The following is a 72,089-nucleotide window of genomic DNA, read 5'->3' as shown; positions in this document are numbered from 1 at the left end:
AACTCTGTTAGCTGAATGCACAGATCAGAAAGAAGTTTCACAGAATGATTCTGTGTAGTTTATATTTGGAGACATTCCTTTTTCCACTATTACCCTCTTAGCGCTCCGAATCTCCACTTGCAATTTCTACAGAAAGAGTGTTTCAGAACGGCTCAATCAAAACTAAGGTTCAACCCTTTTAATTGAACAAACAAAACAGAAAGAAGTTTCACACAATTCTTCTGTGTAGTTTTTATTTGTAGACATTCTTTTTCCCAATATAGGCCTCTTAGCGCTCAGAATGTCCAATTGCAGTTTCTACAGAAAGAGTGTTTCAGAACGGCTCAATCAAAAGTAAGGTTCAACTCTGTTAGTTGAATGCACAGAACAGAAAGAAATTTCATACAATGCTTCTGTGTAGTTTATATTTGAACATATTCTTTTTTCCACTATTACCCACTTAGCGCTACGAATGTCCAGTTGCATTTTCTACAGACAGAGTGTTTCAAAACTGCTCAATCAAAAGTATGGTTTAACTCTGTTAGCTGAATGCTCAGATCAGAAAGAAGTTTCACAGAATGTTTCTGTGTAGTTTATATTTGAATATATTCCTTTTTCCACTACTACGCTCTTAGCGCTCCAAATGTCCAGTTGCATTTTCTACAGAAAGAGTGTTCAGATCTGCTCAATCAAAAGTATGCTTTAACTCTGTTAGCTGAATGCACAGATCAGAAAGAAGTTTCACCGAATGATTCTGTGTAGTTTATATTTGAAGACATTCCTTTTTCCACTATTACCCGCTTAGCGCTCCGAATCTCCACTTGCATTTTCTACAAAAAGAGTGTTTCATAACTGCTCAATCAAAAATATGTTTTATCTCTGTTAACTGAATTTACAGATCAGAATTAAGTTTCACAGAATGCATCTGTGTAGTTTTTATTTGAAGATATTCTTTTTCCCAATGTAGGCCTCTTAGCGCTTAGCATGTCCAATTGCAGTTTCTACAGAAAGAGTGTTTCAGAACGGCTCAATCAAAAGTAAGGTTCAACTCTGTTAGCTGAATGCACAGAACAGAAAGAGTTTTCACAGAATGCTACTGTGTAGTTTATATTTGAATATATTCCTTTTTCCACTATTACCCTCTTTGCGCTCCGAATGTCACTTGCATTTTCTACAGAAAGAGTGTTCAGAACTGCGCAATCAAAAGTATGGTTTAACTCTGTTAGCTTAATGAACATATCAGAAATAAGTTTCACACAATGCTTCTGTGTAGTTTTTATTTGAAGATATTATTTTTCCCAATAGAGTCCTCTTAGCGCTCAGAATGTCCAATTGCAGTTTCTACAGAAAGAGTGTTTCAGAAAGGCTCAATCAAAAGTAAGGTTCAACTCTGTTAGTTGAATGCACAGAACAGAAAGAAGTTTCATACAATGCTTCTGTGTAGTTTATATTTGAACATATTCTTTTCTCCACTATTACCCACTTAGCGCTACGAATGTCCAGTTGCATTTTCTACAGACAGAGTGTTTCAAAACTGCTCAATCAAAAGTATGGTTTAACTCTGTTAGCTGAATGCTCAGATCAGAAAGAAGTTTCACAGAATGTTTCTGTGTAGTTTATATTTGAATATATTCCTTTTTCCACTACAACTCTCTTAGCGCTCCAAATGTCCAGTTGCATTTTCTACAGAAAGAGTGTTCAGATCTGCTCAATCAAAAGTATGGTTTAATTCTGTTAGCTGAATGCACAGATCAGAAAGAAGTTTCACAGAATGATTCTGTGTAGTTTATATTTGGAGACATTCCTTTTTCCACTATTACCCTCTTAGCGCTCCGAATCTCCACTTGCATTTTCTACAGAAAGAGTGTTTCAGAACGGCTCAATCAAAACTAAGGTTCAACTATTTTAGTTGAACAAACAGAACAGAAAGATGTTTCACACAATTCTTCTGTGTAGTTTTTAATTGTAGACATTCTTTTTCCCAATATAGGCCTCTTAGCGCTCAGAATGTCCAATTGCCGTTTCTACAGAAAGAGTGTTTCAGAACGGCTCAATCAAAAGTAAGGTTCAACTCTGTTAGTTGAATGCACAGAACAGAAAGAAATTACATACAATGCTTCTGTGTAGTTTATATTTGAACATATTCTTTTTTCCACTATTACCCACTTAGCGCTACGAATGTCCAGTTGCATTTTCTACAGACAGAGTGTTTCAAAACTGCTCAATCAAAAGTATGGTTTAACTCTGTTAGCTGAATGCTCAGATCAGAAAGAAGTTTCACAGAATGCTTCTGTGTAGTTTATATTTGAATATATTCATTTTTCCACTACTACGCTCTTAGCGCTCCAAATGTCCAGTTGAATTTTCTACAGAAAGAGTGTTCAGATCTCCTCAATCAAATGTATGGTTTAACTCTGTTAGCTGAATGCACAGATCAGAAAGAAGTTTCACAGAATGATTCTGTGTAGTTTATATTCGGAGACATTCCTTTTTCCACTATTACCCTCTTAGCGCTCCGAATCTCCACTTGCATTTTCTACAGAAAGAGTGTTTCAGAACGGCTCAATCAAAACTAAGGTTCAACCCTTTTAGTTGAACAAACAGAACAGAAAGAAGTTTCACACAATTCTTCTGTGTAGTTTTTATTTGTAGACATTCTTTTTCCCAATATAGGCCTCTTAGCGCTCAGAATGTCCAATTGCAGTTTCTACAGAAAGAGTGTTTCAGAACGGCTCAATCAAAAGTAAGGTTCAACTCTGTTAGTTGAATGCACAGAACAGAAAGTAATTTCATACAATGCTTCTGTGTAGTTTATATTTGAACATATTCTTTTTTCCACTATTACCCACTTAGCGCTACGAATGTCCAGTTGCATTTTCTACAGACAGAGTGTTTCAAAACTGCTCAATCAAAAGTATGGTTTAACTCTGTTAGCTGAATGCTCAGATCAGAAAGAAGTTTCACAGAATGCTTCTGTGTAGTTTATATTTGAATATATTCCTTTTTCCACTACTACGCTCTTAGCGCTCCAAATGTCCAGTTGCATTTTCTACAGAAAGAGTGTTCAGATCTGCTCAATCAAAAGTATGGTTTAACTCTGTTAGCTGAATGCACAGATCAGAAAGAAGTTTCACCGAATGATTCTGTGTAGTTTATATTTGAAGACATTCCTTTTTCCACTATTACCCGCTTAGCGCTCCGAATCTCCACTTGCATTTTCTACAAAAAGAGTGTTTCATAACTGCTCAATCAAAAATATGTTTTATCTCTGTTAACTGAATTTACAGATAAGAATTAAGTTTCACAGAATGCATCTGTGTAGTTTTTATTTGAAGATATTCTTTTTCCCAATGTAGGCCTCTTAGCGCTTAGCATGTCCAATTGCAGTTTCTACAGAAAGAGTGTTTCAGAACGGCTCAATCAAAAGTAAGGTTCAACTCTGTTAGCTGAATGCACAGAACAGAAAGAGTTTTCACAGAATGCTACTGTGTAGTTTATATTTGAATATATTCCTTTTTCCACTATTACCCTCTTAGCGCTCCGAATGTCACTTGCATTTTCTACAGAAAGAGTGTTCAGAACTGCGCAATCAAAAGTATGGTTTAACTCTGTTAGCTTAATGAACATATCAGAAATAAGTTTCACACAATGCTTCTGTGTAGTTTTTATTTGAAGATATTATTTTTCCCAATAGAGTCCTCTTAGCGCTCAGAATGTCCAATTGCAGTTTCTACAGAAAGAGTGTTTCAGAAAGGCTCAATCAAAAGTAAGGTTCAACTCTGTTAGTTGAATGCACAGAACAGAAAGAAGTTTCATACAATGCTTCTGTGTAGTTTATATTTGAACATATTCTTTTCTCCACTATTACCCACTTAGCGCTACGAATGTCCAGTTGCATTTTCTACAGACAGAGTGTTTCAAAACTGCTCAATCAAAAGTATGGTTTAACTCTGTTAGCTGAATGCTCAGATCAGAAAGAAGTTTCACAGAATGCTTCTGTGTAGTTTATATTTGAATATATTCCTTTTTCCACTACTACGCTCTTAGCGCTCCAAATGTCCAGTTGCATTTTCTACAGAAAGAGTGTTCAGATCTGCTCAATCAAAAGTATGGTTTAACTCTGTTAGCTGAATGCACAGATCAGAAAGAAGTTTCACCGAATGATTCTGTGTAGTTTATATTTGAAGACATTCCTTTTTCCACTATTACCCTCTTAGCGCTCCGAATCTCCACTTGCATTTTCTACAAAAAGAGTGTTTCATAACTGCTCAAACAAAAATATGTTTTATCTCTGTTAACTGAATTTACAGATCAGAAATAAGTTTCACAGAATGCATCTGTGTAGTTTTTATTTGAAGATATTCTTTTTCCCAATGTAGGCCTCTTAGCGCTTAGCATGTCCAATTGCAGTTTCAACAGAAAGAGTGTCTCAGAACGGCTCAATCAAAAGTAAGGTTCAACACTGTTAGCTGAATGCACAGAACAGTAAGAGTTTTCACAGAATGCTACTGTGTAGTTTATATTTGAATATATTCCTTTTTCCACTATTACCCTCTTAGCGCTCCGAATGTCCACTTGCATTTTCTACAGAAAGAGTGTTCAGAACTGCGCAATCAAAAGTATGGTTTAATTCTGTTAGCTTAATGAACATATCAGAAATAAGTTTCACACAATGCTTCTGTGTAGTTTTTATTTGAAGATATTATTTTTCCCAATAGAGGCCTCTTAGCGCTCAGAATGTCCAATTGCAGTTTCTACAGAAAGAGTGTTTCAGAAAGGCTCAATCAAAAGTAAGGTTCAACTCTGTTAGTTGAATGCACAGAACAGAAAGAAGTTTCATACAATGTTTCTGTGTAGTTTATATTTGAACATATTCTTTTTTCCACTATTACCCACTTAGCGCTACGAATGTCCAGTTGCATTTTCTACAGACAGAGTGTTTCAAAACTGCTCAATCAAAAGTATGGTTTAACTCTATTAGCTGAATGCTCAGATCAGAAAGAAGTTTCACAGAATGCTTCTGTGTAGTTTTTATTTGAATATATTCCTTTTTCCACTACTACTCTCTTAGCGCTTCAAATGTCCAGTTGCATTTTCTACAGAAAGAGTGTTCAGATCTGCTCTATCAAAAGTATGGTTTAACTCTGTTAGCTGAATGCACAGATCAGAAAGAAGTTTCACAGAATGATTCTGTGTAGTTTATATTTGAAGACATTCCTTTTTCCACTATTACCCTCTTAGCGCTCCGAATCTCCACTTGCATTTTCTACAGAAAGAGTGTTTCAGAACGGCTCAATCAAAACTAAGGTTCAACTCTTTTAGTTGAACAAACAGAACAGAAAGAAGTTTCACACAATTCTTCTGTGTAGTTTTTATTTGTAGACATTCTTTTTCCCAATATAGGCCTCTTAGCGCTCAGAATGTCCAATTGCAGTTTCTACAGAAAGAGTGTTTCAGAACGGCTCAATCAAAAGTAAGGTTCAACTCTGTTAGTTGAATGCACAGAACAGCAAGAAGTTTCACAGAATGCTTCTGTGTAGTTTATATTTGAACATATTCTTTTTTCCACTATTACCCACTTAGCGCTACGAATGTCCAGTTGCATTTTCTACAGACAGAGTGTTTCAAAACTGCTCAATCAAAAGTATGGTTTAACTCTGTTAGCTGAATGCTCAGATCAGAAAGAAGTTTCACAGAATGCTTCTGTGTAGTTTATATTTGAATATATTCCTTTTTCCACTACTACGCTCTTAGCGCTCCAAATGTCCAGTTGCATTTTCTACAGAAAGAGTGTTCAGATCTGCTCAATCAAAAGTATGCTTTAACTCTGTTAGCTGAATGCACAGATCAGAAAGAAGTTTCACCGAATGATTCTGTGTAGTTTATATTTGAAGACATTCCTTTTTCCACTATTACCCTCTTAGCGCTCCGAATCTCCACTTGCATTTTCTACAAAAAGAGTGTTTCATAACTGCTCAATCAAAAATATGTTTTATCTCTGTTAACTGAATTTACAGATCAGAAATAAGTTTCACAGAATGCATCTGTGTAGTTTTTATTTGAAGATATTCTTTTTCCCAATGTAGGCCTCTTAGCGCTTAGCATGTCCAATTGCAGTTTCTAAAGAAAGAGTGTTTCAGAACGGCTCAATCAAAAGTAAGGTTCAACTCTGTTATCTGAATGCACAGAACAGTAAGAGTTTTCACAGAATGCTACTGTGTAGTTTATATTTGAATATATTCCTTTTTCCACTATTACCCTCTTAGCGCTCCGAATGTCCACTTGCATTTTCTACAGAAAGAGTGTTCAGAACTGCGCAATCAAATGTATGGTTTAACTCTGTTAGCTTAATGAACATATCAGAAATAAGTTTCACACAATGCTTCTGTGTAGTTTTTATTTGAAGATATTATTTTTCCCAATAGAGGCCTCTTAGCGCTCAGAATGTCCAATTGCAGTTTCTACAGAAAGAGTGTTTCAGAACGGCTCAATCAAAAGTAAGGTTCAACTCTGTTAGTTGAATGCACAGAACAGAAAGAAGTTTCATACAATGCTTCTGTGTAGTTTATATTTGAACATATTCTTTTCTCCACTATTACCCACTTAGCGCTACGAATGTCCAGTTGCATTTTCTACAGACAGAGTGTTTCAAAACTGCTCAATCAAAAGTATGGTTTAACTCTGTTAGCTGAATGCTCAGATCAGAAAGAAGTTTCACAGAATGCTTCTGTGTAGTTTTTATTTGAATATATTCCTTTTTCCACTACTACTCTTTTAGCGCTCCAAATGTCCAGTTGCATTTTCTATAGAAAGAGTGTTCAGATCTGCTCAATCAAAAGTATTTCTTAACTCTGTTAGCTGAATGCACAGATCAGAAAGAAGTTTCACCGACTGATTCTATGTAGTTTATATTTGAAGACATTCCTTTTTCCACTATTACCCTCTTAGCGCTCCGAATCTCCACTTGCATTTTCTACAAAAAGAGTGTTTCATAACTGCTCAATCAAAAATATGTTTTATCTCTGTTAACTGAATTTACAGATCAGAAATAAGTTTCACAGAATGCATCTGTGTAGTTTTTATTTGAAGATATTCTTTTTCCCAATGTAGGCCTCTTAGCGCTTAGCATGTCCAATTGCAGTTTCTACAGAAAGAGTGTTTCAGAACGGCTCAATCAAAAGTAAGGTTCAACACTGTTAGCTGAATGCACAGAACAGTAAGAGTTTTCACAGAATGCTACTGTGTAGTTTATATTTGAATATATTCCTTTTTCCACTATTACCCTCTTAGCGCTCCGAATGTCCACTTGCATTTTCTACAGAAAGAGTGTTCAGAACTGCGCAATCAAAAGTATGGTTTAACTCTGTTAGCTTAATGAACATATCAGAAATAAGTTTCACACAATGCTTCTGTGTAGTTTTTATTTGAAGATATTATTTTTCCCAATAGAGGCCTCTTAGCGCTCAGAATGTCCAATTGCAGTTTCTACAGAAAGAGTGTTTCAGAAAGGCTCAATCAAAAGTAAGGTTCAACTCTGTTAGTTGAATGCACAGAACAGAAAGAAGTTTCATACAATGCTTCTGTGTAGTTTATATTTGAACATATTCTTTTCTCCACTATTACCCACTTAGCGCTACGAATGTCCAGTTGCATTTTCTACAGACAGAGTGTTTCAAAACTGCTCAATCAAAATTATGGTTTAACTCTATTAGCTGAATGCTCAGATCAGAAAGAAGTTTCACAGAATGCTTCTGTGTAGTTTATATTTGAATATATTCCTTTTTCCACTACTACTCTCTTAGCGCTCCAAATGTCCAGTTGCATTTTCTCCAGAAAGAGTGTTCAGATCTCCTCAATCAAAAGTATGGTTTAACACTGTTAGCTGAATGCACAGATCAGAAAGAAGTTTCACAGAATGATTCTGTGTAGTTTATATTTGGAGACATTCCTTTTTCCACTATTACCCTCTTAGCGCTCCGAATCTCCACTTGCCTTTTCTACAGAAAGAGTGTTTCAGAACGGCTCAATCAAAACTAAGGTTCAACTCTTTTAGTTGAACAAACAGAACAGAAAGAAGTTTCACACAATTCTTCTGTGTAGTTATTATTTGTAGACATTCTTTTTCGCAATATTGGCCTCTTAGCGCTCAGAATGTCCAATGGCAGTTTCTACAGAAAGAGTGTTTCAGAACGGCTCAATCAAAAGTAAGGTTCAACTCTGCTAGTTGAATGCACAGAACAGCAAGAAGTTTCACAGAATGCTTCTGTGTAGTTTATATTTGAACATATTCTTTTTTCCACTATTACCCACTTAGCGCTACGAATGTCCAGTTGCATTTTCTACAGACAGAGTGTTTCAAAACTGCTCAATCAAAAGCATGGTTTAACTCTGTTAGCTGAATGCTCAGATCAGAAAGAAGTTTCACAGAATGCTTCTGTGTAGTTTATATTTGAATATATTCCGTTTTCCACTAGTACTCTCTTAGCGCTCCAAATGTCCAGTTGCATTTTCTACAGAAAGAGTGTTCAGATCTGCTCAATCAAAAGTATGGTTTAACTCTGTTAGCTGAATGCACAGATCAGAAAGAAGTTTCACCGAATGATTCTGTGTAGTTTATATTTGAAGACATTCCTTTTTCCACTATTACCCTCTTAGCACTCCGAATCTCCACTTGCATTTTCTACAAAAAGAGTGTTTCATAACTGCTCAATCAAAAATATGTTTTATCTCTGTTAACTGAATTTACAGATCAGAAATAAGTTTCACAGAATGCATCTGTGTAGTTTTTATTTGAAGATATTCTTTTTCCCAATGTAGGCCTCTTAGCGCTTAGCATGTCCAATTCCAGTTTCTAAAGAAAGAGTGTTTCAGAACGGCTCAATCAAAAGTAAGGTTCAACTCTGTTATCTGAATGCACAGAACAGTAAGAGTTTTCACAGAATGCTACTGTGTAGTTTATATTTGAATATATTCCTTTTTCCACTATTACCCTCTTAGCGCTCCGAATGTCCACTTGCATTTTCTACAGAAAGAGTGTTCAGAACTGCGCAATCAAAAGTATGGTTTAACTCTGTTAGCTTAATGAACATATCAGAAATAAGTTTCACACAATGCTTCTGTGTAGTTTTTATTTGAAGATATTATTTTTCCCAATAGAGGACTCTTAGCGCTCAGAAAGTCCAATTGCAGTTTCTACAGAAAGAGTGTTTCAGAACGGCTCAATCAAAAGTAAGGTTCAACTCTGTTAGTTGAATGCACAGAACAGAAAGAAGTTTCATACAATGCTTCTGTGTAGTTTATATTTGAACATATTCTTTTCTCCACTGTTACCCACATAGCGCTACGAATGTCCAGTTGCATTTTCTACAGACAGAGTGTTTCAAAACTGCTCAATCAAAATTATGGTTTAACTCTATTAGCTGAATGCTCAGATCAGAAAGAAGTTTCACAGAATGCTTCTGTGTAGTTTATATTTGAATATATTCCTTTTTCCACTACTACTCTCTTAGCGCTCCAAATGTCCAGTTGCATTTTCTACAGAAAGAGTGTTCAGATCTCCTCAATCAAAAGTATGGTTTAACTCTGTTAGCTGAATGCACAGATCAGAAAGAAGTTTCACAGAATGATTCTGTGTAGTTTATATTTGGAGACATTCCTTTTTCCACTATTACCCTCTTAGCGCTCCGATTCTCCACTTGCATTTTCTACAGAAAGAGTGTTTCAGAACGGCTCAATCAAAAGTAAGGTTCAACTCTGTTAGTTGAATGCACAGAACAGAAAGAAGTTTCATACAATGCTTCTGTGTAGTTTATATTTGAACTTATTCTTTTTTCCACTATTACCCACTTAGCGCTACGAATGTCCAGTTGTATTTTCTACAGACAGAGTGTTTCAAAACTGCTCAATCAAAAGTATGGTTTAACTCTGTTAGCTGAATGCTCAGATCAGAAAGAAGTTTCACAGAATGCTTCTGTGTAGTTTATATTTGAATATATTCCTTTTTCCACTACTACGCTCTTAGCGCTCCAAATGTCCAGTTGCATTTTCTACAGAAAGAGTGTTCAGATCTGCTCAATCAAAAGTATGGTTTAACTCTGTTAGCTGAATGCACAGATCAGAAAAAAGTTTCACCGAATGATTCTGTGTAGTTTATATTTGAAGACATTCCTTTTTCCACTATTACCCTCTTAGCGCACCGAATCTCCACTTGCATTTTCTACAAAAAGAGTGTTTCATAACTGCTCAATCAAAAATATGTTTTATCTCTGTTAACTGAATTTACAGATCAGAAATAAGTTTCACAGAATGCATCTGTGTAGTTTTTATTTGAAGATATTCTTTTTCCCAATGTAGGCCTCTTAGCGCTTAGCATGTCCAATTGCAGTTTCTACAGAAAGAGTGTTTCAGAACGGCTCAATCAAAAGTAAGGTTCAACTCTGTTAGTTGAATGCACAGAACAGAAAGAATTTTCACAGAATGCTACTGTGTAGTTTATATTTGAATATATTCCTTTTTCCACTATTACCCTCTTAGCGCTCCGAATGTCCACTTGCATTTTCTACAGAAAGAGTGTTCAGAACTGTGCAATCAAAAGTATGGTTTAACTCTGTTAGCTTAATGAACATATCAGAAATAAGTTTCACACAATGCTTCTGTGTAGTTTTTATTTGAAGATATTATTTTTCCCAATATAGGCCTCTTAGCGCTCAGAATGTCCAATTGCAGTTTCTACAGAAAGAGTGTTTCAGAAAGGCTCAATCAAAAGTAAGGTTCAACTCTGTTAGTTGAATGCACAGAACAGAAAGAAGTTTCATACAATGCTTCTGTGTAGTTTATATTTGAACATATTCTTTTTTCCACTCTTACCCACTTAGCGCTACGAATGTCCTGTTGCATTTTCTACAGACACAGTGTTTCAAAACTGCTCAATCAAAAGTATGGTTTAACTCTGTTAGCTGAATGCTCAGATCAGAAAGAAGTTTCACAGAATGCTTCTGTGTAGTTTATATTTGAATATATTCCTTTTTCCACTACTACTCTCTTAGCGCTCCAAATGTCCAGTTGCATTTTCTACAGAAAGAGTGTTCAGATCTGCTCTATCAAATGTATGGTTTAACTCTGTTAGCTGAATGCACAGATCAGAAAGAAGTTTCACAGAATGATTCTGTGTAGTTTATATTTGGAGACATTCCTTTTTCCACTATTACCCTCTTAGCGCTCCGAATCTCCACTTGCATTTTCTACAGAAAGTGTGTTTCAGAACGGCTCAATCAAAACTAAGTTTCAACTCTTTTAGTTGAACAAACAGAACAGAAAGAAGTTTCACACAATTCTTCTGTGTAGTTTATATTTGTAGACATTCTTTTTCCCAATATAGGCCTCCTAGCGCTCAGAATGTCCAATTGCAGTTTCTACAGAAAGAGTGTTTCAGAACGGCTCAATCAAAAGTAAGGTTCAACTCTGTTAGTTGAATGCACAGAACAGAAAGAAGTTTCATACAATGCTTCTGTGTAGTTTATATTTGAACATATTCTTTTTTCCACTATTACCCACTTAGTGCTACGAATGTCCAGTTGCATTTTCTACAGACAGAGTGTTTCAAAACTGCTCAATCAAAAGTATGGTTTAACTCTGTTAGCTGAATGCTCAGATCAGAAAGAAGTTTCACAGAATGCTTCTGTGTAGTTTATATTTGAATATATTCCTTTTTCCACTACTACGCTCTTAGCGCTCCAAATGTCCAGTTGCATTTTCTACAGAAAGAGTGTTCAGATCTGCTCAATCAAAAGTATGGTTTAACTCTGTTAGCTGAATGCACAGATCAGAAAGAAGTTTCACCGAATGATTCTGTGTAGTTTATATTTGAAGACATTCCTTTTTCCACTATTACCCTCTTAGCGCTCCGAATCTCCACTTGCATTTTCTACAAAAAGAGTGTTTCATAACTGCTCAATCAAAAATATGTTTTATCTCTGTTAACTGAATTTACAGATCAGAAATAAGTTTCACAGAATGCATCTGTGTAGTTTTTATTTGAAGATATTCTTTTTCCCAATGTAGGCCTCTTAGCGCTTAGCATGTCCAATTGCAGTTTCTACAGAAAGAGTGTTTCAGAACGGCTGAATCAAAAGTAAGGTTCAACTCTGTTAGTTGAATGCACAGAACAGAAAGAATTTTCACAGAATGCTACTGTGTAGTTTATATTTGAATATATTCCTTTTTCCACTATTACCCTCTTAGCGCTCCGAATGTCCACTTGCATTTTCTACAGAAAGAGTGTTCAGAACTGCGCAATCAAAAGTATGGTTTAACTCTGTTAGCTTAATGAACATATCAGAAATAAGTTTCACACAATGCTTCTGTGTAGTTTTTATTTGAAGATATTATTTTTCCCAATATAGGCCTCTTAGCGCTCAGAATGTCCAATTGCAGTTTCCACAGAAAGAGTGTTTCAGAAAGGCTCAATCAAAAGTAAGGTTCAACTCTGTTAGTTGAATGCACAGAACAGAAAGAAGTTTCATACAATGCTTCTGTGTAGTTTATATTTGAACATATTCTTTTTTCCACTCTTACCCACTTAGCGCTACGAATGTCCAGTTGCATTTTCTACAGACACAGTGTTTCAAAACTGCTCAATCAAAAGTATGGTTTAACTCTGTTAGCTGAATGCTCAGATCAGAAAGAAGTTTCACAGAATGCTTCTGTGTAGTTTATATTTGAATATATTCCTTTTTCCACTACTACTCTCTTAGCGCTCCAAATGTCCAGTTGCATTTTCTACAGAAAGAGTCTTCAGATCTGCTCAACAAAAGTATGGTTTAACTCTGTTAGCTGAATGCACAGATCAGAAAGAAGTTTCACAGAATGATTCTGTGTAGTTTATATTTGGAGACATTCCTTTTTCCACTATTACCCTCTTAGCGCTCCGAATGTCCACTTGCATTTTCTACAAAAAGAGTGTTTCAGAACGGCTCAATCAAAACTAAGGTTCAACTCTTTTAGTTGAACAAACAGAACAGAAAGAGGTTTCACACAATTCTTCTGTGTAGTTTTTATTTGTAGACATTCTTTTTCCCAATATAGGCCTCCTAGCGCTCAAAATGCCCAATTGCAGTTTCTACAGAAAGAGTGTTTCAGAACGGCTCAATCAAAAGTAAGGTTCAACTCTGTTAGTTGAATGCACAGATCAGAAAGAAGTTTCATACAATGCTTCTGTGTAGTTTATATTTGAACATATTCTTTTTTCCACTATACCCACTTAGCGCTACGAATGTCCAGTTGCATTTTCTACAGACAGAGTGTTTCAAAACTGCTCAATCAAAAGTATGGTTTAACTCTGTTAGCTGAATGCTTAGATCAGAAAGAAGTTTCACAGAATGCTTCTGTGTTGTTTATATTTGAATATATTCCTTTTTCCACTACTACTCTCTTAGCGCTCCAAATGTCCAGTTGCATTTTCTACAGAAAGAGTGTTCTGATCTGCTCAATCAAAAGTATGGTTTAACTCTGTTAGCTGAATGCACAGATCAGAAAGAAGTTTCACCGAATGATTCTGTGTAGTTTATATTTGAAGACATTCCTTTTTCCACTGTTACCCTCTTAGCGCTCCAAATCTCCACTTGCATTTTCTACAAAAAGAGTGTTTCATAACTGCTCAATCAAAAATATGTTTTATCTCTGTTAACTGAATTTACAGATCAGAAATAAGTTTCACAGAATGCATCTGTGTAGTTTTTATTTGAAGATATTCTTTTTCCCAATGTAGGCCTCTTAGCGCTTAGCATGTCCAATTGCAGTTTCTACAGAAAGAGTGTTTCAGAACGGCTCAATCAAAAGTAAGGTTTAACTCTGTTAGTTGAATGCACAGAACAGAAAGAATTTTCACAGAATGCTACTGTGTAGTTTATATTTGAATATATTCCTTTTTCCACTATTACCCTCTTAGCGCTCCGAATGTCCACTTGCATTTTCTACAGAAAGAGTGTTCAGAACTGCGCAATCAAAAGTATGGTTCAACTCTGTTAGCTTAATGAACATATCAGAAATAAGTTTCACACAATGCTTCTGTATAGTTTTTATTTGAAGATATTATTTTTCCCAATAGAGGCCTCTTAGCGCTCAGAATGTCCAATTGCAGTTTCTACAGAAAGAGTGTTTCAGAAAGGCTCAATCAAAAGTAAGGATCAACTCTGTTAGTTGAATGCACAGAACAGAAAGAAGTTTCATACAATGTTTCTGTGTAGTTTATATTTGAACATATTCTTTTTTCCACTATTACCCACTTAGCGCTACGAATGTCCAGTTGCATTTTCTACAGACAGAGTGTTTCAAAACTGCACAATCAAAAGTATTGTTTAACTCTGTTAGCTGAATGCTCAGATCAGAAAGAAGTTTCACAGAATGCTTCTGTGTAGTTTATATTTGAATATATTCCTTTTTCCACTAGTACTCTCTTAGCGCTCCAAATGTCCAGTTGCATTTTCTACAGAAAGAGTGTTCAGATCTGCTCAATCAAAAGTATGGTTTAACTCTGTTAGCTGAATGCACAGATCAGAAAGAAGTTTCACCGAATGATTCTGTGTAGTTTATATTTGAAGACATTCCTTTTTCCACTATTACCCTCTTAGCGCTCCGAATCTCCACTTGCATTTTCTACAAAAAGAGTGTTTCATAACTGCTCAATCAAAAATATGTTTTATCTCTGTTAACTGAATTTACAGATCAGAAATAAGTTTCACAGAATGCATCTGTGTAGTTTTTATTTGAAGATATTCTTTTTCCCAATGTAGGCCTCTTAGCGCTTAGCATGTCCAACTGCAGTTTCTACAGAAAGAGTGTTTCAGAACGGCTGAGTCAAAAGTTAGGTTCAACTCTGTTAGTTGAATGCACAGAACAGAAAGGATTTTCACAGAATGCTACTGTGTAGTTTATATTTCAATATATTCCTTTTTCCAATATTACCCTCTTAGCGCTCCGAATGTCCACTTGCATTTTCTACAGAAAGAGTGTTCAGAACTGCGCAATCAAAAGTATGGTTTAACTCTGTTAGCTTAATGAACATATCAGAAATAAGTTTCACACAATGCTTCTGTGTAGTTTTTATTTGAAGATATTATTTTTCCCAATAGAGGCCTCTTAGCTCTCAGAATGTCCAATTGCAGTTTCTACAGAAAGAGTGTTTCAGAAAGGCTCAATCAAAAGTAAGGTTCAACTCTGTTAGTTGAATGCACAGAACAGAAAGAAGTTTCATACACTGCTTCTGTGTAGTTTATATTTGAACGTATTCTTTTTTCCACAATTACCCACTTAGCGCTACGAATGTCCAGTTGCATTTTCTACAGACAGAGTGTTTCAAAACTGCTCAATCAAAAGTATGGTTTAACTCTGTTAGCTGAATGCTCAGATCAGAAAGAAGTTTCACAGAATGCTTCTGTGCAGTTTATATTTGAATATATTCCTTTTTCCACTACTACTCTCTTAGCGCTCCAAATGTCCAGTTGCATTTTCTACAGAAAGAGAGTTCAGATCTGCTCAATCAAAAGTATGGTTTAACTCTGTTAGCTGAATGCACAGATCAGAAAGAAGTTTCACAGAATGATTCTGTGTAGTTTATATTTGGAGACATTCCTTTTTCCACTATTACCCTCTTAGCGCTCCGAATCTCCACTTGCATTTTCTACAGAAAGAGTGTTTCAGAACGGCTCAATCAAAACTAAGGTTCAACTCTTTTAGTTGAACAAACAGAACAGAAAGAAGTTTCACACAATTCTTCTGTGTAGTTTTTATTTGTAGACATTCTTTTTCCCAATATAGGCCTCTTAGCGCTCAGAATGTCCAATTGCAGTTTCTACAGAAAGAGTGTTTCAGAACGGCTCAATCAAAAGTAAGGTTCAACTCTGTTAGTTGAATGCACAGAACAGAAAGAAGTTTCATACAATGCTTCTGTGTAGTTTATATTTGAACATATTCTTTTTTCCACTATTACCCACTTAGCGCTACGAATGTCCAGTTGCATTTTCTACAGACAGAGTGTTTCAAAACTGCTCAATCAAAAGGATGGTTTAACTCTGTTAGCTGAATGCTCAGATCAGAAAGAAGTTTCACAGAATGCTTCTGTGTAGTTTATATTTGAATATATTCCTTTTTCCACTACTACGCTCTTAGCGCTCCAAATGTCCAGTTGCATTTTCTACAGAAAGAGTGTTCAGATCTGCTCAATCAAAAGTATGGTTTAACTCTGTTAGCTGAATGCACAGATCAGAAAGAAGTTTCACCGAATGCTTCTGTGTAGTTTATATTTGAATATATTCCTTTTTCCACTACTACTCTCTTAGCGCTCCAAATGTCCAGTTGCATTTTCTACAGAAAGAGAGTTCAGATCTGCTCAATCAAAGGTATGGTTTAACTCTGTTAGCTGTATGCACAGATCAGAAAGAATTTTCACAGAATGCTACTGTGTAGTTTATATTTGAATATATTCCTTTTTCCACTATTACCCTCTTAGCGCTCCGAATGTCCACTTGCATTTTCTACAGAAAGAGTGTTCAGAACTGCGCAATCAAAACTAAGGTTCAACTCTTTTAGTTGAACAAACAGAACAGAAAGAAGTTTCACACAATGCTTCTGTGTAGTTTTTATTTGTAGACATTCTTTTTCCCAATATAGGCCTCTTAGCGCTCAGAATGTCCAATTGCAGTTTCTACAGAAAGAGTGATTCAGAACGGCTCAATCAAACGTAAGGTTCGACTCTGTTAGTTGAATGCACAGAACAGAAAGAAGTTTCATACAATGCTTCTGTGTAGTTTATATTTGAACATATTCTTTTTTCCACTATTACCCACTTAGCGCTACGAATGTCCAGTTGCATTTTCTACAGACAGAGTGTTTCAAAACTGCTCAATCAAAAGTATGGTTTAACTCGGTTAGCTGAATGCTCAGATCACAAAGAAGTTTCACAGAATGCTTCTGTGTAGTTTATATTTGAATATATTCCTTTTTCCACTACTACTCTCTTAGCGCTCCAAATGTCCAGTTGCATTTTCTACAGAAAGAGTGTTCAGATCTGCTCAATCAAAAGTATGGTTTAAGTCTGTTAGCTGAATGCACAGATCAGAAAGAAGTTTCACAGAATGATTCTGTGTAGTTTATATTTGGAGACATTCCTTTTTCCACTATTACCCTCTTAGCGCTCCGAATCTCCACTTGCATTTTCTACAGAAAGAGTGTTTCAGAACGGCTCAATCAAAACTAAGGTTCAACTCTTTTAGTTGAACAAACAGAACAGAAAGAAGTTTCACACAATTATTCTGTGTAGTTTTTATTTGTAGACATTCTTTTTCCAAATATAGGCCTCTTAGCGCTCAGAATGTCCAATTGCAGTTTCTACAGAAAGAGTGTTTCAGAACGGCTCAATCAAAAGTAAGGTTCAACTCTGTTAGTTGAATGCACAGAACAGAAAGAAGTTTCATACAATGCTTCTGTGTAGTTTATATTTGAACATATTCTTTTTTCCACTATTACCCACTTAGCGCTACGAATGTCCAGTTGCATTTTCTACAGCCAGAGTGTTTCAAAACTGCTCAATCAAAAGTATGGTTTAACTCTGTTAGCTGAATGCTCAGATCAGAAAGAAGTTTCACAGAATGCTTCTGTGTAGTTTATATTTGAATATATTCCTTTTTCCACTACTACGCTCTTAGCGCTCCAAATGTCCAGTTGCATTTTCTACAGAAAGAGTGTTCAGATCTGCTCAATCAAAAGTATGGTTTAACTCTGTTAGATGAATGCACAGATCAGAAAGAAGTTTCACCGAATGATTCTGTGTAGTTTATATTTGAAGACATTCCTTTTTCCACTATTACCCTCTTAGCGCTCCGAATCTCCACTTGCATTTTCTACAAAAAGAGTGTTTCATAACTGCTCAATCAAAAATATGTTTTATCTCTGTTAACTGAATTTACAGATCAGAAATAAGTTTCACAGAATGCATCTGTGTAGTTTTTATTTGAAGATATTCTTTTTCCCAATGTAGGCCTCTTAGCGCTTAGCATGTCCAATTGCAGTTTCTACAGAAAGGGTGTTTCAGAACGGCTCAATCAAAAGTAAGGTTCAACTCTGTTAGTTGAATGCACAGAACAGGAAGAATTTTCACAGAATGCTACTGTGTAGTTTATATTTGAATATATTCCTTTTTCCACTATTACCCTCTTAGCGCTCCGAATGTCCACTTGCATTTTCTACAGAAAGAGTGTTCAGAACTGCGCAATCAAAACTAAGGTTCAACTCTTTCAGTTGAACAAACAGAACAGAAAGAAGTTTCACACAATGCTTCTGTGTAGTTTTTATTTGTAGACATTCTTTTTCCCAATATAGGCCTCTTAGCGCTCAGAATGTCCAATTGCAGTTTCTACAGAAAGAGTGATTCAGAACGGCTCAATCAAACGTAAGGTTCAACTCTGTTAGTTGAATGCACAGAACAGAAAGAAGTTTCATACAATGCTTCTGTGTAGTTTATATTTGAACATATTCTTTTTTCCACTATTACCCACTTAGCGCTACGAATGTCCAGTTGCATTTTCTACAGACAGAGTGTTTCAAAACTGCTCAATCAAAAGTATGGTTTAACTCTGTTAGCTGAATGCTCAGGTCAGAAAGTAGTTTCACAGAATGCTTCTGTGTAGTTTATATTTGAATATATTCCTTTTTCCACTACTACGCTCTTAGCGCTCCAAATGTCCAGTTGCATTTTCTACAGAAAGAGTGGTCAGATCTGCTCAATCAAAAGTATGGTTTAACTCTGTTAGCTGAATGCACAGATCAGAAAGAAGTTTCACCGAATGATTCTGTGTAGTTTATATTTGAAGACATTCCTTTTTCCACTATTACCCTCTTAGCGCTCCGAATCTCCACTTGCATTTTCTTCAAAAAGAGTGTTTCATAACTGCTCAATCAAAAATATGTTTTATGTCTGTTAACTGAATTTACAGATCAGAAATAAGTTTCACAGAATGCATCTGTGTAGTTTTTATTTGAAGATATTCTTTTTCCCAATGTAGGCCTCTTAGCGCTTAGCATGTCCAATTGCAGTTTCTACAGAAAGAGTGTTTCAGAACGGCTCAATCAAAAGTAAGGTTCAACTCTGTTAGTTGAATGCACAGAACAGAAAGAATTTTCACAGAATGCTACTGTGTAGTTTATATTTGAATATATTCCTTTTACCACTATTACCCTCTTAGCGCTCCGAATGTCCACTTGCATTTTCTACAGAAAGAGTGTTCAGAACTGCGCAATCAAAACTAAGGTTCAACTCTTTTAGTTGAACAAACAGAACAGAAAGAAGTTTCACACAATGCTTCTGTGTAGTTTTTATTTGTAGACATTCTTTTTCCCAATATAGGCCTCTTAGCGCTCAGAATGTCCAATTGCAGTTTCTACAGAAAGAGTGATTCAGAACGGCTCAATCAAACGTAAGGTTCAACTCTGTTAGTTGAATGCACAGAACAGAAAGAAGTTTCATACAATGCTTCTGTGTAGTTTATATTTGAACATATTCTTTTTTCCACTATTACCCACTTAGCGCTACGAATGTCCAGTTGCATTTTCTACAGACAGAGTGTTTCAAAACTGCTCAATCAAAAGGATGGTTTAACTCTGTTAGCTGAATGCTCAGATCAGAAAGAAGTTTCACAGAATGCTTCTGTGTAGTTTATATTTGAATATATTCCTTTTTCCACTACTACGCTCTTAGCGCTCCAAATGTCCAGTTGCATTTTCTACAGAAAGAGTGTTCAGATCTGCTCAATCAAAAGTATGGTTTAACTCTGTTAGCTGAATGCACAGATCAGAAAGAAGTTTCACCGAATGATTCTGTGTAGTTTATATTTGAAGACATTCCTTTTTCCACTATTACCCTCTTAGCGCTCCGAATCTCCACTTGCATTTTCTACAAAAAGAGTGTTTCATAACTGCTCAATCAAAAATATGTTTTATCTCTGTTAACTGAATTTACAGATCAGAAATAAGTTTCACAGAATGCATCTGTGTAGTTTTTATTTGAAGATATTCTTTTTCCCAATGTAGGCCTCTTAGCGCTTAGCATGTCCAATTGCAGTTTCTACAGAAAGAGTGTTTCAGAACGGCTCAATCAAAAGTAAGGTTCAACTCTGTTATTTGAATGCACAGAATAGGAAGAATTTTCACAGAATGCTACTGTGTAGTTTATATTTGAATATATTCCTTTTTCCACTATTACCCTCTTAGCGCTCCGAATGTCCACTTGCATTTTCTACAGAAAGAGTGTTCAGAACTGCGCAATCAAAACTAAGGTTCAACTCTTTTAGTTGAACAAAGAGAACAGAAAGAAGTTTCACACAATGCTTCTGTGTAGTTTTTATTTGAAGATATTATTTTTCCCAATAGAGGCCTCTTAGCGCTCAGAATGTCCAATTGCAGTTTCTACAGAAAGAGTGTTTCAGAAAGGCTCAATCAAAAGTAAGGTTCAACTCTGTTAGTTGAATGCACAGAACAGAAAGACGTTTCATACAATGCTTCTGTGTAGTTTATATTTGAACATATTCTTTTTTCCACTATTACCCACTTAGCGCTACGAATGTCCAGTTGCATTTTCTACAGACAGAGTGTTTCAAAACTGCTCAATCAAAAGTATGGTTTAACTCTGTTAGCTGAATGCTCAGATCAGAAAGAAGTTTCACAGAATGCTTCTGTGTAGTTTATATTTGAATATATTCCTTTTTCCACTACTACTCTCTTAGCGCTCCAAATGTCCAGTTGCATATTCTACAGAAAGAGTGTTCAGATCTGCTCAATCAAAAGTATGGTTTAACTTTGTTAGCTGAATGCACAGATCAGAAAGAAGTTTCACAGAATGATTCTGTGTAGTTTATATTTGGAGAAATTCCTTTTTCCACTATTACCCTCTTAGCGCTCCGAATCTCCACTTGCATTTTCTACAGAAAGAGTGTTTCAGAACGGCTCAATCAAAACTAAGGTTCAACTCTTTTAGATGAACAAACAGAACAGAAAGAAGTTTCACACAATTCTTCTGTGTAGTTTTTATTTGTAGACATTCTTTTTCCAAATATAGGCCTCTTAGCGCTCAGAATGTCCAATTGCAGTTTCTACAGAAAGAGTGTTTCAGAACGGCTCAATCGAAAGTAAGGTTCAACTCTGTTAGTTGAATGCACAGAACAGAAAGAAGTTTCATACAATGCTTCTGTGTAGTTTATATTTGAACATATTCTTTTTTCCACTATTACCCCCTTAGCGCTACGAATGTCCAGTTGCATTTTCTACAGACAGAGTGTTTCAAAACTGCTCAATCAAAAGTATGGTTTAACTCTGTTAGCTGAATGCTCAGATCAGAAAGAAGTTTCACAGAATGCTTCTGTGTAGTTTATATTTGAATATATTCCTTTTTCCACTACTACGCTCTTAGCGCTCCAAATGTCCAGTTGCATTTTCTACAGAAAGAGTGTTCAGATCTGCTCAATCAAAAGTATGGTTTAACTCTGTTAGCTGAATGCACAGATCAGAAAGAAGTTTCACCGAATGATTCTGTGTAGTTTATATTTGAAGACATTCCTTTTTCCACTATTACCCTCTTAGCGCTCCGAATCTCCACTTGCATTTTCTACAAAAAGAGTGTTTCATAACTGCTCAATCAAAAATATGTTTTATCTCTGTTAACTGAATTTACAGATCAGAAATAAGTTTCACAGAATGCATCTGTGTAGTTTTTATTTGAAGATATTCTTTTTCCCAATGTAGGCCTCTTAGCGCTTAGCATGTCCAATTGCAGTTTCTACAGAAAGAGTGTTTCAGAACGGCTCAATCAAAAGTAAGGTTCAACTCTGTTAGTTGAATGCACAGAACAGGAAGAATTTTCACAGAATGCTACTGTGTAGTTTATATTTGAATATATTCCTTTTTCCACTATTACCCTCTTAGCGCTCCGAATGTCCACTTGCATTTTCTACAGAAAGAGTGTTCAGAACTGCGCAATCAAAAGTATGGTTTAACTCTGTTAGCTTAATGAACATATCAGAAATAAGTTTCACACAATGCTTCTGTGTAGTTTTTATTTGAAGATATTATTTTTCCCAATAGAGGCCTCTTAGCGCTCAGAATGTCCAATTGCAGTTTCTACAGAAAGAGTGTTTCAGAAAGGCTCAATCAAAAGTAAGGTTCAACTCTGTTAGTTGAATGCACAGAACAGAAAGGAGTTTCATACAATGCTTCTGTGTAGTTTATATTTGAACATATTCTTTTTTCCACTATTACCCACTTAGCGCTACGAATGTCCAGTTGCATTTTCTACAGACAGAGTGTTTCAAAACTGCTCAATCAAAAGTATGGTTTAACTCTGTTAGCTGAATGCTCAGATCAGAAAGAAGTTTCACAGAATGCTTCTGTGTAGTTTATATTTGAATATATTCCTTTTTCCACTACTACTCTCTTAGCGCTCCAAATGTCCAGTTGCATTTTCTACAGAAAGAGTGTTCAGATCTGCTCAATCAAAAGTGTGGTTTAACTCTGTTAGCTGAATGCACAGATCAGAAAGAAGTTTCACAGAATGATTCTGTGTAGTTTATATTTCGAGACATTCCTTTTTCCACTATTACACTCTTAGCGCTCCGAATCTCCACTTGCATTTTCTACAGAAAGAGTGTTTCAGAACGGCTCAATCAAAACTAAGGTTCAACACTTTTAGTTGAACAAACAGAACAGAAAGAAGTTTCACAAAATTCTTCTGTGTAGTTTTTATTTGTAGACATTCTTTTTCCCAATATAGGCCTCTTAGCGCTCAGAATGTCCAATTGCAGTTTCTACAGAAAGAGTGTTTCAGAACGGCTCAATCAAAAGTAAGGTTCAACTCTGTTAGTTGAATGCACAGAACAGAAAGTAGTTTCATACAATGCTTCTGTGTAGTTTATATTTGAACATATTCTTTTTTCCACTATTACCCACTTAGCGCTACGAATGTCCAGTTGCATTTTCTACAGACAGAGTGTTTCAAAACTGCTCAATCAAAAGTATGATTTAACTCTGTTAGCTGAATGCTCAGATCAGAAAGAAGTTTCACAGAATGCTTCTGTGTAGTTTATATTTGAATATATTCCTTTTTCCACTACTACGCTCTTAGTGCTCCAAATGTCCAGTTGCATTTTCAACAGAAAGAGTGATCAGATCTGCTCAATCAAAAGTATGTTTTAACTCTGTTAGCTGAATGCACAGATCAGAAAGAAGTTTCACCGAATGATTCTGTGTAGTTTATATTTGAAGACATTCCTTTTTCCACTATTACCCCCTTAGCGCTCCGAATCTCCACTTGCATTTTCTACAAAAAGAGTGTTTCATAACTGCTCAATCAAAAATATGTTTTATCTCTGTTAACTGAATTTACAGATCAGAAATAAGTTTCACAGAATGCATCTGTGTAGTTTTTATTTGAAGATATTCTTTTTCCCAATGTAGGCCTCTTAGCGCTTAGCATGTCCAATTGCAGTTTCTACAGAAAGAGTGTTTCAGAACGGCTCAATCAAAAGTAAGGTTCAACTCTGTTAGTTGAATGCACAGAACAGAAAGAATTTTCACAGAATGCTACTGTGTAGTTTATATTTGAATGTATTCCTTTTTCCACTATTACCCTCTTAGCGCTCCGAATGTCCACTTGCATTTTCTACAGAAAGAGTGTTCAGAACTGCGCAATCAAAAGTATGGTTTAACTCTGTTAGCTTAAAGAACATATCAAAAATATGTTTCACACAATGCTTCTGTGTAGTTTTTATTTGAAGATATTATTTTTCCCAATAGAGGCCTCTTAGCGCTCAGAATGTCCAATTGCAGTTTCTACAGAAAGAGTGTTTCAGAACGGCTCAATCAAAAGTAAGGTTCAACACCGTTAGTTGAATGCACAGAACAGAAAGTAGTTTCATACAATGCTTCTGTGTAGTTTATATTTGAACATATTCTTTTTTCCACTATTACCAACTTAGCGCCACGAATGTCCAGTTGCATTTTCTACAGACAGAGTGTTTCAAAACTGCTCAATCAAAAGTATGGTTTAACTCTGTTAGCTGAATGCTCAGATCAGAAAGAAGTTTCACCGAATGCTTCTGTGTAGTTTATATTTGAATATATTCCTTTTTCCACTACTACGCTCTTAGCGCTCCATATGTCCAGTTGCATTTTCTACAGAAAGAGGGTTCAGATCTGCTCAATCAAAAGTATGGTTTAACTCTGTTAGCTGAATGCACAGACCAGAAAGAAGTTTCACCGAATGATTCTGTGTAGTTTATATTTGAAAACATTCCTTTTTCCACTATTACCCTCTTAGCGCTCCGAATCTCCACTTGCATTTTCTACAAAAAGAGTGTTTCATAACTGCTCAATCAAAAATATGTTTTATCTCTGTTAACTGAATTTACAGATCAGAAATAAGTTTCACAGAATGCATCTGTGTAGTTTATATTTGAAGATATTCTATTTCCCAATGTAGGCCTCTTAGCGCTTAGCATGTCCAATTGCAGTTTCTACAGAAAGAGTGTTTCAGAACGGCTCAATCAAAAGTAAGGTTCAACTCTGTTAGTTGAATGCACAGAACAGGAAGAATTTTCACAGAATGCTACTGTGTAGTTTATATTTGAATATATTCCTTTTTCCACTATTACCCTCTTAGCGCTCCGAATGTCCACTTGCATTTTCTACAGAAAGAGTGTTCAGAACTGCGCAATCAAAACTAAGGTTCAACTCTTTTAGTTGAACAAACAGAACAGAAAGAAGTTTCACACAATGCTTCTGTGTAGTTTTTATTTGAAGATATTATTTTTCCCAATAGAGGCCTCTTAGCGCTCAGAATGTCCAATTGCAGTTTCTACAGAAAGAGTGATTCAGAAAGGCTCAATCAAAAGTAAGGTTCAACTCTGTTAGTTGAATGCACAGAACAGAAAGAAGTTTCATACAATGCTTCTGTGTAGTTTATATTTGAACATATTCTTTTTTCCACTATTACCCAGTTAGCGCTACGAATGTCCAGTTGCATTTTCTACATACAGAGTGTTTCAAAACTGCTCAATCAAAAGTATGGTTTAACTCTGTTAGCTGAATGCTCAGATCAGAAAGAAGTTTCACAGAATGCTTCTGTGTAGTTTATATTTGAATATATTCCTTTTTCCACTACTACCCTCTTAGCGCTCCGAATGTCCACTTGCATTTTCTACAGAAAGAGTGTTCAGAACTGCGCAATCAAAAGTATGGTTTAACTCTGTTAGCTTAATGAACATATCAGAAATAAGTTTCACACAATGCTTCTGTGTAGTTTTTATTTGAAGATATTATTTTTCCCAATAGAGGCCTCTTAGCGCTCAGAATGTCCAATTGCAGTTTCTACAGAAAGAGTGTTTCAGAAAGGCTCAATCAAAAGTAAGGTTCAACTCTGTTAGTTGAATGCACAGAACAGAAAGTAGTTTCATACAATGCTTCTGTGTAGTTTATATTTGAACATATTCTTTTTTCCACTATTAACCACTTCGCGCTACGAATGTCCAGTTGCATTTTCTACAGACAGAGTGTTTCAAAACTGCTCAATCAAAAGTATGGTTTAACTCTGTTAGCTGAATGCTCAGATCAGAAAGAAGTTTCACAGAATTCTTCTGTGTAGTTTATATTTGAATATATTCCTTTTTCCACTACTACTCTCTTAGTGCTCCAAATGTCCAGTTGCATTTTCTACAGAAAGAGAGTTCAGATCTGCTCAATCAAAAGTGTGGTTTAACTCTGTTAGCTGAATGCACAGATCAGAAAGAAGTTTCACAGAATGATTCTGTGTAGTTTATATTTGGAGACATTCCTTTTTCCACTATTACCCTCTTAGCGCTCCGAATCTCCACTTGCATTTTCTACAGAAAGAGTGTTTCAGAACGGCTCAATCAAAACTAAGGTTCAACTCTTTTAGTTGAACAAACAGAACAGAAAGAAGTTTCACACAATTCTTCTGTGTAGTTTTTATTTGTAGACATTCATTTTCCCAATATAGGCCTCTTAGCGCTCAGAATGTCCAATTGCAGTTTCTACAGAAAGAGTGTTTCAGAACGGCTCAATCAAAAGTAAGGTTCAACTCTGTTAGTTGAATGCACAGAACAGAAAGTAGTTTCATACAATGCTTCTGTGTAGTTTATATTTGAACATATTCTTTTTTCCACTATTACCCACTTAGCGCTACGAATGTCCAGTTGCATTTTCTACAGACAGAGTGTTTCAAAACTGCTCAATCAAAAGTATGATTTAACTCTGTTAGCTGAATGCTCAGATCAGAAAGAAGTTTCACAGAATGCTTCTGTGTAGTTTATATTTGAATATATTCCTTTTTTCCACTACTACGCTCTTAGTGCTCCAAATGTCCAGTTGCATTTTCAACAGAAAGAGTGATCAGATCTGCTCAATCAAAAGTATGTTTTAACTCTGTTAGCTGAATGCACAGATCAGAAAGAAGTTTCACCGAATGATTCTGTGTAGTTTATATTTGAAGACATTCCTTTTTCCACTATTACCCTCTTAGCGCTCCGAATCTCCACTTGCATTTTCTACAAAAAGAGTGTTTCATAACTGCTCAATCAAAAATATGTTTTATCTCTGTTAACTGAATTTACAGATCAGAAATAAGTTTCACAGAATGCATCTGTGTAGTTTTTATTTGAAGATATTCTTTTTCCCAATGTAGGCCTCTTAGCGCTTAGCATGTCCAATTGCAGTTTCTACAGAAAGAGTGTTTCAGAACGGCTCAATCAAAAGTAAGGTTCAACTCTGTTAGTTGAATGCACAGAACAGAAAGAATTTTCACAGAATGCTACTGTGTAGTTTATATTTGAATATATTCCTTTTTCCACTATTACCCTCTTAGCGCTCCGAATGTCCACTTGCATTTTCTACAGAAAGAGTGTTCAGAACTGCGCAATCAAAAGTATGGTTTAACTCTGTTAGCTTAAAGAACATATCAAAAATATGTTTCACACAATGCTTCTGTGTAGTTTTTATTTGAAGATATTATTTTTCCCAATAGAGGCCTCTTAGCGCTCAGAATGTCCAATGGCAGTTTCTACAGAAAGAGTGTTTCAGAACGGCTCAATCAAAAGTAAGGTTCAACACCGTTAGTTGAATGCACAGAACAGAAAGTAGTTTCATACAATGCTTCTGTGTAGTTTATATTTGAACATATTCTTTTTTCCACTATTACCAACTTAGCGCTACGAATGTCCAGTTGCATTTTCTACAGACAGAGTGTTTCAAAACTGCTCAATCAAAAGTATGGTTTAACTCTGTTAGCTGAATGCTCAGATCAGAAAGAAGTTTCACCGAATGCTTCTGTGTAGTTTATATTTGAATATATTCCTTTTTCCACTACTACGCTCTTAGCGCTCCAAATGTCCAGTTGCATTTTCTACAGAAAGAGGGTTCAGATCTGCTCAATCAAAAGTATGGTTTAACTCTGTTAGCTGAATGCACAGACCAGAAAGAAGTTTCACCGAATGATTCTGTGTAGTTTATATTTGAAGACATTCCTTTTTCCACTATTACCCTCTTAGCGCTCCGAATCTCCACTTGCATTTTCTACAAAAAGAGTGTTTCATAACTGCTCAATCAAAAATATGTTTTATCTCTGTTAACTGAATTTACAGATCAGAAATAAGTTTCACAGAATGCATCTGTGTAGTTTATATTTGAAGATATTCTTTTTCCCAATGTAGGCCTCTTAGCGCTTAGCATGTCCAATTGCAGTTTCTACAGAAAGAGTGTTTCAGAACGGCTCAATCAAAAGTAAGGTTCAACTCTGTTAGTTGAATGCACAGAACAGGAAGAATTTTCACAGAATGCTACTGTGTAGTTTATATTTGAATATATTCCTTTTTCCACTATTACCCTCTTAGCGCTCCGAATGTCCACTTGCATTTTCTACAGAAAGAGTGTTCAGAACTGCGCAATCAAAACTAAGGTTCAACTCTTTTAGTTGAACAAACAGAACAGAAAGAAGTTTCACACAATGCTTCTGTGTAGTTTTTATTTGAAGATATTATTTTTCCCAATAGAGGCCTCTTAGCGCTCAGAATGTCCAATTGCAGTTTCTACAGAAAGAGTGATTCAGAAAGGCTCAATCAAAAGTAAGGTTCAACTCTGTTAGTTGAATGCGCAGAACAGAAAGAAGTTTCATACAATGCTTCTGTGTAGTTTATATTTGAACATATTCTTTTTTCCACTATTACCCAGTTAGCGCTACGAATGTCCAGTTGCATTTTCTACAGACAGAGTGTTTCAAAACTGCTCAATCAAAAGTATGGTTTAACTCTGTTAGCTGAATGCTCAGATCAGAAAGAAGTTTCACAGTATGCTTCTGTGTAGTTTATATTTGAATATATTCCTTTTTCCACTACTACCCTCTTAGCGCTCCGAATGTCCACTTGCATTTTCTACAGAAAGAGTGTTCAGAACTGCGCAATCAAAAGTATGGTTTAACTCTGTTAGCTTAATGAACATATCAGAAATAAGTTTCACACAATGCTTCTGTGTAGTTTTTATTTGAAGATATTATTTTTCCCAATAGAGGCCTCTTAGCGCTCAGAATGTCCAATTGCAGTTTCTACAGAAAGAGTGTTTCAGAAAGGCTCAATCAAAAGTAAGGTTCAACTCTGTTAGTTGAATGCACAGAACAGAAAGGAGTTTCATACAATGCTTCTGTGTAGTTTATATTTGAACATATTCTTTTTTCCACTATTACCCACTTAGCGCTACGAATGTCCAGTTGCATTATCTACAGACAGAGTGTTTCAAAACTGCTCAATCAAAAGTATGGTTTAACTCTGTTAGCTGAATGCTCAGATCAGAAAGAAGTTTCACAGAATTCTTCTGTGTAGTTTATATTTGAATATATTCCTTTTTCCACTACTACTCTCTTAGCGCTCCAAATGTCCAGTTGCATTTTCTACAGAAAGAGAGTTCAGATCTGCTCAATCAAAAGTGTGGTTTAACTCTGTTAGCTGAATGCACAGATCAGAAAGAAGTTTCACAGAATGATTCTGTGTAGTTTATATTTGGAGACATTCCTTTTTCCACTATTACCCTCTTAGCGCTCCGAATCTCCACTTGCATTTTCTACAGAAAGAGTGTTTCAGAACGGCTCAATCAAAACTAAGGTTCAACTCTTTTAGTTGAACAAACAGAACAGAAAGAAGTTTCACACAATTCTTCTGTGTAGTTTTTATTTGTAGACATTCTTTTTCCCAATATAGGCCTCTTAGCGCTCAGAATGTCCAATTGCAGTTTCTACAGAAAGAGTGTTTCAGAACGGCTCAATCAAAAGTAAGGTTCAACTCTGTTAGTTGAATGCACAGAACAGAAAGTAGTTTCATACAATGCTTCTGTGTAGTTTATATTTGAACATATTCTTTTTTCCACTATTACCCACTTAGCGCTACGAATGTCCAGTTGCATTTTCTACAGACAGAGGGTTTCAAATCTGCTCAATCAAAAGTATGATTTAACTCTGTTCGCTGAATGCTCAGATCAGAAAGAAGTTTCACAGAATGCTTCTGTGTAGTTTATATTTGAATATATTCCTTTTTCCACTACTACACTCTTAGTGCCCCAAATGTCCAGTTGCATTTTCAACAGAAAGAGTGATCAGATCTGCTCAATCAAAAGTATGTTTTAACTCTGTTAGCTGAATGCACAGATCAGAAAGAAGTTTCACCGAATGATTCTGTGTAGTTTATATTTGAAGACATTCCTTTTTCCACTATTACCCTCTTAGCGCTCCGAATCTCCACTTGCATTTTCTACAAAAAGAGTGTTTCATAACTGCTCAATCAAAAATATGTTTTATCTCTGTTAACTGAATTTACAGATCAGAAATAAGTTTCACAGAATGCATCTGTGTAGTTTTTATTTGAAGATATTCTTTTTCCCAATGTAGGCCTCTTAGAGCTTAGCATGTCCAATTGCAGTTTCTACAGAAAGAGTGTTTCAGAACGGCTCAATCAAAAGTAAGGTTCAACTCTGTTAGTTGAATGCACAGAACAGAAAGAATTTTCACAGAATGCTACTGTGTAGTTTATATTTGAATATATTCCTTTTTCCACTACTACCCTCTTAGCGCTCCGAATGTCCACTTGCATTTTCTACAGAAAGAGTGTTCAGAACTGCGCAATCAAAAGTATGGTTTAACTCTGTTAGCTTAAAGAACATATCAAAAATATGTTTCACACAATGCTTCTGTGTAGTTTTTATTTGAAGATATTATTTTTCCCAATAGAGGCCTCTTAGCGCTCAGAATGTCCAATTGCAGTTTCTACAGAAAGAGTGTTTCAGAACGGCTCAATCAAAAGTAAGGTTCAACACCGTTAGTTGAATGCACAGAACAGAAAGTAGTTTCATACAATGCTTCTGTGTAGTTTATATTTGAACATATTCTTTTTTCCACTATTACCAACTTAGCGCTACGAATGTCCAGTTGCATTTTCTTCAGACAGAGTGTTTCAAAACTGCTCAATCAAAAGTATGGTTTAACTCTGTTAGCTGAATGCTCAGATCAGAAAGAAGTTTCACCGAATGCTTCTGTGTAGTTTATATTTGAATATATTCTTTTTTCCACTACTACGCTCTTAGCGCTCCAAATGTCCAGTTGCATTTTCTACAGAAAGAGGGTTCAGATCTGCTCAATCAAAAGTATGGTTTAACTCTGTTAGCTGAATGCACAGACCAGAAAGAAGTTTCACCGAATGATTCTGTGTAGTTTATATTTGAAGACATTCCTTTTTCCACTATTACCCTCTTAGCGCTCCGAATCTCCACTTGCATTTTCTACAAAAAGAGTGTTTCATAACTGCTCAATCAAAAATATGTTTTATCTCTGTTAACTGAATTTACAGATCAGAAATAAGTTTCACAGAATGCATCTGTGAAGTTTATATTTGAAGATATTCTTTTTCCCAATGTAGGCCTCTTAGCGCTTAGCATGTCCAATTGCAGTTTCTACAGAAAGAGTGTTTCAGAACGGCTCAATCAAAAGTAAGGTTCAACTCTGTTAGTTGAATGCACAGAACAGGAAGAATTTTCACAGAATGCTACTGTGTAGTTTATATTTGAATATATTCCTTTTTCCACTATTACCCTCTTAGCGCTCCGAATGTCCACTTGCATTTTCTACAGAAAGAGTGTTCAGAACTGCGCAATCAAAACTAAGGTTCAACCCTTTTAGTTGAACAAACAGAACAGAAAGAAGTTTCACACAATGCTTCTGTGTAGTTTTTATTTGAAGATATTATTTTTCCCAATAGAGGCTTCTTAGCGCTCAGAATGTCCAATTGCAGTTTCTACAGAAAGAGTGATTCAGAAAGGCTCAATCAAAAGTAAGGTTCAACTCTGTTAGTTGAATGCACAGAACAGAAAGAAGTTTCATACAATGCTTCTGTGTAGTTTATATTTGAACATATTCTTTTTTCCACTATTACCCAGTTAGCGCTACGAATGTCCAGTTGCATTTTCTACAGACAGAGTGTTTCAAAACTGCTCAATCAAAAGTATGGTTTAACTCTGTTAGCTGAATGCTCAGATCAGAAAGAAGTTTCACAGTATGCTTCTGTGTAGTTTATATTTGAATATATTCCTTTTTCCACTACTACCCTCTTAGCGCTCCGAATGTCCACTTGCATTTTCTACAGAAAGAGTGTTCAGAACTGCGCAATCAAAAGTATGGTTTAACTCTGTTAGCTTAATGAACATATCAGAAATAAGTTTCACACAATTCTTCTGTGTAGTTTTTATTTGAAGATATTATTTTTCCCAATAGAGGCCTCTTAGCGCTCAGAATGTCCAATTGCAGTTTCTACAGAAAGAGTGTTTCAGAAAGGATCAATCAAAAGTAAGGTTCAACTCTGTTAGTTGAATGCACAGAACAGAAAGAAGTTTCATACAATGCTTCTGCTTAGTTTATATTTGAACATATTCTTTTTTCCACTATTACCCACTTAGCGCTACGAATGTCCAGTTGCATTTTCTACAGACAGAGTGTTTCAAAACTGCTCAATCAAAAGTATGGTTTAACTCTGTTAGCTGAATGCTCAGATCAGAAAGAAGTTTCACAGAATTCTTCTGTGTAGTTTATATTTGAATATATTCCTTTTTCCACTACTACTCTCTTAGCGCTCCAAATGTCCAGTTGCATTTTCTACAGAAAGAGAGTTCAGATCTGCTCAATCAAAAGTGTGGTTTAACTCTGTTAGCTGAATGCACAGATCAGAAATAAGTTTCACAGAATGATTCTGTGTAGTTTTTATTTGGAGACATTCCTTTTTCCACTATTACCCTCTTAGCGCTCCGAAACGCCACTTGCATTTTCTACAGAAAGAGTGTTTCAGAACGGCTCAATCAAAACTAAGGTTCAACTCTTTTAGTTGAACAAACAGAACAGAAAGAAGTTTCACACAATTCTTCTGTGTAGTTTTTATTTGTAGACATTCTTTTTCCCAATATAGGCCTCTTAGCGCTCAGAATGTCCAATTGCAGTTTCTACAGAAAGAGTGTTTCAGAACGGCTCAATCAAAAGTAAGGTTCAACTCTGTTAGTTGAATGCACAGAACAGAAAGTAGTTTCATACAATGCTTCTGTGTAGTTTATATTTGAACATATTCTTTTTTCCACTATTACCCACTTAGCGCTACGAATGTCCAGTTGCATTTTCTACAGACAGAGTGTTTCAAAACTGCTCAATCAAAAGTATGATTTAACTCTCTTAGCTGAATGCTCAGATCAGAAAGAAGTTTCACAGAATGCTTCTGTGTAGTTTATATTTGAATATATTCCTTTTTCCACTACTACGCTCTTAGTGCTCCAAATGTCCAGTTGCATTTTCAACAGAAAGAGTGATCAGATCTGCTCAATCAAAAGTATGTTTTAACTCTGTTAGCTGAATGCACAGATCAGAAAGAAGTTTCACCGAATGATTCTGTGTAGTTTATATTTGAAGACATTCCTTTTTCCACTATTACCCTCTTAGCGCTCCGAATCTCCACTTGCATTTTCTACAAAAAGAGTGTTTCATAACTGCTCAATCAAAAATATGTTTTATCTCTGTTAACTGAATTTACAGATCAGAAATAAGTTTCACAGAATGCATCTGTGTAGTTTTTATTTGAAGATATTCTTTTTCCCAATGTAGGCCTCTTAGCGCTTAGCATGTCCAATTGCAGTTTCTACAGAAAGAGTGTTTCAGAACGGCTCAATCAAAAGTAAGGTTCAACTCTGTTAGTTGAATGCACAGAACAGAAAGAATTTTCACAGAATGCTACTGTGTAGTTTATATTTGAATATATTCCTTTTTCCACTATTACCCTCTTAGCGCTCCGAATGTCCACTTGCATTTTTTACAGAAAGAGTGTTCAGAACTGCGCAATCAAAAGTATGGTTTAACTCTGTTAGCTTAAAGAACATATCAAAAATATGTTTCACACAATGCTTCTGTGTAGTTTTTATTTGAAGATATTATTTTTCCCAATAGAGGCCTCTTAGCGCTCAGAATGTCCAATTGCAGTTTCTACAGAAAGAGTGTTTCAGAACGGCTCAATCAAAAGTAAGGTTCAACACCGTTAGTTGAATGCACAGAACAGAAAGTAGTTTCATACAATGCTTCTGTGTAGTTTATATTTGAACATATTCTTTTTTCCACTATTACCAACTTAGCGCTACGAATGTCCAGTTGCATTTTCTTCAGACAGAGTGTTTCAAAACTGCTCAATCAAAAGTATGGTTTAACTCTGTTAGCTGAATGCTCAGATCAGAAAGAAGTTTCACCGAATGCTTCTGTGTAGTTTATATTTGAATATATTCTTTTTTCCACTACTACGCTCTTAGCGCTCCAAATGTCCAGTTGCATTTTCTACAGAAAGAGGGTTCAGATCTGCTCAATCAAAAGTATGGTTTAACTCTGTTAGCTGAATGCACAGACCAGAAAGAAGTTTCACCGAATGATTCTGTGTAGTTTATATTTGAAGACATTCCTTTTTCCACTATTACCCTCTTAGCGCTCCGAATCTCCACTTGCATTTTCTACAAAAAGAGTGTTTCATAACTGCTCAATCAAAAATATGTTTTATCTCTGTTAACTGAATTTACAGATCAGAAATAAGTTTCACAGAATGCATCTGTGAAGTTTATATTTGAAGATATTCTTTTTCCCAATGTAGGCCTCTTAGCGCTTAGCATGTCCAATTGCAGTTTCTACAGAAAGAGTGTTTCAGAACGGCTCAATCAAAAGTAAGGTTCAACTCTGTTAGTTGAATGCACAGAACAGGAAGAATTTTCACAGAATGCTACTGTGTAGTTTATATTTGAATATATTCCTTTTTCCACTATTACCCTCTTAGCGCTCCGAATGTCCACTTGCATTTTCTACAGAAAGAGTGTTCAGAACTGCGCAATCAAAACTAAGGTTCAACCCTTTTAGTTGAACAAACAGAACAGAAAGAAGTTTCACACAATGCTTCTGTGTAGTTTTTATTTGAAGATATTATTTTTCCCAATAGAGGCCTCTTAGCGCTCAGAATGTCCAATTGCAGTTTCTACAGAAAGAGTGATTCAGAAAGGCTCAATCAAAAGTAAGGTTCAACTCTGTTAGTTGAATGCACAGAACAGAAAGAAGTTTCATACAATGCTTCTGTGTAGTTTATATTTGAACATATTCTTTTTTCCACTATTACCCAGTTAGCGCTACGAATGTCCAGTTGCATTTTCTACAGACAGAGTGTTTCAAAACTGCTCAATCAAAAGTATGGTTTAACTCTGTTAGCTGAATGCTCAGATCAGAAAGAAGTTTCACAGTATGCTTCTGTGTAGTTTATATTTGAATATATTCCTTTTTCCACTACTACCCTCTTAGCGCTCCGAATGTCCACTTGCATTTTCTACAGAAAGAGTGTTCAGAACTGCGCAATCAAAAGTATGGTTTAACTCTGTTAGCTTAATGAACATATCAGAAATAAGTTTCACACAATGCTTCTGTGTAGTTTTTATTTGAAGATATTATTTTTCCCAATAGAGGCCTCTTAGCGCTCAGAATGTCCAATTGCAGTTTCTACAGAAAGAGTGTTTCAGAAAGGATCAATCAAAAGTAAGGTTCAACTCTGTTAGTTGAATGCACAGAACAGAAAGAAGTTTCATACAATGCTTCTGTGTAGTTTATATTTGAACATATTCTTTTTTCCACTATTACCCACTTAGCGCTACGAATGTCCAGTTGCATTTTCTACAGACAGAGTGTTTCAAAACTGCTCAATCAAAAGTATGGTTTAACTCTGTTAGCTGAATGCTCAGATCAGAAAGAAGTTTCACAGAATTCTTCTGTGTAGTTTATATTTGAATATATTCCTTTTTCCACTACTACTCTCTTAGCGCTCCAAATGTCCAGTTGCATTTTCTACAGAAAGAGAGTTCAGATCTGCTCAATCAAAAGTGTGGTTTAACTCTGTTAGCTGAATGCACAGATCAGAAATAAGTTTCACAGAATGATTCTGTGTAGTTTTTATTTGGAGACATTCCTTTTTCCACTATTACCCTCTTAGCGCTCCGAAACGCCACTTGCATTTTCTACAGAAAGAGTGTTTCAGAACGGCTCAATCAAAACTAAGGTTCAACTCTTTTAGTTGAACAAACAGAACAGAAAGAAGTTTCACACAATTCTTCTGTGTAGTTTTTATTTGTAGACATTCTTTTTCCCAATATAGGCCTCTTAGCGCTCAGAATGTCCAATTGCAGTTTCTACAGAAAGAGTGTTTCAGAACGGCTCAATCAAAAGTAAGGTTCAACTCTGTTAGTTGAATGCACAGAACAGAAAGTAGTTTCATACAATGCTTCTGTGTAGTTTATATTTGAACATATTCTTTTTTCCACTATTACCCACTTAGCGCTACGAATGTCCAGTTGCATTTTCTACAGACAGAGTGTTTCAAAACTGCTCAATCAAAAGTATGATTTAACTCTCTTAGCTGAATGCTCAGATCAGAAAGAAGTTTCACAGAATGCTTCTGTGTAGTTTATATTTGAATATATTCCTTTTTCCACTACTACGCTCTTAGTGCTCCAAATGTCCAGTTGCATTTTCAACAGAAAGAGTGATCAGATCTGCTCAATCAAAAGTATGTTTTAACTCTGTTAGCTGAATGCACAGATCAGAAAGAAGTTTCACCGAATGATTCTGTGTAGTTTATATTTGAAGACATTCCTTTTTCCACTATTACCCTCTTAGCGCTCCGAATCTCCACTTGCATTTTCTACAAAAAGAGTGTTTCATAACTGCTCAATCAAAAATATGTTTTATCTCTGTTAACTGAATTTACAGATCAGAAATAAGTTTCACAGAATGCATCTGTGTAGTTTTTATTTGAAGATATTCTTTTTCCCAATGTAGGCCTCTTAGCGCTTAGCATGTCCAATTGCAGTTTCTACAGAAAGAGTGTTTCAGAACGGCTCAATCAAAAGTAAGGTTCAACTCTGTTAGTTGAATGCACAGAACAGAAAGAATTTTCACAGAATGCTACTGTGTAGTTTATATTTGAATATATTCCTTTTTCCACTATTACCCTCTTAGCGCTCCGAATGTCCACTTGCATTTTCTACAGAAAGAGTGTTCAGAACTGCGCAATCAAAAGTATGGTTTAACTCTGTTAGCTTAAAGAACATATCAAAAATATGTTTCACACAATGCTTCTGTGTAGTTTTTATTTGAAGATATTATTTTTCCCAATAGAGGCCTCTTAGCGCTCAGAATGTCCAATTGCAGTTTCTACAGAAAGAGTGTTTCAGAACGGCTCAATCAAAAGTAAGGTTCAACACCGTTACTTGAATGCACAGAACAGAAAGTAGTTTCATACAATGCTTCTGTGTAGTTTATATTTGAACATATTCTTTTTTCCACTATTACCAACTTAGCGCTACGAATGTCCAGTTGCATTTTCTTCAGACAGAGTGTTTCAAAACTGCTCAATCAAAAGTATGGTTTAACTCTGTTAGCTGAATGCTCAGATCAGAAAGAAGTTTCACCGAATGCTTCTGTGTAGTTTATATTTGAATATATTCCTTTTTCCACTACTACGCTCTTAGCGCTCCAAATGTCCAGTTGCATTTTCTACAGAAAGAGGGTTCAGATCTGCTCAATCAAAAGTATGGTTTAACTCTGTTAGCTGAATGCACAGACCAGAAAGAAGTTTCACCGAATGATTCTGTGTAGTTTATATTTGAAGACATTCCTTTTTCCACTATTACCCTCTTAGCGCTCCGAATCTCCACTTGCATTTTCTACAAAAAGAGTGTTTCATAACTGCTCAATCAAAAATATGTTTTATCTCTGTTAACTGAATTTACAGATCAGAAATAAGTTTCACAGAATGCATCTGTGTAGTTTATATTTGAAGATATTCTTTTTCCCAATGTAGGCCTCTTAGCGCTTAGCATGTCCAATTGCAGTTTCTACAGAAAGAGTGTTTCAGAACGGCTCAATCAAAAGTAAGGTTCAACTCTGTTAGTTGAATGCACAGAACAGGAAGAATTTTCACAGAATGCTACTGTGTAGTTTATATTTGAATATATTCCTTTTTCCACTATTACCCTCTTAGCGCTCCGAATGTCCACTTGCATTTTCTACAGAAAGAGTGTTCAGAACTGCGCAATCAAAACTAAGGTTCAACTCTTTTAGTTGAACAAACAGAACAGAAAGAAGTTTCACACAATGCTTCTGTGTAGTTTTTATTTGAAGATATTATTTTTCCCAATAGTGGCCTCTTAGCGCTCAGAATGTCCAATTGCAGTTTCTACAGAAAGAGTGATTCAGAAAGGCTCAATCAAAAGTAAGGTTCAACTCTGTTAGTTGAATGCACAGAACAGAAAGAAGTTTCATACAATGCTTCTGTGTAGTTTATATTTGAACATATTCTTTTTTCCACTATTACCCAGTTAGCGCTACGAATGTCCAGTTGCATTTTCTACAGACAGAGTGTTTCAAAACTGCTCAATCAAAAGTATGGTTTAACTCTGTTAGCTGAATGCTCAGATCAGAAAGAAGTTTCACAGTATGCTTCTGTGTAGTTTATATTTGAATATATTCCTTTTTCCACTATTACCCTCTTAGCGCTCCGAATGTCCACTTGCATTTTCTACAGAAAGAGTGTTCAGAACTGCGCAATCAAAAGTATGGTTTAACTCTGTTAGCTTAATGAACATATCAGAAATAAGTTTCACACAATGCTTCTGTGTAGTTTTTATTTGAAGATATTATTTTTCCCAATAGAGGCCTCTTAGCGCTCAGAATGTCCAATTGCAGTTTCTACAGAAAGAGTGTTTCAGAAAGGCTCAATCAAAAGTAAGGTTCAACTCTGTTAGTTGAATGCACAGAACAGAAAGAAGTTTCATACAATGCTTCTGTGTAGTTTATATTTGAACATATTCTTTTTTCCACTATTACCCACTTAGCGCTACGAATGTCCAGTTGCATTTTCTACAGACAGAGTGTTTCAAAACTGCTCAATCAAAAGTATGGTTTAACTCTGTTAGCTGAATGCTCAGATCAGAAAGAAGTTTCACAGAATTCTTCTGTGTAGTTTATATTTGAATATATTCCTTTTTCCACTACTACTCTCTTAGCGCTCCAAATGTCCAGTTGCATTTTCTACAGAAAGAGAGTTCAGATCTGCTCAATCAAAAGTGTGGTTTAACTCTGTTAGCTGAATGCACAGATCAGAAATAAGTTTCACAGAATGATTCTGTGTAGTTTTTATTTGGAGACATTCCTTTTTCCACTATTACCCTCTTAGCGCTCCGAAACGCCACTTGCATTTTCTACAGAAAGAGTGTTTCAGAACGGCTCAATCAAAACTAAGGTTCAACTCTTTTAGTTGAACAAACAGAACAGAAAGAAGTTTCACACAATTCTTCTGTGTAGTTTTTATTTGTAGACATTCTTTTTCCCAATATAGGCCTCTTAGCGCTCAGAATGTCCAATTGCAGTTTCTACAGAAAGAGTGTTTCAGAACGGCTCAATCAAAAGTAAGGTTCAACTCTGTTAGTTGAATGCACAGAACAGAAAGTAGTTTCATACAATGCTTCTGTGTAGTTTATATTTGAACATATTCTTTTTTCCACTATTACCCACTTAGCGCTACGAATGTCCAGTTGCATTTTCTACAGACAGAGTGTTTCAAAACTGCTCAATCAAAAGTATGATTTAACTCTCTTAGCTGAATGCTCAGATCAGAAAGAAGTTTCACAGAATGCTTCTGTGTAGTTTATATTTGAATATATTCCTTTTTCCACTACTACGCTCTTAGTGCTCCAAATGTCCAGTTGCATTTTCAACAGAAAGAGTGATCAGATCTGCTCAATCAAAAGTATGTTTTAACTCTGTTAGCTGAATGCACAGATCAGAAAGAAGTTTCACCGAATGATTCTGTGTAGTTTATATTTGAAGACATTCCTTTTTCCACTATTACCCTCTTAGCGCTCCGAATCTCCACTTGCATTTTCTACAAAAAGAGTGTTTCATAACTGCTCAATCAAAAATATGTTTTATCTCTGTTAACTGAATTTACAGATCAGAAATAAGTTTCACAGAATGCATCTGTGTAGTTTTTATTTGAAGATATTCTTTTTCCCAATGTAGGCCTCTTAGCGCTTAGCATGTCCAATTGCAGTTTCTACAGAAAGAGTGTTTCAGAACGGCTCAATCAAAAGTAAGGTTCAACTCTGTTAGTTGAATGCACAGAACAGAAAGAATTTTCACAGAATGCTACTGTGTAGTTTATATTTGAATATATTCCTTTTTCCACTATTACCCTCTTAGCGCTCCGAATGTCCACTTGCATTTTCTACAGAAAGAGTGTTCAGAACTGCGCAATCAAAAGTATGGTTTAACTCTGTTAGCTTAAAGAATATATCAAAAATATGTTTCACACAATGCTTCTGTGTAGTTTTTATTTGAAGATATTATTTTTCCCAATAGAGGCCTCTTAGCGCTCAGAATGTCCAATTGCAGTTTCTACAGAAAGAGTGTTTCAGAACGGCTCAATCAAAAGTAAGGTTCAACACCGTTACTTGAATGCACAGAACAGAAAGTAGTTTCATACAATGCTTCTGTGTAGTTTATATTTGAACATATTCTTTTTTCCACTATTACCAACTTAGCGCTACGAATGTCCAGTTGCATTTTCTTCAGACAGAGTGTTTCAAAACTGCTCAATCAAAAGTATGGTTTAACTCTGTTAGCTGAATGCTCAGATCAGAAAGAAGTTTCACCGAATGCTTCTGTGTAGTTTATATTTGAATATATTCCTTTTTCCACTACTACGCTCTTAGCGCTCCAAATGTCCAGTTGCATTTTCTACAGAAAGAGGGTTCAGATCTGCTCAATCAAAAGTATGGTTTAACTCTGTTAGCTGAATGCACAGACCAGAAAGAAGTTTCACCGAATGATTCTGTGTAGTTTATATTTGAAGACATTTCTTTTTCCACTATTACCCTCTTAGCGCTCCGAATCTCCACTTGCATTTTCTACAAAAAGAGTGTTTCATAACTGCTCAATCAAAAATATGTTTTATCTCTGTTAACTGAATTTACAGATCAGAAATAAGTTTCACAGAATGCATCTGTGTAGTTTATATTTGAAGATATTCTTTTTCCCAATGTAGGCCTCTTAGCGCTTAGCATGTCCAATTGCAGTTTCTACAGAAAGAGTGTTTCAGAACGGCTCAATCAAAAGTAAGGTTCAACTCTGTTAGTTGAATGCACAGAACAGGAAGAATTTTCACAGAATGCTACTGTGTAGTTTATATTTGAATATATTCCTTTTTCCACTATTACCCTCTTAGCGCTCCGAATGTCCACTTGCATTTTCTACAGAAAGAGTGTTCAGAACTGCGCAATCAAAACTAAGGGTCAACTCTTTTAGTTGAACAAACAGAACAGAAAGAAGTTTCACACAATGCTTCTGTGTAGTTTTTATTTGAAGATATTATTTTTCCCAATAGTGGCCTCTTAGCGCTCAGAATGTCCAATTGCAGTTTCTACAGAAAGAGTGATTCAGAAAGGCTCAATCAAAAGTAAGGTTCAACTCTGTTAGTTGAATGCACAGAACAGAAAGAAGTTTCATACAATGCTTCTGTGTAGTTTATATTTGAACATATTCTTTTTTCCACTATTACCCAGTTAGCGCTACGAATGTCCAGTTGCATTTTCTACAGACAGAGTGTTTCAAAACTGCTCAATCAAAAGTATGGTTTAACTCTGTTAGCTGAATGCTCAGATCAGAAAGAAGTTTCACAGTATGCTTCTGTGTAGTTTATATTTGAATATATTCCTTTTTCCACTATTACCCTCTTAGCGCTCCGAATGTCCACTTGCATTTTCTACAGAAAGAGTGTTCAGAACTGCGCAATCAAAAGTATGGTTTAACTCTGTTAGCTTAATGAACATATCAGAAATAAGTTTCACACAATGCTTCTGTGTAGTTTTTATTTGAAGATATTATTTTTCCCAATAGAGGCCTCTTAGCGCTCAGAATGTCCAATTGCAGTTTCTACAGAAAGAGTGTTTCAGAAAGGCTCAATCAAAAGTAAGGTTCAACTCTGTTAGTTGAATGCACAGAACAGAAAGAAGTTTCATACAATGCTTCTGTGTAGTTTATATTTGAACATATTCTTTTTTCCACTATTACCCACTTAGCGCTACGAATGTCCAGTTGCATTTTCTACAGACAGAGTGTTTCAAAACTGCTCAATCAAAAGTATGGTTTAACTCTGTTAGCTGAATGCTCAGATCAGAAAGAAGTTTCACAGAATTCTTCTGTGTAGTTTATATTTGAATATATTCCTTTTTCCACTACTACTCTCTTAGCGCTCCAAATGTCCAGTTGCATTTTCTACAGAAAGAGAGTTCAGATCTGCTCAATCAAAAGTGTGGTTTAACTCTGTTAGCTGAATGCACAGATCAGAAAGAAGTTTCACAGAATGATTCTGTGTAGTTTATATTTGGAGACATTCCTTTTTCCACTATTACCCTCTTAGCGCTCCGAATCTCCACTTGCATTTTCTACAGAAAGAGTGTTTCAGAACGGCTCAATCAAAACTAAGGTTCAACTCTTTTAGTTGAACAAACAGAACAGAAAGAAGTTTCACACAATTCTTCTGTGTAGTTTTTATTTGTAGACATTCTTTTTCCCAATATAGGCCTCTTAGCGCTCAGAATGTCCAATTGCAGTTTCTACAGAAAGAGTGTTTCAGAACGGCTCAATCAAAAGTAAGGTTCAACTCTGTTAGTTGAATGCACAGAACAGAAAGTAGTTTCATACAATGCTTCTGTGTAGTTTATATTTGAACATATTCTTTTTTCCACTATTACCCACTTAGCGCTACGAATGTCCAGTTGCATTTTCTACAGACAGAGTGTTTCAAAACTGCTCAATCAAAAGTATGATTTAACTCTGTTAGCTGAATGCTCAGATCAGAAAGAAGTTTCACAGAATGCTTCTGTGTAGTTTATATTTGAATATATTCCTTTTTTCCACTACTACGCTCTTAGGGCTCCAAATGTCCAGTTGCATTTTCAACAGAAAGAGTCATCAGATCTGCTCAATCAAAAGTATGTTTTAACTCTGTTAGCTGAATGCACAGATCAGAAAGAAGTTTCACCGAATGATTCTGTGTAGCTTATATTTGAAGACATTCCTTTTTCCACTATTACCCTCTTAGCGCTCCGAATCTCCACTTGCATTTTCTACAAAAAGAGTGTTTCATAACTGCTCAATCAAAAATATGTTTTATCTCTGTTAACTGAATTTACAGATCAGAAATAAGTTTCACAGAATGCATCTGTGTAGTTTTTATTTGAAGATATTCTTTTTCCCAATGTAGGCCTCTTAGCGCTTAGCATGTCCAATTGCAGTTTCTACAGAAAGAGTGTTTCAGAACGGCTCAATCAAAAGTAAGGTTCAACTCTGTTAGTTGAATGCACAGAACAGAAAGAATTTTCACAGAATGCTACTGTGTAGTTTATATTTGAATATATTCCTTTTTCCACTATTACCCTCTTAGCGCTCCGAATGTCCACTTGCATTTTCTACAGAAAGAGTGTTCAGAACTGCGCAATCAAAAGTATGGTTTAACTCTGTTAGCTTAAAGAACATATCAAAAATATGTTTCACACAATGCTTCTGTGTAGTTTTTATTTGAAGATATTATTTTTCCCAATAGAGGCCTCTTAGCACTCAGAATGTCCAATTGCAGTTTCTACAGAAAGAGTGTTTCAGAACGGCTCAATCAAAAGTAAGGTTCAACACCGTTAGTTGAATGCACAGAACAGAAAGTAGTTTCATACAATGCTTCTTTGTAGTTTATATTTGAACATATTCTTTTTTCCACTATTACCAACTTAGCGCTAAGAATGTCCAGTTGCATTTTCTACAGACAGAGTGTTTCAAAACTGCTCAATCAAAAGTATGGTTTAACTCTGTTAGCTGAATGCTCAGATCAGAAAGAAGTTTCACCGAATGCTTCTGTGTAGTTTATATTTGAATATATTCCTTTTTCCACTACTACGCTCTTAGCGCTCCAAATGTCCAGTTGCGTTTTCTACAGAAAGAGGGTTCAGATCTGCTCAATCAAAAGTATGGTTTAACTCTGTTAGCTGAATGCACAGACCAGAAAGAAGTTTCACCGAATGATTCTGTGTAGTTTATATTTGAAGACATTCCTTTTTCCACTATTACCCTCTTAGCGCTCCGAATCTCCACTTGCATTTTCTACAAAAAGAGTGTTTCATAACTGCTCAATCAAAAATATGTTTTATCTCTGTTAACTGAATTTACAGATCAGAAATAAGTTTCACAGAATGCATCTGTGTAGTTTATATTTGAAGATATTCTTTTTCCCAATGTAGGCCTCTTAGCGCTTAGCATGTCCAATTGCAGTTTCTACAGAAAGAGTGTTTCAGAACGGCTCAATCAAAAGTAAGGTTCAACTCTGTTAGTTGAATGCACAGAACAGGAAGAATTTTCACAGAATGCTACTGTGTAGTTTATATTTGAATATATTCCTTTTTCCACTATTACCCTCTTAGCGCTCCGAATGTCCACTTGCATTTTCTACAGAAAGAGTGTTCAGAACTGCGCAATCAAAACTAAGGTTCAACTCTTTTAGTTGAACAAACAGAACAGAAAGAAGTTTCACACAATGCTTCTGTGTAGTTTTTATTTGAAGATATTATTTTTCCCAATAGAGGCCTCTTAGCGCTCAGAATGTCCAATTGCAGTTTCTACAGAAAGAGTGATTCAGAAAGGCTCAATCAAAAGTAAGGTTCAACTCTGTTAGTTGAATGCACAGAACAGAAAGAAGTTTCATACAATGCTTCTGTGTAGTTTATATTTGAACATATTCTTTTTTCCACTATTACCCAGTTAGCGCTACGAATGTCCAGTTGCATTTTCTACAGACAGAGTGTTTCAAAACTGCTCAATCAAAAGTATGGTTTAACTCTGTTAGCTGAATGCTCAGATCAGAAAGAAGTTTCACAGTATGCTTCTGTGTAGTTTATATTTGAATATATTCCTTTTTCCACTACTACCCTATTAGCGCTCCGAATGTCCACTTCCATTTTCTACAGAAAGAGTGTTCAGAACTTCGCAATCAAAAGTATGGTTTAACTCTGTTAGCTTAATGAACATATCAGAAATAAGTTTCACACAATGCTTCTGTGTAGTTTTTATTTGAAGATATTATTTTTCCCAATAGATGCCTCTTAGCGCTCAGAATGTCCAATTGCAGTTTCTACAGAAAGAGTGTTTCAGAAAGGCTCAATCAAAAGTAAGGTTCAACTCTGTTAGTTGAATGCACAGAACAGAAAGAAGTTTCATACAATGCTTCTGTGTAGTTTATATTTGAACATATTCTTTTTTCCACTATTACCCACTTAGCGCTACGAATGTCCAGTTGCATTTTCTACAGACAGAGTGTTTCAAAACTGCTCAATCAAAAGTATGGTTTAACTCTGTTAGCTGAATGCTCAGATCAGAAAGAAGTTTCACAGAATTCTTCTGTGTAGTTTATATTTGAATATATTCCTTTTTCCACTACTACTCTCTTAGCGCTCCAAATGTCCAGTTGCATTTTCTACAGAAAGAGAGTTCAGATCTGCTCAATCAAAAGTGTGGTTTAACTCTGTTAGCTGAATGCACAGATGAGAAAGAAGTTTCACAGAATGATTCTGTGTAGTTTATATTTGGAGACATTCCTTTTTCCACTATTACCCTCTTAGCGCTCCGAATCTCCACTTGCATTTTCTACAGAAAGAGTGTTTCAGAACGGCTCAATCAAAACTAAGGTTCAACTCTTTTAGTTGAACAAACAGAACAGAAAGAAGTTTCACACAATTCTTCTGTGTAGTTTTTATTTGTAGACATTCTTTTTCCCAATATAGGCCTGTTAGCGCTCAGAATGTCCAATTGCAGTTTCTACAGAAAGAGTGTTTCAGAACGGCTCAATCAAAAGTAAGGTTCAACTCTGTTAGTTGAATGCACAGAACAGAAAGTAGTTTCATACAATGGTTCTGTGTAGTTCATATTTGAACATATTCTTTTTTCCACTATTACCCACTTAGCGCTACGAATGTCCAGTTGCATTTTCTACAGACAGAGTGTTTCAAAACTGCTCAATCAAAAGTATGATTTAACTCTGTTAGCTGAATGCTCAGATCAGAAAGAAGTTTCACAGAATGCTTCTGTGTAGTTTATATTTGAATATATTCCTTTTTCCACTACTACGCTCTTAGTGCTCCAAATGTCCAGTTGCATTTTCAACAGAAAGAGTGATCAGATCTGCTCAATCAAAAGTATGTTTTAACTCTGTTAGCTGAATGCACAGATCAGAAAGAAGTTTCACCGAATGATTCTGTGTAGTTTATATTTGAAGACATTCCTTTTTCCACTATTACCCTCTTAGCGCTCCGAATCTCCACTTGCATTTTCTACAAAAAGAGTGTTTCATAACTGCTCAATCAAAAATATGTTTTATCTCTGTTAACTGAATTTACAGATCAGAAATAAGTTTCACAGAATGCATCTGTGTAGTTTTTATTTGAAGATATTCTTTTTCCCAATGTAGGCCTCTTAGCGCTTAGCATGTCCAATTGCAGTTTCTACAGAAAGAGTGTTTCAGAACGGCTCAATCAAAAGTAAGGTTCAACTCTGTTAGTTGAATGCACAGAACAGAAAGAATTTTCACAGAATGCTACTGTGTAGTTTATATTTGAATATATTCCTTTTTCCACTATTACCCTCTTAGCGCTCCGAATGTCCACTTGCATTTTCTACAGAAAGAGTGTTCAGAACTGCGCAATCAAAAGTATGGTTTAACTCTGTTAGCTTAAAGAACATATCAAAAATATGTTTCACACAATGCTTCTGTGTAGTTTTTATTTGAAGATATTATTTTTCCCAATAGAGGCCTCTTAGCGCTCAGAATGTCCAATTGCAGTTTCTACAGAAAGAGTGTTTCAGAACGGCTCAATCAAAAGTAAGGTTCAACACCGTTAGTTGAATGCACAGAACAGAAAGTAGTTTCATACAATGCTTCTGTGTAGTTTATATTTGAACATATTCTTTTTTCCACTATTACCAACTTAGCGCTACGAATGTCCAGTTGCATTTTCTACAGACAGAGTGTTTCAAAACTGCTCAATCAAAAGTATGGTTTAACTCTGTTAGCTGAATGCTCAGATCAGAAAGAAGTTTCACAGAATGCTTCTGTGTAGTTTATATTTGAATATATTCCTTTTTCCACTACTACGCTCTTAGCGCTCCAAATGTCCAGTTGCATTTTCTACAGAAAGAGGGTTCAGATCTGCTCAATCAAAAGTATGGTTTAAGTCTGTTAGCTGAATGCACAGACCAGAAAGAAGTTTCACCGAATGATTCTGTGTAGTTTATATTTGAAGACATTCCTTTTTCCACTATTACCCTCTTAGCGCTCCGAATCTCCACTTGCATTTTCTACAAAAAGAGTGTTTCATAACTGCTCAATCAAAAATATGTTTTATCTCTGTTAACTGAATTTACAGATCAGAAATAAGTTTCACAGAATGCATCTGTGTAGTTTATATTTGAAGATATTCTTTTTCCCAATGTAGGCCTCTTAGCGCTTAGCATGTCCAATTGCAGTTTCTACAGAAAGAGTGTTTCAGAACGGCTCAATGAAAAGTAAGGTTCAACTCTGTTAGTTGAATGCACAGAACAGGAAGAATTTTCACAGAATGCTACTGTGTACTTTATATTTGAATATATTCCTTTTTCCACTATTACCCTCTTAGGGCTCCGAATGTCCACTTGCATTTTCTACAGAAAGAGTGTTCAGAACTGCGCAATCAAAACTAAGGTTCAACTCTTTTAGTTTAACAAACAGAACAGAAAGAAGTTTCACACAATGCTTCTGTGTAGTTTTTATTTGAAGATATTATTTTTCCCAATAGAGGCCTCTTAGCGCTCAGAATGTCCAATTGCAGTTTCTACAGAAAGAGTGATTCAGAAAGGCTCAATCAAAAGTAAGGTTCAACTCTGTTAGTTGAATGCACAGAACAGAAAGAAGTTTCATACAATGCTTCTGTGTAGTTTATATTTGAACATATTCTTTTTTCCACTATTACCCAGTTAGCGCTACGAATGTCCAGTTGCATTTTCTACAGACAGAGTGTTTCAAAACTGCTCAATCAAAAGTATGGTTTAACTCTGTTAGCTGAATGCTCAGATCAGAAAGAAGTTTCACAGAATGCTTCTGTGTAGTTTATATTTGAATATATTCCTTTTTCCACTACTACGCTCTTAGCGCTCCAAATGTCCAGTTGCATTTTCTACAGAAAGAGGGTTCAGATCTGCTCAATCAAAAGTATGGTTTAACTCTGTTAGCTGAATGCACAGACCAGAAAGAAGTTTCACCGAATGATTCTGTGTAGTTTATATTTGAAGACATTCCTTTTTCCACTATTACCCTCTTAGCGCTCCGAATCTCCACTTGCATTTTCTACAAAAAGAGTGTTTCATAACTGCTCAATCAAAAATATGTTTTATCTCTGTTAACTGAATTTACAGATAAGAAATAAGTTTCACAGAATGCATCAGTGTAGTTTTTATTTGAAGATATTCTTTTTCCCAATGTAGGCCTCTTAGCGCTTAGCATGTCCAATTGCAGTTTCTACAGAAAGAGTGTTTCAGAACGGCTCAATCAAAAGTAAGGTTCAACTCTGTTAGTTGAATGCACAGAACAGAAAGTATTTTCACAGAATTCTACTGTGTAGTTTATATTTGAATATATTCCTTTTTCCACTATTACCCTCTTAGCGCTCCGAATGTCCACTTGCATTTTCTACAGAAAGAGTGTTCAGAACTGCGCAATCAAAAGTATGGTTTAACTCTGTTAGCTTAATGAACATATCAGAAATCAGTTTCACACAATGCTTCTGTGTAGTTTTTATTTGAAGGTATTATTTTTCCCAATAGAGGCCTCTTAGCGCTCAGAATGTCCAATTGCAGTTTCTACAGAAAGAGTGTTTCAGAAAGGCTCAATCAAAAGTAAGGTTCAACTCTGTTAGTTGAATGCACAGAACAGAAAGAAGTTTCATACAATGCTTCTGTGTAGCTTATATTTGAACATATTCTTTTTTCCACTATTACCCACTTAGCGCTACGAATGTCCAGTTGCATTTTCTACAGACAGAGTGTTTCAAAACTGCTCAATCAAAAGTATGGTTTAACTCTGTTAGCTGAATGCTCAGATCAGAAAGAAGTTTCACAGAATGCTTCTGTGTAGTTTATATTTGAATATATTCCTTTTTCCACTACTACTCTCTTAGCGCTCCAAATGTCCAGATGCATTTTCTACAGAAAGAGTGTTCAGATCTGCTCAATCAAAAGTATGGTTTAACTCTGTTAGCTGAATGCACAGATCAGAAAGAAGTTTCACCGAATGATTCTGTTTAGTTTATATTTGAAGACATTCCTTTTTCCACTATTACCCTCTTAGCGCTCCGAATCTCCACTTGCATTTTCTACAAAAAGAGTGTTTCATAACTGCTCAAGCAAAAATATGTTTTATCTCTGTTAACTGAATTTACAGATCAGAAATAAGTTTCACAAAATGCATCTGTGTAGTTTTTATTTGAAGATATTCTTTTTCCCAATGTAGGCCTCTTAGCGCTTAGCATGTCCAATTGCAGTTTCTACAGAAAGAGAGTTTCAGAATGGCTCAATCAAAAGTAAGGTTCAACTCTGTTAGTTGAATGCACAGAACAGAAAGAATTTTCACAGAATGCTACTGTGTAGTTTATATTTGAATAAATTCCTTTTTCCACTATTACCCTCTTAGCGCTCCGAATGTCCACTTGCATTTTCTACAGAAAGAGTGTTCAGAACTGCGCAATCAAAAGTATGGTTTAACTCTGTTAGCTTAATGAACATATCAGAAATAAGTTTCACACAATGCTTCTGTGTAGTTTTTATTTGAAGATATTATTTTTCCCAATAGAGGCCTCTTAGCGCTCAGAATGTCCAATTGCAGTTTCTACAGAAAGAGTGTTTCAGAACGGCTCAATCAAAAGTAAGGTTCAACTCTGCTAGTTGAATGCACAGAACAGAAAGAAGCTTCATACAATGCTTCTGTGTAGTTCATATTTGAACATATTCTTTTTTCCACTATTACCCACTTAGCGCTACGAATGTCCAGTTGCATTTTCTACAGACAGAGTGTTTCAAAACTGCTCAATCAAAAGTATGGTTTAACTCTGTTAGCTGAATGCTCAGATCAGAAAGAAGTTTCACAGAATGATTCTGTGTAGTTTATATTTGAATATATTCCTTTTTCCACTACTACCCTCTTAGCGCTCCAAATGTCCAGTTGCATTTTCTACAGAAAGAGAGTTCAGATCTGCTCAATCAAAAGTGTGGTTTAACTCTGTTAGCTGAATGCACAGATGAGAAAGAAGTTTCACAGAATGATTCTGTGTAGTTTATATTTGGAGACATTCCTTTTTCCACTATTACCCTCTTAGCGCTCCGAATCTCCACTTGCATTTTCTACAGAAAGAGTGTTTCAGAACGGCTCAATCAAAACTAAGGTTCAACTCTTTTAGTTGAACAAACAGAACAGAAAGAAGTTTCACACAATTCTTCTGTGTAGTTTTTATTTGTAGACATTCTTTTTCCCAATATAGGCCTGTTAGCGCTCAGAATGTCCAATTGCAGTTTCTACAGAAAGAGTGTTTCAGAACGGCTCAATCAAAAGTAAGGTTCAACTCTGTTAGTTGAATGCACAGAACAGAAAGTAGTTTCATACAATGCTTCTGTGTAGTTTATATTTGAACATATTCTTTTTTCCACTATTACCCACTTAGCGCTACGAATGTCCAGTTGCATTTTCTACAGACAGAGTGTTTCCAAACTGCTCAATCAAAAGTATGATTTAACTCTGTTAGCTGAATGCTCAGATCAGAAAGAAGTTTCACAGAATGCTTCTGTGTAGTTTATATTTGAATATATTCCTTTTTCCACTACTACGCTCTTAGTGCTCCAAATGTCCAGTTGCATTTTCAACAGAAAGTGTGATCAGATCTGCTCAATCAAAAGTATGTTTTAACTCTGTTAGCTGAATGCACAGATCAGAAAGAAGTTTCACCGAATGATTCTGTGTAGTTTATATTTGAAGACATTCCTTTTTCCACTATTACCCTCTTAGCGCTCCGAATCTCCACTTGAATTTTCTACAAAAAGAGTGTTTCATAACTGCTCAATCAAAAATATGTTTTATCTCTGTTAACTGAATTTACAGATCAGAAATAAGTTTCACAGAATGCATCTGTGTAGTTTTTATTTGAAGATATTCTTTTTCCCAATGTAGGCCTCTTAGCGCTTAGCATGTCCAATTGCAGTTTCTACAGAAAGAGTGTTTCAGAACGGATCAATGAAAAGTAAGGTTCAACTCTGTTAGTTGAATGCACAGAACAGAAAGAATTTTCACAGAATGCTACTGTGTAGTTTATATTTGAATATATTCCTTTTTCCACTATTACCCTCTTAGCGCTCCGAATGTCCACTTGCATTTTCTACAGAAAGAGTGTTCAGAACTGCGCAATCAAAAGTATGGTTTAACTCTGTTAGCTTAAAGAACATATCAAAAATATGTTTCACACAATGCTTCTGTGTAGTTTTTATTTGAAGATATTATTTTTCCCAATAGAGGCCTCTTAGCGCTCAGAATGTCCAATTGCAGTTTCTACAGAAAGAGTGTTTCAGAACGGCTCAATCAAAAGTAAGGTTCAACACCGTTAGTTGAATGCACAGAACAGAAAGTAGTTTCATACAATGCTTCTGTGTAGTTTATATTTGAACATATTCTTTTTTCCACTATTACCAACTTAGCGCTACGAATGTCCAGTTGCATTTTCTACAGACAGAGTGTTTCAAAACTGCTCAATCAAAAGTATGGTTTAACTCTGTTAGCTGAATGCTCAGATCAGAAAGAAGTTTCACAGAATGCTTCTGTGTAGTTTATATTTGAATATATTCCTTTTTCCACTACTACGCTCTTAGCGCTCCAAATGTCCAGTTGCATTTTCTACAGAAAGAGGGTTCAGATCTGCTCAATCAAAAGTATGGTTTAACTCTGTTAGCTGAATGCACAGACCAGAAAGAAGTTTCACCGAATGATTCTGTGTAGTTTATATTTGAAGACATTCCTTTTTCCACTATTACCCTCTTAGCGCTCCGAATCTCCACTTGCATTTTCTACAAAAAGAGTGTTTCATAACTGCTCAATCAAAAATATGTTTTATCTCTGTTAACTGAATTTACAGATCAGAAATAAGTTTCACAGAATGCATCTGTGTAGTTTATATTTGAAGATATTCTTTTTCCCAATGTAGGCCTCTTAGCGCTTAGCATGTCCAATTGCAGTTTCTACAGAAAGAGTGTTTCAGAACGGCTCAATGAAAAGTAAGGTTCAACTCTGTTAGTTGAATGCACAGAACAGGAAGAATTTTCACAGAATGCTACTGTGTACTTTATATTTGAATATATTCCTTTTTCCACTATTACCCTCTTATGGCTCCGAATGTCCACTTGCATTTTCTACAGAAAGAGTGTTCAGAACTGCGCAATCAAAACTAAGGTTCAACTCTTTTAGTTGAACAAACAGAACAGAAAGAAGTTTCACACAATGCTTCTGTTTAGTTTTTATTTGAAGATATTATTTTTCCCAATAGAGGCCTCTTAGCGCTCAGAATGTCCAATTGCAGTTTCTACAGAAAGAGTGATTCAGAAAGGCTCAATCAAAAGTAAGGTTCAACTCTGTTAGTTGAATGCACAGAACAGAAAGAAGTTTCATACAATGCTTCTGTGTAGTTTATATTTGAACATATTCTTTTTTCCACTATTACCCAGTTAGCGCTACGAATGTCCAGTTGCATTTTCTACAGACAGAGTGTTTCAAAACTGCTCAATCAAAAGTATGGTTTAACTCTGTTAGCTGAATGCTCAGATCAGAAAGAAATTTCACAGTATGCTTCTGTGTAGTTTATATTTGAATATATTCCTTTTTCCACTACTACCCTCTTAGCGCTCCGAATGTCCACTTGCATTTTCTACAGAAAGAGTGTTCAGAACTGCGCAATCAAAAGTATGGTTTAACTGTGTTAGCTTAATGAACATATCAGAAATAAGTTTCATACAATGCTTCTGTGTAGTTTTTATTTGTAGACATTCTTTTTCCCAATATAGGCCTCTTAGCGCTCAGAATGTCCAATTGCAGTTTCTACAGAAAGAGTGATTCAGAACGGCTCAATCAAACGTAAGGTTCAACTCTGTTAGTTGAATGCACAGAACAGAAAGAAGTTTCATACAATGCTTCTGTGTAGTTTATATTTGAACATATTCTTTATTCCACTATTACCCACTTGGCGCTACGAATGTCCAGTTGCATTTTCTACAGACAGAGTGTTTCAAAACTGCTCAATCAAAAGTATGGTTTAACTCTGTTAGCTGAATGCTCAGATCAGAAAGAAGTTTCACAGAATGCTTCTGTGTAGTTTATATTTGAATATATTCCTTTTTCCACTACTACTCTCTTAGCGCTCCAAATGTCCAGTTGCATTATCTACAGAAAGAGTGTTCAGATCTGCTCAATCAAAAGTATGGTTTAACTCTGTTAGCTGAATGCACAGATCAGAAAGAAGTTTCACAGAATGATTCTGTGTAGTTTATATTTGGAGACATTCCTTTTTCCACTATTACCCTCTTAGCGCTCCGAATCTCAACTTGCATTTTCTAAAGAAAGAGTGTTTCAGAACGGCTCAATCAAAACTAAGGTTCAACTCTTTCAGTTGAACAAACAGAGCAGAAAGAAGTTTCACACAATTCTTCTGTGTAGTTTTTATTTGTAGACATTCTTTTTCCCAATATAGGCCTCTTAGCGCTCAGAATGTCCAATTGCAGTTTCTACAGAAAGAGTGTTTCAGAACGGCTCAATCAAAAGTAAGGTTCAACTCTGTTAGTTGAATGCACAGAACTGAAAGAAGTTTCATAAAATGCTTCTGTGTAGTTTATATTTGAACATATACTTTTTTCCACTATTACCCACTTAGCGCTACGAATGTCCAGTTGCATTTTCTACAGACAGAGTGTTTCAAAACTGCTCAATCAAAAGTATGGTTTAACTCTGTTAGCTGAATGCTCAGATCAGAAAGAAGTTTCACAGAATGCTTCTGTGTAGTTTATATTTGAATATATTCCCTTTTCCACTACTACGCTCTTAGCGCTCCAAATGTCCAGTTGCATTTTCTACAGAAAGAGTGTTCAGATCTGCTCAATCAAAAGTATGGTTTAACTCTGTTAGCTGAATGCACAGATCAGAAAGAAGTTTCACCGAATGATTCTGTGTAGTTTATATTTGAAGACATTCCTTTTTATACTATTACCCTCTTAGCGCTCCGAATCTCCACTTGCATTTTCTACAAAAAGAGTGTTTCATAACTGCTCAATCAAAAATATGTTTTATCTCTGTTAACTGAATTTACAGATCAGAAATAAGTTTCACAAAATGCATCTGTGTAGTTTTTATTTGAAGATATTCTTTTTCCCAATGTAGGCCTCTTAGCGCTTAGCATGTCCAATTGCAGTTTCTACAGAAAGAGTGTTTCAGAACGGCTCAATCAAAAGTAAGGTTCAACTCTGTTAGTTGAATGCACAGAACAGAAAGAATTTTCACAGAATGCTACTGTGTAGTTTATATTTGAATATATTCCTTTTTCGACTATTACCCTCTTAGCGCTCCGAATGTCCACTTGCATTTTCTACAGAAAGAGAGTTCAGAACTGCGCAATCAAAAGTATGGTTTAACTCTGTTAGCTTAATGAACATATCAGAAATAAGTTTCACACAATGCTTCTGTGTAGTTTTTATTTGAAGATATTATTTTTCCCAATATAGGCCTCTTAGCGCTCAGAATGTCCAATTGCAGTTTCTACAGAAAGAGTGTTTCAGAAAGGCTCAATCAAAAGTAAGGTTCAACTCTGTTAGTTGAATGCACAGAACAGAAAGAAGTTTCATACAATGCTTCTGTGTAGTTTATATTTGAACATATTCTTTATTCCACTATTACCCACTTGGCGCTACGAATGTCCAGTTGCATTTTCTACAGACAGAGTGTTTCAAAACTGCTCAATCAAAAGTATGGTTTAAATCTGTTAGCTGAATGCTCAGATCAGAAAGAAGTTTCACAGAATGCTTCTGTGTAGTTTATATTTGAATATATTCCTTTTTCCACTACTACTCTCTTAGCGCTCCAAATGTCCAGTTGCATTATCTACAGAAAGAGTGTTCAGATCTGCTCAATCAAAAGTATGGTTTAACTCTGTTAGCTGAATGCACAGATCAGAAAGAAGTTTCACAGAATGATTCTGTGTAGTTTATATTTGGAGACATTCCTTTTTCCACTATTACCCTCTTAGCGCTCCGAAACTCCACTTGCATTTTCTACAGAAAGAGTGTTTCAGAACGGCTCAATCAAAACTAAGGTTCAACTCTTTTAGTTGAACAAACAGAGCAGAAAGAAGTTTCACACAATTCTTCTGTGTAGTTTTTATTTGTAGACATTCTTTTTCCCAATATAGGCCTCTTAGCGCTCAGAATGTCCAATTGCAGTTTCTACAGAAAGAGTGTTTCAGAACGGCTCAATCAAAAGTAAGGTTCAACTCTGTTAGTTGAATGCACAGAACTGAAAGAAGTTTCATAAAATGCTTCTGTGTAGTTTATATTTGAACATATACTTTTTTCCACTATTACCCACTTAGCGCTACGAATGTCCAGTTGCATTTTCTACAGACAGAGTGTTTCAAAACTGCTCAATCAAAAGTATGGTTTAACTCTGTTAGCTGAATGCTCAGATCAGAAAGAAGTTTCACAGAATGCTTCTGTGTAGTTTATATTTGAATATATTCCCTTTTCCACTACTACGCTCTTATCGCTCCAAATGTCCAGTTGCATTTTCTACAGAAAGAGTGTTCAGATCTGCTCAATCAAAAGTATGGTTTAACTCTGTTAGCTGAATGCACAGATCAGAAAGAAGTTTCACCGAATGATTCTGTGTAGTTTATATTTGAAGACATTCCTTTTTATACTATTACCCTCTTAGCGCTCCGAATCTGCACTTGCATTTTCTACAAAAAGAGTGTTTCATAACTGCTCAATCAAAAATATGTTTTATCTCTGTTAACTGAATTTACAGATCAGAAATAAGTTTCACAAAATGCATCTGTGTAGTTTTTATTTGAAGATATTCTTTTTCCCAATGTAGGCCTCTTAGCGCTTAGCATGTCCAATTGCAGTTTCTACAGAAAGAGTGTTTCAGAACGGCTCAATCAAAAGTAAGGTTCAACTCTGTTAGTTGAATGCACAGAACAGAAAGAATTTTCACAGAATGCTACTGTGTAGTTTATATTTGAATATATTCCTTTTTCCACTATTACCCTCTTAACGCTCCGAATGTCCACTTGCATTTTCTACAGAAAGAGAGTTCAGAACTGCGCAATCAAAAGTATGGTTTAACTCTGTTAGCTTAATGAACATATCAGAAATAAGTTTCACACAATGCTTCTGTGTAGTTTTTATTTGAAGATATTATTTTTCCCAATAGAGGCCTCTTAGCGCTCAGAATGTCCAATTGCAGTTTCTACAGAAAGAGTGTTTCAGAAAGGCTCAATCAAAAGTAAGGTTCAACTCTGTTAGTTGAATGCACAGAACAGAAAGAAGTTTCATACAATGCTTCTGTGTAGTTTATATTTGAACATATTCTTTATTCCACTATTACCCACTTGGCGCTACGAATGTCCAGTTGCATTTTCTACAGACAGAGTGTTTCAAAACTGCTCAATCAAAAGTATGGTTTAAATCTGTTAGCTGAATGCTCAGATCAGAAAGAAGTTTCACAGAATGCTTCTGTGTAGTTTATATTTGAATATATTCCTTTTTCCACTACTACTCTCTTAGCGCTCCAAATGTCCAGTTGCATTATCTACAGAAAGAGTGTTCAGATCTGCTCAATCAAAAGTATGGTTTAACTCTGTTAGCTGAATGCACAGATCAGAAAGAAGTTTCACAGAATGATTCTGTGTAGTTTATATTTGGAGACATTCCTTTTTCCACTATTACCCTCTTAGTGCTCCGAAACTCCACTTGCATTTTCTACAGAAAGAGTGTTTCAGAACGGCTCAATCAAAACTAAGGTTCAACTCTTTTAGTTGAACAAACAGAGCAGAAAGAAGTTTCACACAATTCTTCTGTGTAGTTTTTATTTGTAGACATTCTTTTTCCCAATATAGGCCTCTTAGCGCTCAGAATGTCCAATTGCAGTTTCTACAGAAAGAGTGTTTCAGAACGGCTCAATCAAAAGTAAGGTTCAACTCTGTTAGTTGAATGCACAGAACTGAAAGAAGTTTCATAAAATGCTTCTGTGTAGTTTATATTTGAACATATACTTTTTTCCACTATTACCCACTTAGCGCTACGAATGTCCAGTTGCATTTTCTACAGACAGAGTGTTTCAAAACTGCTCAATCAAAAGTATGGTTTAACTCTGTTAGCTGAATGCTCAGATCAGAAAGAAGTTTCACAGAATGCTTCTGTGTAGTTTATATTTGAATATATTCCCTTTTCCACTACTACGCTCTTAGCGCTCCAAATGTCCAGTTGCATTTTCTACAGAAAGAGTGTTCAGATCTGCTCAATCAAAAGTATGGTTTAACTCTGTTAGCTGAATGCACAGATCAGAAAGAAGTTTCACCGAATGATTCTGTGTAGTTTATATTTGAAGACATTCCTTTTTATACTATTACCCTCTTAGCGCTCCGAATCTCCACTTGCATTTTCTACAAAAAGAGTGTTTCATAACTGCTCAATCAAAAATATGTTTTATCTCTGTTAACTGAATTTACAGATCAGAAATAAGTTTCACAAAATGCATCTGTGTAGTTTTTATTTGAAGATATTCTTTTTCCCAATGTAGGCCTCTTAGCGCTTAGCATGTCCATTTGCAGTTTCTACAGAAAGAGAGTTTCAGAACGGCTCAATCAAAAGTAAGGTTCAACTCTGTTAGTTGAATGCACAGAACAGAAAGAATTTTCACAGAATGCTACTGTGTAGTTTATATTTGAATATATTCCTTTTTCCACTATTACCCTCTTAGCGCTCCGAATGTCCACTTGCATTTTCTACAGAAAGAGTGTTCAGAACTGCGCAATCAAAAGTATGGTTTAACTCTGTTAGCTTAATGAACATATCAGAAATAAGTTTCACACAATGCTTCTGTGTAGTTTTTATTTGAAGATATTATTTTTCCCAATAGAGGCCTCTTAGCGCTCAGAATGTCCAATTGCAGTTTCTACAGAAAGAGTGTTTCAGAACGGCTCAATCAAAAGTAAGGTTCAACTCTGTTAGTTGAATGCACAGAACAGAAAGAAGTTTCATACAATGCTTCTGTGTAGTTCATATTTGAACATATTCTTTTTTCCACTGTTACCCACTTAGCGCTACGAATGTCCAGTTGCATTTTCTACAGACAGAGTGTTTCAAAACTGCTCAATCAAAAGTATGGTTTAACTCTGTTAGCTGAATGCTCAGATCAGAAAGAAGTTTCACAGAATGCTTCTGTGTAGTTTATATTTGAATATATTCCTTTTTCCACTACTACTCTCTTAGCGCTCCAAATGTCCAGTTGCATTTTCTACAGAAAGAGTGTTCAGATCTGCTCAATCAAAAGTATTGTTTAACTCTGTTAGCTGAATGCACAGATCAGAAAGAAGTTTCAAAGAATGATTCTGTGTAGTTTATATTTGGAGACATTCCTTTTTCCACTATTACCCTCTAAGCGCTCCGAATCTCCACTTGCATTTTCTACAGAAAGAGTGTTTCAGAACGGCTCAATCAAAACTAAGTTTCAACTCTTTTAGTTGAACAAACAGAACAGAAAGAAGTTTCACGCAATTCTTCTGTGTAGTTTTTATTTGTAGACATTCTTTTTCCCAATATAGGCCTCTTAGCGCTCAGAATGTCCAATTGCAGTTTCTACAGAAAGAGTGTTTCAGAACGGCTCAATCAAAAGTAAGGTTCAACTCTGTTAGTTGAATGCACAGAACAGAAAGTATTTTCATACAATGCTTCTGTGTAGTTCATATTTGAACATATTCTTTTTTCCACTATTACCCACTTAGCGCTACGAATGTCCAGTTGCATTTTCTACAGACAGAGTGTTTCAAAACTGCTCAATCAAAAGTATGGTTTAACTCTGTTAGCTGAATGCTCAGATCAGAAAGAAGTTTCACAGAATGCTTCTGTGTAGTTTATATTTGAATATATTCCTTTTTCCACTACTACGCTCTTAGCGCTCCAAATGTCCAGTTGCATTTTCTACAGAAAGAGTGTTCAGATCTGCTCAATCAAATGTATGGTTTAACTCTGTTAGCTGAATGCACAGATCAGAAAGAAGTTTCACCGAATGATTCTGTGTAGTTTATATTTGAAGACATTCCTTTTTCCACTATTACCCTCTTAGCGCTCCGAATCTCCACTTGCATTTTCTACAAAAAGAGTGTTTCATAACTGCTCAATCAAAAATATTTTTTATCTCTGTTAACTGAATTTACAGATCAGAAATAAGTTTCACAGAATGCATCTGTGTAGTTTTTATTTGAAGATATTCTTTTTCCCAATGTAGGCCTCTTAGCGCTTAGCATGTCCAATTGCAGTTTCTACAGAAAGAGTGTTTCAGAACGGCTCAATCAAAAGTAAGGTTCAACTCTGTTAGTTGAATGCACAGAACAGAAAGTATTTTCACAGAATTCTACTGTGTAGTTTATATTTGAATATATTCCTTTTTCCACTATTACCCTCTTAGCGCTCCGAATGTCCACTTGCATTTTCTACAGAAAGAGTGTTCAGAACTGCGCAATCAAAAGTATGGTTTAACTCTGTTAGCTTAATGAACATATCAGAAATCAGTTTCACACAATGCTTCTGTGTAGTTTTTATTTGAAGGTATTATTTTTCCCAATAGAGGCCTCTTAGCGCTCAGAATGTCCAATTGCAGTTTCTACAGAAAGAGTGTTTCAGAAAGGCTCAATCAAAAGTAAGGTTCAACTCTGTTAGTTGAATGCACAGAACAGAAAGAAGTTTCATACAATGCTTCTGTGTAGCTTATATTTGAACATATTCTTTTTTCCACTATTACCCACTTAGCGCTACGAATGTCCAGTTGCATTTTCTACAGACAGAGTGTTTCAAAACTGCTCAATCAAAAGTATGGTTTAACTCTGTTAGCTGAATGCTCAGATCAGAAAGAAGTTTCACAGAATGCTTCTGTGTAGTTTATATTTGAATATATTCCTTTTTCCACTACTACTCTCTTAGCGCTCCAAATGTCCAGTTGCATTATCTACAGAAAGAGTGTTCAGATCTGCTCAATCAAAAGTATGGTTTAACTCTGTTAGCTGAATGCACAGATCAGAAAGAAGTTTCACAGAATGATTCTGTGTAGTTTATATTTGGAGACATTCCTTTTTCCACTATTACCCTCTTAGCGCTCCGAATCTCAACTTGCATTTTCTAAAGAAAGAGTGTTTCATAACTGCTCAAGCAAAAATATGTTTTATCTCTGTTAACTGAATTTACAGATCAGAAATAAGTTTCACAAAATGCATCTGTGTAGTTTTTATTTGAAGATATTCTTTTTCCCAATGTAGGCCTCTTAGCGCTTAGCATGTCCAATTGCAGTTTCTACAGAAAGAGAGTTTCAGAACGGCTCAATCAAAAGTAAGGTTCAACTCTGTTAGTTGAATGCACAGAACAGAAAGTATTTTCACAGAATGCTACTGTGTAGTTTATATTTGAATAAATTCCTTTTTCCACTATTACCCTCTTAGCGCTCCGAATGTCCACTTGCATTTTCTACAGAAAGAGTGTTCAGAACTGCGCAATCAAAAGTATGGTTTAACTCTGTTAGCTTAATGAACATATCAGAAATAAGTTTCACACAATGCTTCTGTGTAGTTTTTATTTGAAGATATTATTTTTCCCAATAGAGGCCTCTTAGCGCTCAGAATGTCCAATTGCAGTTTCTACAGAAAGAGTGTTTCAGAACGGCTCAATCAAAATTAAGGTTCAACTCTGTTAGTTGAATGCACAGAACAGAAAGAAGCTTCATACAATGCTTCTGTGTAGTTCATATTTGAACATATTCTTTTTTCCACTATTACCCACTTAGCGCTACGAATGTCCAGTTGCATTTTCTACAGACAGAGTGTTTCAAAACTGCTCAATCAAAAGTATGGTTTAACTCTGTTAGCTGAATGCTCAGATCAGAAAGAAGTTTCACAGAATGCTTCTGTGTAGTTTATATTTGAATATATTCCTTTTTCCACTACTACTCTCTTAGCGCTCCAAATGTCCAGTTGCATTTTCTACAGAAAGAGTGTTCAGATCTGCTCAATCAAAAGTATTGTTTAACTCTGTTAGCTGAATGCACAGATCAGAAAGAAGTTTCACAGAATGATTCTGTGTAGTTTATATTTGGAGACATTCCTTTTTCCACTATTACCCTCTTAGCGCTCCGAATCTCCACTTGCATTTTCTACAGAAATAGTGTTTCAGAACGGCTCAATCAAAACTAAGGTTCAACTCTTTTAGTTGAACAAACAGAACAGAAAGAAGTTTCACGCAATTCTTCTGTGTAGTTTTTATTCGTAGACATTCTTTTTCCCAATATAGGCCTCTTAGCGCTCAGAATGTCCAATTGCAGTTTCTACAGAAAGAGTGTTTCAGAACGGCTCAATCAAAAGTAAGGTTCAACTCTGTTAGTTGAATGCACAGAACAGAAAGAATTTTCATACAATGCTTCTGTGTAGTTCATATTTGAACATATTCTTTTTTCCACTATTACCCACTTAGCGCTACGAATGTCCAGTTGCATTTTCTACAGACAGAGTGTTTCAAAACTGCTCAATCAAAAGTATGGTTTAAATCTGTTAGCTGAATGCTCAGATCAGAAAGAAGTTTCACAGAATGCTTCTGTGTAGTTTATATTTTTATATATTCCTTTTTCCACTACTACGCTCTTAGCGCTCCAAATGTCCAGTTGCATTTTCTACAGAAAGAGTGTTCAGATCTGCTCAATCAAAAGTATGGTTTAACTCTGTTAGCTGAATGCACAGATCAGAAAGAAGTTTCACCGAATGATTCTGTGTAGTTTGTATTTGAAGACATTCCTTTTTCCACTATTACCCTCTTAGCGCTCCGAATCTCCACTTGCATTTTCTACAAAAAGAGTGTTTCATAACTGCTCAATCAAAAATATGTTTTATCTCTGTTAACTGAATGTACAGATCAGAAATAAGTTTCACAGAATGCATCTGTGTAGTTTTTATTTGAAGATATTCTTTTTCCCAATGTAGGCTTCTTAGCGCTTAGCATGTCCAATTGCAGTTTCTACAGAAAGAGTGTTTCAGAACGGCTCAATCAAAAGTAAGGTTCAACTCTGTTAGTTGAATGCACAGAACAGAAAGAATTTTCACAGAATGCTACTGTGTAGTTTATATTTGAATATATTCCTTTTTCCACTATTACCCTCTTAGCGCTACGAATGTCCAGTTGCATTTTCTACCGACAGAGTGTTTCAAATCTGCTCAATCAAAAGTATGGTTTAACTCTGTTAGCTTAATGAACATATCAGAATTAAGTTTCACACAATGCTTCTGTGTAGTTTTTATTTGAAGATATTATTTTTCCCAATAGAGGCCTCTTAGGGCTCAGAATGTCCATTTGCAGTTTCTACAGAAAGAGTGTTTCAGAAAGGCTCAATCAAAAGTAAGGTTCAACTCTGTTAGTTGAATGCACAGAACAGAAAGAAGTTTCATACAATGCTTCTGTGTAGTTTATATTTGAACATATTCTTTTTTCCACTATTACCCACTTAGCGCTACGAATGTCCAGTTGCATTTTCTACAGACAGAGTGTTTCAAAACTGCTCAATCAAAAGTATGGTTTAACTCTGTTAGCTGAATGCTCAGATCAGAAAAAATTTTCACAGAATGCTTCTGTGTAGTTTATATTTGAATATATTCCTTTTTCCACTACTACTCTCTTAGCGCTCCAAATGTCCAGTTGCATTTTCTACAGAAAGAGTGTTCAGATCTGCTGAATCAAAAGTATGGTTTAACTCTGTTAGCTGAATGCACAGATCAGAAAGAAGTTTCACAGAATGATTCTGTGTAGTTTATATTTGGAGACATTCCTTTTTCCACTATTACCCTCTTAGTGCTCCGAATCTCCACTTGCATTTACTACAGAAAGAGTGTTTCAGAACGGCTCAATCAAAACTAAGGTTCAACTCTTTTAGTTGAACAAACAGAACAGAAAGAAGTTTCACACAATTCTTCTGTGTAGTTTTTATTTGTAGACATTCTTTTTCCCAATATAGGCCTATTAGCGCTCAGAATGTCCAATTGCAGTTTCTAAAGAAAGAGTGTTTCAGAGCGGCTCAATCAAAAGTAAGGTTCAACTCTGTTAGTTGAATGCACAGAACAGAAAGAAGTTTCATACAATGCTTCTGTGTAGTTTATATTTGAACATATTCTTTTTTCCACTATTACCCACTTAGCGCTACGAATGTCCAGTTGCATTTTCTACAGACAGAGTGTTTCTAAACTGCTCAATCAAAAGTATGGTTTAACTCTGTTAGCTGAATGCTCAGATCAGAAAGAAGTTTCACAGAATGCTTCTGTGTAGTTTATATTTGAATATATTCCTTTTTCCACTACTACGCTCTTAGCGCTCCAAATGTCCAGTTGCATTTTCTACAGAAAGAGTGTTCAGATCTGCTCAATCAAAAGTATGGTTTAACTCTGTTAGCTGAATGCACAGATCAGAAAGAAGTTTCACCGAATGATTCCGTGTAGTTTATATTTGAAGACATTCCTTTTTCCACTATTACCCTCTTAGCGCTCCGAATCTCCACTTGCATTTTCTACAAAAAGAGTGTTTCATAACTGCTCAATCAAAAATATGTTTTATCTCTGTTAACTGAATTTACAGATCAGAAATAAGTTTCACAGAATGCATCTGTGTAGTTTTTATTTGAAGATATTCTTTTTCCCAATGTAGGCCTCTTAGCGTTTAGCATGTCCAATTGCAGTTTCTACAGAAAGAGTGTTTCAGAACGGCTCAATCAAAAGTAAGGTTCAACTCTGTTAGTTGAATGCACAGAACAGAAAGAATTTTCACAGAATGCTACTGTGTAGTTTATATTTGAATATATTCCTTTTTCCACTATTACCCTCTTAGCGCTCCGAATGTCCACTTGCATTTTCTACAGAAAGAGTGTTCAGAACTGCGCAATCAAAAGTATGGTTTAACTCTGTTAGCTTAATGAACATATCAGAAATAAGTTTCACACAATGCTTCTGTGTAGTTTTTATTTGAAGATATTATTTTTCCCAATAGAGGCCTCTTAGCGCTCAGAATGTCCAATTGCAGTTTCTACAGAAAGAGTGTTTCAGAAAGGCTCAATCAAAAGTAAGGTTCAACTCTGTTAGTTGAATGCACAGAACAGAAAGAAGTTTCATACAATGCTTCTGTGTAGTTTATATTTGAACATATTCTTTATTCCACTATTACCCACTTGGCGCTACGAATGTCCAGTTGCATTTTCTACAGACAGAGTGTTTCAAAACTGCTCAATCAAAAGTATGGTTTAACTCTGTTAGCTGAATGCTCAGATCAGAAAGAAGTTTCACAGAATGCTTCTGTGTAGTTTATATTTGAATATATTCCTTTTTCCACTACTACTCTCTTAGCGCTCCAAATGTCCAGTTGCATTATCTACAGAAAGAGTGTTCAGATCTGCTCAATCAAAAGTATGGTTTAACTCTGTTAGCTGAATGCACAGATCAGAAAGAAGTTTCACAGAATGATTCTGTGTAGTTTATATTTGGAGACATTCCTTTTTCCACTATTACCCTCTTAGCGCTCCGAATCTCAACTTGCATTTTCTAAAGAAAGAGTGTTTCAGAACGGCTCAATCAAAACTAAGGTTCAACTCTTTTAGTTGAACAAACAGAGCAGAAAGAAGTTTCACACAATTCTTCTGTGTAGTTTTTATTTGTAGACATTCTTTTTCCCAATATAGGCCTCTTAGCGCTCAGAATGTCCAATTGCAGTTTCTACAGAAAGAGTGTTTCAGAACGGCTCAATCAAAAGTAAGGTTCAACTCTGTTAGTTGAATGCACAGAACTGAAAGAAGTTTCATAAAATGCTTCTGTGTAGTTTATATTTGAACATATACTTTTTTCCACTATTACCCACTTAGCGCTACGAATGTCCAGTTGCATTTTCTACAGACAGAGTGTTTCAAAACTGCTCAATCAAAAGTATGGTTTAACTCTGTTAGCTGAATGCTCAGATCAGAAAGAAGTTTCACAGAATGCTTCTGTGTAGTTTATATTTGAATATATTCCCTTTTCCACTACTACGCTCTTAGCGCTCCAAATGTCCAGTTGCATTTTCTACAGAAAGAGTGTTCAGATCTGCTCAATCAAAAGTATGGTTTAACTCTGTTAGCTGAATGCACAGATCAGAAAGAAGTTTCACCGAATGATTCTGTGTAGTTTATATTTGAAGACATTCCTTTTTATACTATTACCCTCTTAGCGCTCCGAATCTCCACTTGCATTTTCTACAAAAAGAGTGTTTCATAACTGCTCAATCAAAAATATGTTTTATCTCTGTTAACTGAATTTACAGATCAGAAATAAGTTTCACAAAATGCATCTGTGTAGTTTTTATTTGAAGATATTCTTTTTCCCAATGTAGGCCTCTTAGCGCTTAGCATGTCCAATTGCAGTTTCTACAGAAAGAGTGTTTCAGAACGGCTCAATCAAAAGTAAGGTTCAACTCTGTTAGTTGAATGCACAGAACAGAAAGAATTTTCACAGAATGCTACTGTGTAGTTTATATTTGAATATATTCCTTTTTCCACTATTACCCTCTTAGCGCTCCGAATGTCCACTTGCATTTTCTACAGAAAGAGAGTTCAGAACTGCGCAATCAAAAGTATGGTTTAACTCTGTTAGCTTAATGAACATATCAGAAATAAGTTTCACACAATGCTTCTGTGTAGTTTTTATTTGAAGATATTATTTTTCCCAATATAGGCCTCTTAGCGCTCAGAATGTCCAATTGCAGTTTCTACAGAAAGAGTGTTTCAGAAAGGCTCAATCAAAAGTAAGGTTCAACTCTGTTAGTTGAATGCACAGAACAGAAAGAAGTTTCATACAATGCTTCTGTGTAGTTTATATTTGAACATATTCTTTATTCCACTATTACCCACTTGGCGCTACGAATGTCCAGTTGCATTTTCTACAGACAGAGTGTTTCAAAACTGCTCAATCAAAAGTATGGTTTAAATCTGTTAGCTGAATGCTCAGATCAGAAAGAAGTTTCACAGAATGCTTCTGTGTAGTTTATATTTGAATATATTCCTTTTTCCACTACTACTCTCTTAGCGCTCCAAATGTCCAGTTGCATTATCTACAGAAAGAGTGTTCAGATCTGCTCAATCAAAAGTATGGTTTAACTCTGTTAGCTGAATGCACAGATCAGAAAGAAGTTTCACAGAATGATTCTGTGTAGTTTATATTTGGAGACATTCCTTTTTCCACTATTACCCTCTTAGCGCTCCGAAACTCCACTTGCATTTTCTACAGAAAGAGTGTTTCAGAACGGCTCAATCAAAACTAAGGTTCAACTCTTTTAGTTGAACAAACAGAGCAGAAAGAAGTTTCACACAATTCTTCTGTGTAGTTTTTATTTGTAGACATTCTTTTTCCCAATATAGGCCTCTTAGCGCTCAGAATGTCCAATTGCAGTTTCTACAGAAAGAGTGTTTCAGAACGGCTCAATCAAAAGTAAGGTTCAACTCTGTTAGTTGAATGCACAGAACTGAAAGAAGTTTCATAAAATGCTTCTGTGTAGTTTATATTTGAACATATACTTTTTTCCACTATTACCCACTTAGCGCTACGAATGTCCAGTTGCATTTTCTACAGACAGAGTGTTTCAAAACTGCTCAATCAAAAGTATGGTTTAACTCTGTTAGCTGAATTCTCAGATCAGAAAGAAGTTTCACAGAATGCTTCTGTGTAGTTTATATTTGAATATATTCCCTTTTCCACTACTACGCTCTTAGCGCTCCAAATGTCCAGTTGCATTTTCTACAGAAAGAGTGTTCAGATCTGCTCAATCAAAAGTATGGTTTAACTCTGTTAGCTGAATGCACAGATCAGAAAGAAGTTTCACCGAATGATTCTGTGTAGTTTATATTTGAAGACATTCCTTTTTATACTATTACCCTCTTAGCGCTCCGAATCTCCACTTGCATTTGCTACAAAAAGAGTGTTTCATAACTGCTCAATCAAAAATATGTTTTATCTCTGTTAACTGAATTTACAGATCAGAAATAAGTTTCACAAAATGCATCTGTGTAGTTTTTATTTGAAGATATTCTTTTTCCCAATGTAGGCCTCTTAGCGCTTAGCATGTCCATTTGCAGTTTCTACAGAAAGAGAGTTTCAGAACGGCTCAATCAAAAGTAAGGTTCAACTCTGTTAGTTGAATGCACAGAACAGAAAGAATTTTCACAGAATGCTACTGTGTAGTTTATATTTGAATATATTCCTTTTTCCACTATTACCCTCTTAGCGCTCCGAATGTCCACTTGCATTTTCTACAGAAAGAGTGTTCAGAACTGCGCAATCAAAAGTATGGTTTAACTCTGTTAGCTTAATGAACATATCAGAAATAAGTTTCACACAATGCTTCTGTGTAGTTTTTATTTGAAGATATTATTTTTCCCAATAGAGGCCTCTTAGCGCTCAGAATGTCCAATTGCAGTTTCTACAGAAAGAGTGTTTCAGAACGGCTCAATCAAAAGTAAGGTTCAACTCTGTTAGTTGAATGCACAGAACAGAAAGAAGTTTCATACAATGCTTCTGTGTAGTTCATATTTGAACATATTCTTTTTTCCACTGTTACCCACTTAGCGCTACGAATGTCCAGTTGCATTTTCTACAGACAGAGTGTTTCAAAACTGCTCAATCAAAAGTATGGTTTAACTCTGTTAGCTGAATGCTCAGATCAGAAAGAAGTTTCACAGAATGCTTCTGTGTAGTTTATATTTGAATATATTCCTTTTTCCACTACTACTCTCTTAGCGCTAAAAATGTCCAGTTGCATTTTCTACAGAAAGAGTGTTCAGATCTGCTCAATCAAAAGTATTGTTTAACTCTGTTAGCTGAATGCACAGATCAGAAAGAAGTTTCACAGAATGATTCTGTGTAGTTTATATTTGGAGACATTCATTTTTCCACTATTACCCTCTAAGCGCTCCGAATCTCCACTTGCATTTTCTACAGAAAGAGTGTTTCAGAACGGCTCAATCAAAACTAAGTTTCAACTCTTTTAGTTGAACAAACAGAACAGAAAGAAGTTTCACGCAATTCTTCTGTGTAGTTTTTATTTGTAGACATTCTTTTTCCCAATATAGGCCTCTTAGCGCTCAGAATGTCCAATTGCAGTTTCTACAGAAAGAGTGTTTCAGAACGGCTCAATCAAAAGTAAGGTTCAACTCTCTTAGTTGAATGCACAGAACAGAAAGTATTTTCATACAATGCTTCTGTGTAGTTCATATTTGAACATATTCTTTTTTCCACTATTACCCACTTAGCGCTACGAATGTCCAGTTGCATTTTCTACAGACAGAGTGTTTCAAAACTGCTCAATCAAAAGTATGGTTTAACTCTGTTAGCTGAATGCTCAGATCAGAAAGAAGTTTCACAGAATGCTTCTGTGTAGTTTATATTTGAATATATTCCTTTTTCCACTACTACGCTCTTAGCGCTCCAAATGTCCAGTTGCATTTTCTACAGAAAGAGTGTTCAGATCTGCTCAATCAAATGTATGGTTTAACTCTGTTAGCTGAATGCACAGATCAGAAAGAAGTTTCACCGAATGATTCTGTGTAGTTTATATTTGAAGACATTCCTTTTTCCACTATTACCCTCTTAGCGCTCCGAATCTCCACTTGCATTTTCTACAAAAAGAGTGTTTCATAACTGCTCAATCAAAAATATTTTTTATCTCTGTTAACTGAATTTACAGATCAGAAATAAGTTTCACAGAATGCATCTGTGTAGTTTTTATTTGAAGATATTCTTTTTCCCAATGTAGGCCTCTTAGCGCTTAGCATGTCCAATTGCAGTTTCTACAGAAAGAGTGTTTCAGAACGGCTCAATCAAAAGTAAGGTTCAACTCTGTTAGTTGAATGCACAGAACAGAAAGTATTTTCACAGAATTCTACTGTGTAGTTTATATTTGAATATATTCCTTTTTCCACTATTACCCTCTTAGCGCTCCGAATGTCCACTTGCATTTTCTACAGAAAGAGTGTTCAGAACTGCGCAATCAAAAGTATGGTTTAACTCTGTTAGCTTAATGAACATATCAGAAATCAGTTTCACACAATGCTTCTGTGTAGTTTTTATTTGAAGGTATTATTTTTCCCAATAGAGGCCTCTTAGCGCTCAGAATGTCCAATTGCAGTTTCTACAGAAAGAGTGTTTCAGAAAGGCTCAATCAAAAGTAAGGTTCAACTCTGTTAGTTGAATGCACAGAACAGAAAGAAGTTTCATACAATGCTTCTGTGTAGCTTATATTTGAACATATTCTTTTTTCCACTATTACCCACTTAGCGCTACGAATGTCCAGTTGCATTTTCTACAGACAGAGTGTTTCAAAACTGCTCAATCAAAAGTATGGTTTAACTCTGTTAGCTGAATGCTCAGATCAGAAAGAAGTTTCACAGAATGCTTCTGTGTAGTTTATATTTGAATATATTCCTTTTTCCACTACTACTCTCTTAGCGCTCCAAATGTCCAGATGCATTTTCTACAGAAAGAGTGTTCAGATCTGCTCAATCAAAAGTATGGTTTAACTCTGTTAGCTGAATGCACAGATCAGAAAGAAGTTTCACCGAATGATTCTGTTTAGTTTATATTTGAAGACATTCCTTTTTCCACTATTACCCTCTTAGCGCTCCGAATCTCCACTTGCATTTTCTACAAAAAGAGTGTTTCATAACTGCTCAAGCAAAAATATGTTTTATCTCTGTTAACTGAATTTACAGATCAGAAATAAGTTTCACAAAATGCATCTGTGTAGTTTTTATTTGAAGATATTCTTTTTCCCAATGTAGGCCTCTTAGCGCTTAGCATGTCCAATTGCAGTTTCTACAGAAAGAGAGTTTCAGAACTTCTCAATCAAAAGTAAGGTTCAACTCTGTTAGTTGAATGCACAGAACAGAAAGAATTTTCACAGAATGCTACTGTGTAGTTTATATTTGAATAAATTCCTTTTTCCACTATTACCCTCTTAGCGCGCCGAATGTCCACTTGCATTTTCTACAGAAAGAGTGTTCAGAACTGCGCAATCAAAAGTATGGTTTAACTCTGTTAGCTTAATGAACATATCAGAAATAAGTTTCACACAATGCTTCTGTGTAGTTTTTATTTGAAGATATTATTTTTCCCAATAGAGGCCTCTTAGCGCTCAGAATGTCCAATTGCAGTTTCTACAGAAAGAGTGTTTCAGAACGGCTCAATCAAAATTAAGGTTCAACTCTGTTAGTTGAATGCACAGAACAGAAAGAAGCTTCATACAATGCTTCTGTGTAGTTCATATTTGAACATATTCTTTTTTCCACTATTACCCACTTAGCGCTACGAATGTCCAGTTGCATTTTCTACAGACAGAGTGTTTCAAAACTGCTCAATCAAAAGTATGGTTTAACTCTGTTAGCTGAATGCTCAGATCAGAAAGAAGTTTCACAGAATGCTTCTGTGTAGTTTATATTTGAATATATTCCTTTTTCCACTACTACTCTCTTAGCGCTCCAAATGTCCAGTTGCATTTTCTACAGAAAGAGTGTTCAGATCTGCTCAATCAAAAGTATTGTTTAACTCTGTTAGCTGAATGCACAGATCAGAAAGAAGTTTCACAGAATGATTCTGTGTAGTTTATATTTGGAGACATTCCTTTTTCCACTATTACCCTCTTAGCGCTCCGAATCTCCACTTGCATTTTCTACAGAAATAGTGTTTCAGAACGGCTCAATCAAAACTAAGGTTCAACTCTTTTAGTTGAACAAACAGAACAGAAAGAAGTTTCACGCAATTCTTCTGTGTAGTTTTTATTCGTAGACATTCTTTTTCCCAATATAGGCCTCTTAGCGCTCAGAATGTCCAATTGCAGTTTCTACAGAAAGAGTGTTTCAGAACGGCTCAATCAAAAGTAAGGTTCAACTCTGTTAGTTGAATGCACAGAACAGAAAGAATTTTCATACAATGCTTCTGTGTAGTTCATATTTGAACATATTCTTTTTTCCACTATTACCCACTTAGCGCTACGAATGTCCAGTTGCATTTTCTACAGACAGAGTGTTTCAAAACTGCTCAATCAAAAGTATGGTTTAACTCTGTTAGCTGAATGCTCAGATCAGAAAGAAGTTTCACAGAATGCTTCTGTGTAGTTTATATTTTTATATATTCCTTTTTCCACTACTACGCTCTTAGCGCTCCAAATGTCCAGTTGCATTTTCTACAGAAAGAGTGTTCAGATCTGCTCAATCAAAAGTATGGTTTAACTCTGTTAGCTGAATGCACAGATCAGAAAGAAGTTTCACCGAATGATTCTGTGTAGTTTGTATTTGAAGACATTCCTTTTTCCACTATTACCCTCTTAGCGCTCCGAATCTCCACTTGCATTTTCTACAAAAAGAGTGTTTCATAACTGCTCAATCAAAAATATGTTTTATCTCTGTTAACTGAATGTACAGATCAGAAATAAGTTTCACAGAATGCATCTGTGTAGTTTTTATTTGAAGATATTCTTTTTCCCAATGTAGGCCTCTTAGCGCTTAGCATGTCCAATTGCAGTTTCTACAGAAAGAGTGTTTCAGAACGGCTCAATCAAAAGTAAGGTTCAACTCTGTTAGTTGAATGCACAGAACAGAAAGAATTTTCACAGAATGCTACTGTGTAGTTTATATTTGAATATATTCCTTTTTCCACTATTACCCTCTTAGCGCTACGAATGTCCAGTTGCATTTTCTACCGACAGAGTGTTTCAAATCTGCTCAATCAAAAGTATGGTTTAACTCTGTTAGCTTAATGAACATATCAGAAATAAGTTTCACACAATGCTTCTGTGTAGTTTTTATTTGAAGATATTATTTTTCCCAATAGAGGCCTCTTAGCGCTCAGAATGTCCATTTGCAGTTTCTACAGAAAGAGTGTTTCAGAAAGGCTCAATCAAAAGTAAGGTTCAACTCTGTTAGTTGAATGCACAGAAGAGAAAGAAGTTTCATACAATGCTTCTGTGTAGT

This window comes from Symphalangus syndactylus, chromosome 7 (assembly GCF_028878055.3).
Source record: "Symphalangus syndactylus isolate Jambi chromosome 7, NHGRI_mSymSyn1-v2.1_pri, whole genome shotgun sequence".
NCBI lineage: Eukaryota > Metazoa > Chordata > Mammalia > Primates > Hylobatidae > Symphalangus > Symphalangus syndactylus.
The sequence above is the reverse complement of the archived record's forward strand: the minus strand, read 5'-3'. Positions refer to the sequence as shown.